The 72,089-nt window shown below is 29.5% G+C and overlaps 1 protein-coding gene across 3 annotated transcripts; it reads right to left on the reverse strand.

The window, feature by feature from the left end:
• Positions 1 to 5,794: 5,794 nt before the first annotated feature.
• Positions 5,795 to 35,301, reverse strand: LOC129978058 (FMR1-interacting protein NUFIP1-like). 3 transcript variants are annotated; one of them, XM_056090607.1, is made up of 12 exons: positions 34,292 to 35,301; positions 21,192 to 21,296; positions 19,388 to 19,450; positions 18,640 to 18,722; positions 16,658 to 16,750; positions 15,484 to 15,824; positions 13,399 to 13,482; positions 10,214 to 10,312; positions 9,974 to 10,039; positions 9,080 to 9,199; positions 7,232 to 7,335; positions 5,795 to 6,137 (listed from the first exon to the last, which is right to left on the reverse strand). In XM_056090607.1, the coding sequence occupies exons 1-12, from the start codon at positions 35,285 to 35,287 to the stop codon at positions 6,051 to 6,053; spliced, it is 2,241 nt and encodes a 746-aa protein (XP_055946582.1). In that variant the 5' UTR covers positions 35,288 to 35,301; the 3' UTR covers positions 5,795 to 6,050. The 3 variants fall into 3 exon arrangements, with proteins under 3 accessions (XP_055946582.1, XP_055946581.1, XP_055946583.1); XM_056090606.1 differs by having other exon boundaries at positions 9,941 to 10,039; XM_056090608.1 differs by lacking the exon at positions 34,292 to 35,301 and adding an exon at positions 23,268 to 23,569 and having other exon boundaries at positions 9,941 to 10,039.
• Positions 35,302 to 72,089: the final 36,788 nt, after the last annotated feature.

A 72,089-nucleotide genomic window follows, 5' to 3' on the forward strand; every position in this document is an offset into this window, starting at 1 on the left:
ATATATATATATATATATATATATATATATATATATATATATATATATATATATATATATATATTATTTCTTAAATATTCTGCTAATGTGCAGGAGAATTTCTAATACAATTTTTGTTAATTAATCAGAGACAATTATATCCAAGATATTGTTAACAGGATAACAGACCGTTCAGATGGGTACATCTAATTAATTAAGGTTTATATATAGTGCAACACCAAAATTTAGACATTCACATCATTCAGCTTTAAAATTTAGAATTGTGATAGTAAAATCATAAAGGTCATTAATCATACTCAAAAACTTTTTTAAAATGCGGTAATTAAAGCGAAGTTATTTTATTTGCTATAATATTAATTTTTATAATAACCGAAATTTGCTTCTCACAATAGTTTAGATAAGATTTCAAGTTTCCCCACCTTTCTCTTAGCATATGATTTAGGGATTGCAATACCGGTATTTTGAGCCATTTTATAAATTTTGTAATACCGGTATTCACAAGTTTAAATACCGGTTTTTCAGTATTTACTAGAAATTTTTAAAATTGTCTCCACTAAATGTTCAGGTATCGCGAACATAGCAAAATAGTATACGTTTTTGTTTCTATGTCTCCCTAACTGGCGAAATTAATTAGCCAATTAATGGCTTAAATCTAAATTAGGGAAACATGGATTATCCCTGAAAGAAAATATTGTATCCATAACGACTGATGGGGCAACAATTATGAAAAAAGTTGGAAAGTTGATTGGTGAAAATCAGCAGTTGTGCTATGCACATGGAATTCAATTAGGAGTAAAAGATGTATTATACCAAAAAATAAATAAATAAAGAACAGAAGAATCCAAATACTGTGGATATAGAAATTTCGGATTCCAACTTTAAAAAGAGTAAATGTGAGAGTGATATAGACAACGAAGATAATGACAATGCAATTGTTGAAGAAGATATTGCTAATGAGGATGAAATATTAACCTATCAAGAATTGCTTCCTATAATTTATAAAGTTCGAAAAATTGTTAAGATATTTAAACGTTCCCCTATAAAAAGGATATATTATTAAAATATATACTAACTGAAAATAAAACAGAATATATGTTAATATTAGATTCTAAAATATGTTGGAATAGTTTACTCCTAACGATGGAACGATTTTTGATACTGAGAAATCCAATCCAAAAAGCAATAATCGACTTAAACCTGTAAATTAATTTTTCAGATAGTGAATTCGACTTAATATCCAGAACTATATCAGCTCTACTTCCAATAAAACTGACTATTGAGGCATCATGTTGGAGAGATTCTAATTTATTAACAGCTAATGCAACAATAAATTTCATGTTGCAGTCACTGAAAGAACAGTACACATCACTATCTGAAGAATTATATACTACATTGAAAAATCGCACAGAAGATAGGCATACCGAAATAGAAAATGTCTTACGGTATTTACATAATTATAATGATTTTAAAAATGTAAAAGAAGAAAAGAAAATAACCAATTCAAATCTGATTAAGTTTAGAGTAAATTTTCTTAAAATATTTTACCCACAAACCTATCCACATTCAGAAGAATTCGGTTCAATCTAATTAGCGATAAATAAAAACATTTCAACGAACCAAAATACAATACAGAAATCAGCTATATCCAAAACCATCCGACGAGAAATCGATTTGTTTGAAGATGAGGGATTTAGAGGTAAATATTAGGAAAAAGTATATCGCGCATTGCTAACAGTACCACCAACTAGCGTAGATGCCGAAAGAGCGTTTTCGACAGCTGGTAATTTTTACATAAAATTACTTTTCAGACTTAATGATAGTACAATTGATGATTATGTTTTTTAAGATCACATATCAAAAATTTGTAATAGTACCACAGACTGAATAGTGATATTTACACTTTTTTTTGAGATTTAAATAAATAAGATGTTTCTTTACTTTTTTGTGATTATATACTGTTATAATTTATAAGTTACAAATTAGCTCCATTTTTACTGAACACATCCAAAGACAAATATTTGTTACTTAGACCATCAGGTCAAGGTTCTCGTTAGAAAAAAATAGTTTGAAATTTTGCCAACTAACACTGTAACGAACTAAAGAGCCAACTAATGACACTGTAAAAAAAAAAAAAAAAAAAAAAGAATATTTTATTTATTTACACACCTGTGTTCTCTATGTACTTGCCTTGTCGACAAGAATTAAAAGACAAAATAAGAATAATTTTCACTGTTATATTTTCTGAAGAAATCACCACACTAAAATTACTTTTAGACCATCTTAAAAATAATAAACATTATTTTTATAGTGACAGTAATTTCATTACCATATTATTTTTCTTTTGATTTTTAATCAACTTTTTAAAATGAATTTTAGACTGTAGTTACGTAACTCTACTGCCTTCTTTTTTGATACAACAGATGGCGTTGTTGCCTTATTAACATCAAGGTATATTTTCTATGATCCTTCTAGGAGTCATTATTAGATTGTATTCTAAGTGAGTGTCTTGTATTTTGGTGTTTGTTTTGTCTTGTGAAATGTGGAACTTAGAAATAATTAAATAACTGTTCCTGAAACTTGTCTATTATTTTTTTTTTTTCATCTACCTCATAATGAAGTTATAAAGAGTCTCGTCCAAATTTGTCCACACAACGCTGGCACTCCGCCGTTGTTTCGCTATCCTCTCGAATACTCGAAACTTGACTTCGACAATGATTCAATTCCCTGCAGCTTGAGACTGCCATCCTTTTATAGTTCCTGGGAGGCGGGCCGAGAACCTTCTAGGCCAAGCAGGCTATCTAGGTTTCTAATGGACGGATCGTTAAAATTCTCGAAGTTTCCAGTTTTATTTATTTTGTCGCCAAGTTCTGGGATCACTGGCTCGGCACCCGAACAGCACCAATGCAGATGATTGTAAATCAGTCTTTCCGGTGATAGAACTAACCGTGATGGGAAGCAACATTACTGGTTTGTAACAATATATACACATTTTGGTATCGATTCGACTATAAGCTGAAGTTACAGCATGCGCTAAATAAAGCAAATTATTTTATGCATTAAAATGAAAGAGAGAATACATAATGCACTCCCTTTTTCCTGTTATTCCAACAGATTTCATGGCAAACATCTTGCATTAACCTCTCTCAGCAATTTTTTATATAACTCTCAAATTTTGATTAATTTCTTAATAATAGGCCGTGTGGCGACACCACGTGGGTGTTCTACGAAAACTATGATCTAATTATTATAACTAAAATGATGCGAACCAATCCTGCTTGTGCTAAATAAAAAAAGAATCCCGATTAGATGTGTGAATGGCATAATGTTAAGTCCATATACGATATACTTAAAAAAGAATTTAATCTAAAATTTTAAACGCATTCTAGAATTAGATTAATGAAAACATTAAACGCAAGGAAAACAGTAATACTTTCAAAAACTTAAATTTCGTCATTTGCAGAACAAACACCAAAGTAAAAATCTAGCAGCATATAGAATTTTGAATTTCCTATTAGGTATGTTGAAAATGCTTTTTTCATTCATGTTTCTCAATGGATGGTTAAAAAGATGGTAAACATAAATTAATTCAACCTGCTGCCATCTGAGTAGAACAGGATGAGTCATTTAGATACATTTACAAACAGGTTGATATAAAATTTGTAGTAAGTGTTAGAGATAATCAATCACAAAGAATTATAATCTCTTTCAACAACACCTTAAGCATGCATTTATGTGTCTCAAGAAACGAGAATTGACTAAAGCAACTGATGAATTAAAGATTGAATTACAAATAAAACTTAAGGTCATATAAATATCCATTGTTATGTTAAATCATATTGCAAACATCTCCAATTTCTTCAGCTATCCTGAGACTTAATATAATGTCAATTAAAAAAAGGCACGTAAAAAATTTTAAATTGCTAATTTTTTTAACAAAAATTTATATAATAACAATGAAAAAAATTTATGCTAAAAAGTCAATTACAGACAATTGCAATTTTCATAGTACATTCTGTTTTAAACTAGGAAAAAATCCTTACAGCCAATAACGATATTTTGCTAATTTCTGGGAATACAATAATATATATTATAAGGACTAAATATTCAATTCAGCAAAAAGAAAAATATTTCATATTGACATATCAAAACATGATTGGTTTTTAACAAATGCATTTCTACATACATAATATGCATTAACAATTTAATAATGTAAATTCTGAGATTTTATTGTGATGAAATTATTAATATTTTATTACTAAAACTAAATAATGCTAAATTCCATTAATAGGAAAACTGATTCAATAAAAATTAAAAAGCCCAGAATAAAAACGAGTATCTTTCATGGAAAAAAAAGCACACACTGCAGAACTATTACAAAATTGTAGGCAAAACTGGAATTAAAAATTTAAAAAAAAAAAAGGAAACAAACTTATGATTCATTATACACACGATTATAATTTATATAAAAAAACTACAAACTGGCAGCAGAAAATCTTTCACCTTTCATTTTGTATCACAGTAGATCTTTGTAATCTAATTTCAAAGAAATATACAATAACAATTAGGTTACCATGAACAGAAGGTGACTATAATATAATAAAATTTTTATTATTTAACATTATGGATTATCATCATTTCTGAATTAATTAAGAAATAAGTTAAATATTTTTTTCTGCAGTTTTCAACATCATTAAAGGGATGCTTGTTTCATTACAGGTACAGAATCCAGATCTAAAGGAATTGCAATACTAGTTAATGTTTTTTAGAATTCCAAGGCAATTAAAACACAGCAGTATTGGACGTTACTCTTAAACTTTCATAATATTTTATTTTGATCAGAAGTTTGTTTGTGCTGCTCTATAATACTAAAAGAAAAAGAATAATTGATTCCATGGAGGACAAATAAAATGCAACAAAAAGGAAAAATTCTCTATGTTCTGGATGATTAAAATGCATTTGCTGAATTATAATCAGTAAGTGAATATTTTGGGCTCACCCTTCTCCTCACAAAATTCCAAAACCTGAAAAAGCACAGTTTTATACAATTTTAATTAACTTTAACTATATGCAGTTTTGCATAAAATATTTAAGTATAGGTAAGGGAGTTGGGGATTATTATTAAATGTAGGTAAGGGAGTTGGTTTCAATATTTTTCATATAATTTTTTAAATTAACACTTTAAACAATACTTTTTTAAATACAATCCTAATACATTAATACAAAGCTTGCCAGAATTAATGTGAAATGAATCAAAATCATAACTGTAAAAAAAAAAAAGTTAAGTACCTATTTGATAATCTATTAATGATTGATGAAAAGCGAATGACACAATCAATTTTACAGGAGATAATGAACATGTGCAGGTGAACTTTAATATATTTGATTTACAAATCATTAAGAGAGCACTTATTTATGGAAAGTCAAGCTATTTGCAAGGTATTTTATAAAAATGAATATCAAAAAGCAAAATGGAATCACTGATGACTAATGATGGCTGGAATAGTTGTTAGGATATAATAATTAATCTATAGTGCAAGCAACAATTTTACATTTCTTAAATAGGTAACTTCCATTTACATTGGATAAACCCAGATTCTACAACATAAAGAAACAGTTTCTTTATAATAACATTCTCTCCTATTATTTCAAATGAGATTTGTATATAACAATACTACTACTGAAAATAAATTTAACAAAAATTAAATTCTTTTTGTAATGTAAAAAATTACTCAATTTAAACAGAAAATTTTATTTTCAACAAAACAAGGTGTAAATTTATAAAAAAACACACACATTTTGTTTTTAATTGTTTTATTAGCAAAACATTTATAAGGAAACAACTATACATAACAACTTTTTAACAAATGTTAAAAACTGATTCATTCAAAATTTATTACATATTTTATATTCTGGGAAAATCTGTAATATTCTCAGTTCAGCTCAATGACCTGCAGTACGTAGCTCTGGTAAATTTTAATGCAGCACTTTTAGTAGATTTCTCCCCTCCTCTCTCAATTTTGCAATGAATCAGAATACCAAATAACGAAAAGTTAATCATCAAAAAAATTATTTTTCACTATGTAGCGAACACACTGCATTATGATGTTTCTTTCATGTCTGATGTCATCAGCTAGGAGCTAAATAGCAAAAAAAAAAACAAAACAAAAAAAAAACACTAAGTTATTTACCAAATATATATTATAAAATTAAACCACAGTTTTTTTAAGCTAATGCCAAAGCAAAAGTTATCAATGCAATTTCTCCATTATGGTATTTTCTATTACTTTATGTTTATAAGGCAGTAAAATTTATTGTAACAGTCTCAATACATCATTCCTTTGTTATGGTATTTTCTGCCATTACATTTTTAAGGCAGAAAAATTTATTATAAAAACATAATATTTATATTAATATGAAAATTATCAATTTTTAAAAACCTTAATCTGTCAAATTAATCTCAAAAAACTGGTTTGACAAATTCAAGAATAAATGTTCAGCATATTCAAAATTATCATATTTAGGATATTCAATAAATTTTAAGACAGAAATGCACTTTATAGTTTGACAATTATAAATCTCATAGTTAACCATATTCTTTGAATAAGAATATGTATTTTATTTTATATTTTTTTAAATCACAGTTGATATATTTTCCACACTCAAGATATGATAAAAATATTTAAACAATTTGCCATAATATTATTTACAGACTTTTTAACTTAGATGAATAATGTATATATTAAAAGTACACTAAAATCAAATACTGTTCTTTCCCTTTTGAAATAATTATGCTACGGAAAAATTATAAATCCTCAAAAAAATACAAAGAATAAATATAAGTAAAAATGGATGAAAAATGTTTAAAATTTTTCCAACTCATTATAGTTCTATTTATTAAATCAATAAAAGTCATAAGAAAGTTGAAAAATCAGAAAAACTAATGAAAAATAACAAATTTTCAACCATTTTTATTCTTTTGATACCATTTATAGGACTAAAAAGTATCAATTCTTTACTTAATTATTCTCCTTTTATTTTTCATCAACTGGCAATTTCTCTGCATTATAGTAATTATGCCCTCCTCCTTAAAGCTCACCATATAACTAACCTCAAAATTTACTTTTGAAAGGAAAAAAATTGAAATATATTGGCAAAACACCACTGCTAAATTAAATTTCATAAAACATAAAATACACATTTGTAATAAGAAACGAATTACTGAAATCAATACCTTCTCCAACAGTGTACTTTTACGCACTGGAGTTTGATCCACTACATTTTGCCTATTTGAGTATTTATTTTGGTTTCTATCAAATTTCCTGTTGGATCTTGCAGCTACAAAGAGAAATATAAAATGTCATCCATATATATATATATATATATATATATATATATATATATATATATATATACTAAAAATAAGCATGTCAAAAATTAATAACATTTTTAAAAGCAGCACATCAAAGAAATAATTAAAACAAAACATGATATAAACACAGTTTTGTATTTCATCAACTCTTTGTAACAGAGAGGAAAAAATTAATGCAGTATGTCAATTTTAAAGTTTTTTCATAGAAAGTATTCTAAAACTTTCTTTTTTTGGGTGTCATTGATTTTGAAATATAAAAAATTTAATTTTAAAATCAAGAAAAATATTAACTGTTGCATATAAGAAAAATTAAATTGCAGTTACAACCAGATACAAAATTAGCAATTTTTTTTAAAAATCTAATTATAAAAAATCAAGAACACTTTAAAAAAAGTCTAGATTTTTCGAGGAGGATTCCTAAAATTCTTTGATTTTACTTACAAGCCAAAATTAGAGATAAATATAAAAGAAAGATGAAACAGATATTCATTTATTCAATGACAACTAAAAAACTAAACTCAGTGGTGCAACAGCGCATCTGGGCCAAGGCATATATCCCAGTTAGGTGGTCACCATAACATGGAACTCCCCAGTGTTTAGTTCCCAAGCATGCATGGTCCGCAGTTTATAAATCCACTGAAGGGATGAAAGGCTAAGTCGATCTTGCCTAGCCCAAGGATCGAACCTCAGACCTGTGTGTTGGGAGTGTGAAGTGCTACCACTATGCGACCGGGCTTCATTTATTCAATGAATAAACAATTATTATAACATAAAGCCTCTTATCGCAATGCAAAATAAATAAATAAATATAACACGGCTTATAAAAAAATAAAAATAAATATATAACATTAACAAGAACATGCCCATTTGGATGCCATTGATTTAATGCAAGTAAATTAACCATGCCTTCATTCATCAATATGACTAAAGGCATAGTAATATTAACCCTTTTGGGACTGGAGGCCTCTTTCCTAGATGGGCATATGTAAAAGGAATCTTCCCACAGGACGAGAGTTTAGGGGTCGCTAAGCCTAACTTTGAAAAAAAAAAAAAATCACAAAAAATAAAGTTTAAGTTCTGTCATTATTTTTACTACCTTTTTTATTATTATTTCATTGATAATATGAGCACATTCTTCCTCAGGCAAATAGCATTTTCTGCCAAAATAAACTGAAACCAAGGCCTTCCATAATAACAGTGGATAAAACAGTGGAATGATTAAAAAATATTGTTTGATTGGCTGCTATAGAAGACATACATCATGAATTTATGGCAAAAATAGAAAAACAAATAAATTAAAAACATTTCTTTGGAAAAATACTAAGTTGGGGGAAAAAAACATCAACATTATTATGTCTGTGAAAACAAAAGAAAATAAGAAGCCCGAGAATAATTTCTTATGCATAAGTGTTTCCAAAAATAGAACCAATGAAATTGAATGATAACTCTGTTAAAGTTAGAAAACAATTAGAAAAGTATTTAATATTTTATTTGTATTTAATTTTAAAAAAATATATACAATTTTTGAATTTTTTTGCATTATATGAATTTACAATTAAATAACATATTTAAACAGAATAGAATTAGCACATACATATAACTAAATAAAAATGTTTATAATAACAGAGGATATTTAATAAAACAACATTAAAATAGTATTCTACTAAGAGCATTATACCAATAGGAATTTATTATATAACATTAGCATACCATTATCCCTGGAATGTTTGCCAGAAGGTTTGTCTTTTGAAATTAAATCATCAGAGTTTGAAATCTCATTCAATGGCACTTTTGCTACAGGCATTTCAATAGGAGAGTCACCTTCTGAATCTAGAATAACAAAAAGTAATAAGAGAAAGACTTATTTCACATACATATCTTTTAATGCATTTTAAGATCATACATTGTATGCTTAGATGAAATTACACATTTATATACTTCTTGAGTACTAATAAGAAACTTATCATTTTATGCCTATCTCAAGGAACTTCTATATATTTTTAATATAATGGTTTTTATTACCTGAAAATTTTAAAATTATGCGAGGAAACAAGAGTGCATTAATGAAGAAAACAGTCAATTGTTACATCATTAAAAAGATTATTTCACTAAAAACAGACCAAAACTTAATCCAATTTTCAATATGGATCTTATTTTTGAGAAACATACATAACACAAAATATTTTTAGATTCATGAACACTCTTATTACAAAACCTGCAAAGCTATAGAGATTACAATTTATGATATTATAAATAATATGATTCTGCAGTTTTAAAACAAAAGGAGAAAAATAATATTTGAATTTAATTTATTGTTGAATCACCTAAATCCGAGGAGAAAAACCGATTTTAAAAATTATAATTATTTTAAATAAAATCTGATAAAAATGGTGAAAATTATATAAACTGAATTCTGATTGAATTTTAAGTAACTTGTAGGGGGAATCATAAGAATAGTTAATTATTTGCATACAAGTAAATTAAAATGGTTCTATAATCTTCAGGGCATATTTTGCCTATAACAATTCATGAAAAATGGAACTACAGTCAAAGATAGTTACAATTTCTTACCATCATTGATTTCATGAGTATTAGATTCCTTACTTTCAAGAAGCTCTGTCTCAATGCATTTCCTAGAAGGCAATTCAGATGGTGGTTCATCATCTGAATCTGAAATATAAAACAGATATTTTCGTTATTTATAACTAGTGAAAAAATCATCCAAATAGTTACCGATTTGTATAGAAGTAAATTAAAATGACTTTGTGATTTTCAGAGCATAACTTGTACATAAGAATTTGAGAAAAATAGAAATATAGATCGAAGAAAGCTGAAATTTCTTACCATCATTGATTTCATGAACATCGGATTCTTTGGTTTCAAGCAGCACTGTTTCAATACATTTTCCAGAAGGTATTTCACATGGTGGTTCATCATCTGAATCTGAAAAAATAAAATTAGGAATTTTTCTTACATAAAAACAATGAATTTTTTTTATGTCTAGTATGGGAGCACTAAATAATGAACTCATAGACATATTAATAGGACAAGTACAATTTCCAAGAACAAAAGAATATAGAATACTGCACACAAAAACATCAACATGTCTCTAGATTTGCAATGCATAAAACATCTACAGATAAATCAAATGCACAATTTAAAAGATAGTACACATTATCTTCTGTAATATGAAAAATTTCTTTAATTGCATTTATTTCTATTGCAACTTTATATTATATGCACATAAATATTTCATTCATGTAGATAAAGAGAATTTTTCAGAGAAAAATAATTTTCATTCCTTTTTTTCATGAGCTGACATTAATTTTCTAATCATTATGATCAGTAACCAAAGTAAGGTTTTTTCAATTTGAAAGCCAAAGACAAAGGAAGGAAGAAAATCATAAAGAAGCAGCAACTCTTTATGGAATCGAAATGGGATTTTCCCATGAAAGACCAGATTCAGCACTTTTTTTAGGCTTGTAAAATCAATAGGACATAGTACATCAGACCAATAAGAAAAATTAGACATAAGAATATGTAAAATCATAAGTTTATGTGATTCAGAAGTACAAAAATTCTTATAATTATTTAAGGGATAAGAAAAGATTCACTATATGGAAGTGCCATTTACAAATGCAACAACCAGAAATTTTACAATTTGAGACACTAGTTATTTACGAATTAATGGTTGCAATGAAAAGTCTACATTATACCCTTTTATTTGAAATGCATAACCTGCAAAATGCTACTTTAAAACATCTACTACTTAGAACTATTTAAATGTGTCTAGCTAAATAAATAAATAAAATAATATTAATAATGGTACAAACAATATATTCCTTTCATGAAATGCATTTGAGATGAGAAATGCAATATTAAATATCAGATGTCAAAACTATTGTTAACTTTCATTACTAAAATTATATTAAAGCTCTCTATTACAGCATTTTTTTATAGACTTATAACCTTAGTAGTAAATACCAGATAAGGATGATAAAACTTGGAATTACTGCATTTTTCAAATTATATCACGCAGAGAAAGAACCAATATAATTTATAAAATTTAAAATATGAAAAATTGAAACTTTACAAGAGTTTGAAATTTGCTTCTTAAAATTTATTGCAAGTCATAGACACAAGACTCTTTTACTGCAAATATTCTTGAAAATTTTACTTCCTGATGTATATATATATATATTTCAAAGAAAAGAAACTTTTTTTTTAAATCAAATAAATGATAAGTCAGAAAAGGTTAAAAAGAAGAAGAAAAAAAATCTTGGAAAAAGTATGAATTTCAAATTTTAAACATACCAGCTGATGTGTGTGTGTGTGTGTATTAGAATTTAAATCTACTAAAATATACTATAAGAACAAAACAAAATCAATACAACAGAAATTTTTAAAGAAGTTCTTATCTTTGTAAATACTTATTTTATCTCATTAAATCAAAGAGAGGGAGAGAGAGAGGAAAAATCATAAAAAAAATATACTGAATTTTATTGATCCTTATTAGACTTAGAGAAAAGAAAATAAAAGTACAAAATAATATTTCCAAAATTTCTTAGAACATAATTTTTTAAAATTTTAATATGGCTAATACTTTATACTTTAGACACTAAAATATATCAGTAATATTAAATTTCAACCATTAAAAAAAAAAGTCCAAGAATATTCAACGTGATTTCATTTTAATTAGAACTAATCATTATTACAAATACATTTTTATTATTTCAACCTCAATACTTTCAAAATATCTACAACAATAATTAAGAGTCCGTATCAAATTATATAAATTTAGTATCAAGAAACATAAAATTCAACACCATTACATAGGAAGGTCCACTCATTCCAATGGCTGTAAAATCTTTATGAATCCTCCGATAATTCAAACATTGCTACTAATTATATAAATAATTTTTAATACATAGTTTATTTGAGGTCTGAACAAAAACGTTTAGAATTTTTGAAGTGCATCGAAAAAATTCTGATATTTCTTTCAGCCAGCATATTTAAACAAAATATTGTACAATACATTTAATTTAGTTTTCTTAAAGTATTTCATATTAGTAACAGCTCTGCATAATTTAGGAGAAAAACATGAAAACCAATATATTTGATTTCATAAAACCTTTTAGTGGGTGAGAAAGAGGTCTATAGAAAATATCAAATTTCCTAAAGTTCTTATGGGGTATTTTTTCCTTCTTTTTCCCCCCTATTTATTTATACTCATTTTGAAGAAAAATTGTTTTTATTTTGATTTCTTCTTATTTATCAGGTACTAAAGTTTTATTAAAAATTTATATTCTAGATTTAGGGTCATGACAATTTTAAGACAAAAATAAATGGTAAAATGAATGGTAAATTAAAATTGGGAAATTACCATTTTTAAAGCTAATTGGTCCATGATGACAGGCAATGATGAAAAACCATTATGAGCTTTTTACCCATTTTTTTAAATAATCTGATCAATGTTTAAAGACATAATAATCCTAATATCTCATTGCCTTAAATAATGTGTGTGTATATATAAATCCTAATATCTCATTGCCCTCATAATTTATACACTAAATTTACTTTGAAATGTAAACAAAATTAGGAGCAAAATAAGATATGATACATGAAATTGAGTATTTTTATATCATTTTAAGTCAAAGATGAAATTCTCATCTTTCTAACATTTTTCACATATTTCTTCATTTCCCTTTCTTATTTCTACATTCCCTAGTAAGTCAGACTATAGTGATAAGACTTTTAGCTTCTATTCATATAATTGTCAGCTCTCTCTTTTTTCAGTAATCTTCAGGGAGAATGTTATTCTTTCTCACTTGAAAAAAAAGGAGTAATTGAAGAGTTTAAAAGTTTCAGAAATATTGGCTTATAAAACTCGATAAATGAAAAATTGTTATCAATTAATCTCATTTTAAAATTCACGTTTGAAAAATGAAGATGAAAATAGATAAGCAATGAATATCAAATAGTTTTAACATACAAATTTAAAGTTAATTCTTTAAGGGGGAAAAAATTACCTTCTTTTGCAGAAAATACATCAACTACTGGTGAACTTTTATCTACAGGAATTTCAACTGGGTCTTCATCATCTGAATTAAAAACTGTTATAATAAAAACAAAAAATTATTACTTATATATATATTTAAATATTTGATATCATCATAACATTTATTTCTGAAAAATGCACTATACATTTATAAAACTTGTTAGCCAAATTGCAGTTATATGCAAACAAGCATAAATGAATATGTAAGAAACAAAGGTATTACACCCCCTGCTTGCTCTACTTGCCAACCCCAAGAATCACATTGAGATTCTTTTCAGATCTCCATTTGATCTCAGTTAATTAAACTGCTTCTCATGTAGTTATGCATTTCTGCTAGAAATATAAAAAGTCTGGTAATTATAAATTCTCTTTTTATTAAAATTAAATTGAAATTATTTTACACTGAATAAACTGCAAGCATTAATTCTTCCTCAATTACTAAAAACAATATCAATTTTTAAAATTAAAATTTTCCAGCAAACTATATACTTATATGTATATATTAGAAACAAAAATATAAAATACTAAAAATGATTAAAAATAAAAATTATTTCCATCAATCAGTAATCAGTCATTTAAAACTTATTGATACGCACAATTGACTATTTCTCTTTTGGAGCTACAACAAACACTGAATCAAAAGATTTAATTCATAGGAAATTCATATACAATTATCTTGACTAAAAACTTGATTTTGAAGTATTAAGCAAATTTTTGCAAAGGTTTGTCCCAGTACTTTATTTATTGTCATACTATAAGCCAAATGAATTGGAAATTGCTTTCACTGAATTTGAATGATATATTATTTTCAGATGGAATAAGTAGTATTTGTGCAATAAAATAAGTTTTACCACATTCAGAGCCAATACATTTAATCTCTATAATGTTACATAGTAATCTGGCTATAATTAAGATTTTTCTGTTGCATAGACCTTTTGTTGGAACTAAATTACACAATAACATTATAACAACCCTAGCTTGAAATTCAATTTACATGTGTGGTATCCTGTTGGTGTCAAAGAGTTGGAAAACTTTACTGAAAATGTTATCATTAGAATCATCACTAAAATATCATCAATAGCTTGATAAGTAACTGTTTCCCTAGACAAATATGCTAATATCTGATTATGAATATCGATAGAAACAATGTTAGTAACAGAATTGCTCAATCTTTTAGCTCCTGAGGTATAACCTGGCTTAAATTCAAATCACTATATAAAATTGTTTCACTATATTTTGTACTGAAAGATAACACATATGTGGAAGTACTAAAGTAACTAGTATTTCCTTTGCCAATCTCCAATAACCATTCTGAAAATTCTCACTCAGGATCTGTCTCACAAGTTGGTTTTTTTAGATGGTTAAGCTTAATAAATTTAGACTAAAGATCATACTTTTTCAAATATCTGGCTACAGTAAAAGATCTTGAATCTTTTAAAACAATTGGTAAAACTTGTCTGAAGTCACTATCAAACAAAATTATTTTACCATCAAACGGCAAAGAACAATTATTGAGACCTTGCAGAAGTCTGTCAAGAGCATGAACATATGTCACAGGGTTTCATCTCAAATTATTAATTTTGTATCACATATTAACCTAGCTTTTTGTGTGTTTGGCTTCAGATTCATATGGTTTCTGAAATCAGTGTTATCAAGTAGTTTATCAATTTGAAATAAAATTGTTTCATAAAGGGTGACTTGCTTCTTTTTTTCCTCATAATAATTCAGTTATAGTTTCTTTCAAGTCTTTCTTCCAGAAACAGTGATAATTTAGTACTAATAGTACTCCTAGAAGCATGTACATATAGTTCAAAGGTTTATTAATTAATATAAGAAAAGAAAGTAAAATAGTCAGTAACAAAAAGAATTTTTTTGGAATAAATCTCAAATTTTAGTTTGAAATTTACCCTGAAGTTTAATGTTATTTTAATACAAGCTAAAAGAATCATGAATAAATTCTTAAGAAACAAAGGTGATAAATTTATATACAATAAAAGCAACTGCAATCTATTAAATATTAGAAAATAAATATCAAACAATGTATCTTAAAAGTTACCTTTTTCTTCTTCATTATCATCAGCTACTGATGATAATTCATTTTGCACTGGTTTACCAGAATCGATTTCCTCTGGATTGTTAATAACTACTTCTTTTGGCTTCTGAACTACTGGATTCTCTTTTAAATAAATTAGACCAGGAAACTGACGTATCTTAATGTGTGAATCCTCATCTGAATCTGAGTCTGAATCCAAAGAAGCATTTGATGTTGCTTTAGGAGTAGAAAGAAGCCTTTCATTTTTAAAATGAACATTCGTATTGTTAAACTGCCTCTTTCTTCGGTCAGTTCTGTTATGTCTTCTGTTGAATCTGTTCTCCAATCTTGGTTTTTTCATTTTCCTATAAAAATAAAATTATAGGATTACTATTATGACTTTTAATGTATGATTTTTTTTGTTGTTAATTTGCATTCTGGAAACTTCTGATTAAAAATAGCATAGTTAATTGATACAGATTAATGCTTAAAAATTACTAAATGAAAATGTTAAACACATTTATTCATATCAGTCTCTTTTAAAGAGGGAAATAATAAAATCATAATACTAAGAAGGAAATGGTGCATATTAGACAGCAGACTTTTAATAAAATAAATATTAGGATATTATTTTAGGAAAGGAATTTTGAATAAACTATGCAGAAATACTCATTTTTTAAAAAAAAGGAGATAACTCAGAAAAATATTTAGAAGCTCTTTCAGAAACACAAAACATTTATATCATTAAAAAATAGAAATGTCTCAAACTTTTCTGAATACACAATCAAATCCATTTAATATAAAAATTATTAAATAATATTAAAAACCTAAATTAATATGTAAATTTAATATATAAATATGTTTCAGAAAAAAACATTTTTTTTTTATGTTGAATCAGTAAATTTTACATATTTATATAAAATTTAAAATATATATGTTCATCCTGTAACAAGTCAAATGTCACAGGATGAACAAAATTTTTAATCAATTACAATATAATAACACATTAATATCAAACTTTATGCTATATAAATCCTTTATAAATCTTATATGGAACTAAATACATATTTCTATGATTTCAAATATATATATATATATATATTTTTAAATCAACACTTAAGTTAATTTTCAAAAATTATTATTTTTACAATAAATATTAACTTTATCAGTCAGTATAAATAAATAAATAAATATTTACCCAAAATCCTTAGTTTCAATTACTTCCCCACGTGCTTCCTTCTCAGCCTGCTCAGCCTTGCGTTTACGAATGTTTTCTGCAGTTGGGAAGCGCCTGTAAATAAAATTAACAAAGCATTATTTCAAAAACATGAAAGAAAATCAGATTCTACTTAAGCTAAATATGCAACAAAAAAATGAGAATATCACTGCAATAAAAATTTAATACCAATAGCAAGATAAAAAAACAAACATATAAGCCATTTTTTCCACTGTTAAAAAACAATATTCAATGATGATGAAATACATGTGCTATTAAAAATTTTTGCTTAGTGAAGTATTTTTTTTTTATATTTAAGAATTTATTTTCAATAAACCTGTAAAAACACATTCATAGTTCTAAATTGGTGATAAATTTGCACGAATTCCTAGAAAAATCTGATATTTGAAAATAAGAATATTTCCTTCAGATGACACGAAAAAAAAAAATTAATGAAAAATCATTGAAGCATGGAAATAAATAGAAAGTCATTTCTTTAAATAATTAATTCAAAGATATATATATATAAAAAAAATTATCTTCAGGATTTTTTCCTCCTGTTTAGCTTCTAATCAACTTATATTTTTACAATGGTCATTATTCAAAATTACTAACAATAATTTAAAAAAATTGAACTAACATATAATAAAAAAGATTACTAAGGCAGCTATAGGTATAGAGTTTAATAATAAGTAATCATCTAATAAATCGATTAAAATTTTGACTTTGTGTTTAAATGAGAAATAAGTAATTAAAATATATTATATGAAGAAAATCCTCTTCAATGAGTCAATTATTACATTAGCACATATGATAACTTCAATTTTATTAAAATAAAAGATGAAACGTTTATGGAAAAATTGTAAGTAAATGATTAAGAAATCAAAAGAATAAGATTGAACAAATTAAACTTTTTGTTTTATGGTCCATAAAAAATAGCTATTTTTCAGAGAATCCTTTCTTGGTATATCAGAATTGAAATTTTATATACTTATTTATTTTTCTAATATTCAGATTATTAGATTTTTACATGCATTTAGACTATTACTATTTTAATACCCTTATTATCCTTCCATCATAAATCTTATTTAGATTCCATATCAATGCAGCAAGTGAATTTAAGAAATAATAATTCTCAAGAACAAAAAGTAAATAAACAAGAAAGGCTTCTGCTGTTAGTTCATTTAAAATAGTGTGTTTTTGAAAATTTCAGTTCAATTTATTTTAGCTTTGCTTAGAAATTGTTTTCTTTATCAAAGATAATCAACATAAAGAATCTAAATATTGAATATTCAATCTCTAGTTTTCACCAAAAACATCGAAATTTGAAGGAGGAAAAAGAAATGTAAATATTTTTATTGTTGTATTTTTTTTACTGCTTGCTTTTACATTTTTTTTGGGGGGGGGGGGCTAAAGAATACAATTTTTCATAGCAGAAAAGATGCTTTTCACTCTCTTTTTTAAATGTTTTTAAAAACATTCAGTAATTAGAGAAAATTAGAGAAATTTATTAAAAGAAGACAAGTCTTTAATCTATGATCATTATAATCATAAAAAATATTAATTGATAATGAATTTTACTACAGAGAATTCTCGAGTAACAATGAAATAATGTATTTTATCTTCTTATCTCTTCTCAATGTTGTTTTATTTTAATGGTTAAATAACTAGAAACTGAAATATTTTAAAATCAATAATTCATGAAAATGTTTTAATTTATTAAAGGATATCTTTAAAAGGATAACATGCTCATTCATATTAAAATAGATGTACAAAATTCTAAAGTATATATATATATTCAGAATGATTTGTGTGCCATCTTCTGCTTCGAATCAGAATAAGTAAATAATTCTAAGCAATTCAGCATTTTATTAATTATTTATTTACTATTATTAACTATTTTAATGTTAGCACATCAACAAATTTTAATTACATATGTAAATATATATAAGGAAAATTCTTACCGCTTCCGTTCAGCTCTCCATTTAGCAATTTCTTCTGCATCTTTCAACTTATTTATAGCTTCGGCATACCCTGTTTCATGTTGCTAAAAAAATATTCATTGTATTGGTAAAGGAAAAATTCCAACATATTTACAGAAAAAAATTAAGCTATTAAAATTTTGAATAAGCAATCAAATGACATGTATTTAAAATGTAATAAATGTCAGCATATAATGTTTGCATTTAATCCATTAATGCCTAGCATTGATATATATGGACAGTCAGATTGTGCCCAAATCAATCACATTTCATTGTTTCTTCTCCTGTCTGATCCAAGATTTTTAATTTTACTTTACAATTATCTTAAAGTTAACACATTAATAGCCCTGTTAATAGTAGTGATACAATTTAAATTACATTTATAACTGCATATTCTACTTTCAAGAAAAATATAGTCAGCAAGAAGACGAACTCTTTTCATACAATATTTAAATAACCAAATTATAATTAATTCTATCAGTAAGTATTAACTTAGCCAGGAGGTTTAATGATTTCTTAAGTAAAATATATAATATTGGCATAATTTAAAATTAATTCTTAAAAATAAGAATAAAGAAATTTTAAAAATTCATGATACTAATTTTATTAAATCAATTTACTTGAATAAAACTTATGCAAAAAATAGACTAGTTACAATAAAAAACAATTGGTACAAATAAATGACCATGCAACATATGTAAAAATTACAAGAAAAGCAAATGAAAATTACCATTTTCTTATGAAGAGCAACAATCTTAGGATGGGCTTCAAAATCACAGTTTCCAGCATTGCACTAAAAATATTCAAATGAATACAAGTGTTTTAAAGAAATGGAACTTCTGCATCAAAAAATTGTTCCATATATCATTGATATTCATCCATACAACAATTAAAAACATATTAAAACAAGTTCAATAGTCAAATATTTTAAAGAACATCTACATTTTCAAATTCAGAAAGAATAATCACATATTAGCTGCCTGTGGTGACCAGTTTGTTGGCCTAGATTTTTGAATTTTAAGGCTGCTAAATAATTAATATGGACTGCAATTAAACAAAAACAAATAAAAAAAATTAAACATTATTTAATATAACTGTAAAATATAGATTCAATCGAATCAATTTACTGCAAATTAAAGAGAACATATTACAAGATAAAAGAAAAGGCAAATATCCCATACCCCATTAAAAGATTGATAAAAACATGTTTTGATGGATGAATCAGAATTTGGACATAGCGTTTATAAACATTGTAACAAATAGTGTACCAATATGAATAAAAAATTTCAGAGTAAAAATTTGTGCAAAATGAAATTAATATCATTAAAAAAGAATTTTTTAAGTTTTAAGATAATATATTTTTTGCAAGATAATTGTTTTTAAGATATAAACATTAATATAGGCAAGTTATAACAATTACATATCTATCAATGATTAAACCTATATTTGACTTGCAGTTTGGACTTTATATATATATATATAGCTTTTGATATCTTCTTTTATCTGACTGTGAACTTTTCAGCAACACTGTGAACCTCCAGTGCATTTCTAACAATATTTTGCAGTTCCATTAATTAGCTAAATAAAGTGTTAGATTCAATGTAGTTGTAAAATCATTCAATGGAGCAGCTGGAAATTGGCATGATGGCTTGTTTACATTTGACTGTTACCATTCAACAATAAGTAATAATCGCAATCTCACAATTTCTTTGTCACACACATAAGCGTTTCATATATAGAAAGTGTGCTGAGAAATTTCCTCTTAAAACTTATAGCTAACAATAAATTTACTTTATAATGAATATTTTCTGCAAAAATAACAAATTTATCAATGTGTTTTATAAAAAATAAATATTAATTTTATAGAAGGATGAAGTGCATATGTAAAATTATGTTTCTTAGATGCTAATAAAATATAAATAAACTGTTGCATGATTGTTACTAAATTGCTTGAGATATTTACAATGCAAATGTTCACTTTTAATACAAAATGGAAGAATTTATACAAGAAAGCAGAAATTTTCAAAACATTTTAAATAAATACGATGTAATAATGAGATTTTCATATTTCATACGAATATCACATAAGAAAATGTATTTTTTGCTTGAAAAAATTGATAATATTTGTATACTCTTATGAGAAATATAATTTGATAAGAATATTTTGAGAAAGAAGATTATTGAGATTTTAATGAACAGATTACAGTAACTAAAAATAAAAACAGATTACAGTAAAAAATTGTTTTTCATTTGATTGCATATTTAAGAATATTTAACAAAAGCTGCTGAGTTAAACTGATCAGAGAATAAAATTTTTTTAAAATATTTTAATATTCTCTGCACATAAAAGGTCCGAATATTTTAAGACCCAGTAAATTTATAAAATTATGCCTTACTTAATTTTTTTAAAATCAGAACTATTAATGAATTTAATTTCAAAATACTTCCCTAGTGTTATACATTTATAGTTGTAGTCAAGGGAAAAAATGTAAAATGCAAATAAAATATTTTTTGTGAAAAACATTTATATTTACTTTTATATGCTCTGAAAGATGCAACTTGAGTTCTTGTTCAGCTGCAAAGGCTCTGTCACAAGTATCACAGGCATAGGGCTTATTTGGACCATTATCCTCTTTAACCTATAAAAAAATTTTTAAATTTTCATGAAACCTATTCAAAAATATTATAAACAACCAATGCTTTTTCAAGGAAAGTTTGCTTTATTATAATAATAATTTTCCAAATACATTTTAAATCAAACAATTAAAATTGACAATCACTAAAAATAATTAATCAAATCTCATTTTTTCCCTGCAAGCATAAAAATATCTCCTTATAGCCTGAAAAAATAAAGTTAGCAAATTGGATAAATAGAGATAGAACTTTTTTCCCTCTAAAAATTCTGCAATTATTTTTATTATTTATAACTACTTTTCCACTTTCTTTTATTCCTTTCACCCCAACAGAATGCAACAGGAAATTTCTAAAAGATAAAAAGAATCTGTGAAGATATGTTTGAGGATTTTTTAAAACCTCTTTTTAATTATGTTTCAGATTAAAAAATTTTTTAAATCATTACAAGACAGGAAAATGAGAGGGTATTTCGATTTTAGCCTTTAGATTATGATTATATAAAACATGGAGATAACATCTTAAATACATGGAATCCGAGACGAAAGCAAGTTTTCTCTCATTTTAAGACTAATAATTTATCGAGATTTGATAGTATAATACAGCTATTAAGTTTACCAGAGTTAATAATTAATCCATTACATCTACAAAAGATTATAGAAATTTATTTTAAATTTAGTCTCTAGTAAACTTTTGATAAGCAGGCAAATTGATAGCATAATTATATCCACAGCTAATGTGTGGAAGAGAAAGTAACAAACTTTATGATTTTTTATTAATAGAATAAATTTTAAGCCTTTGCTTAAAATTTTATATGCTAAAAAATTGGCTTCAATAAAGATTATGTCATTAAATCATGCACAATAACAATAAAAGGGTCTTCTCAGTTTTCAAAAAAATGAGGACAAAAATTGAGTGGTCACATTGCATCATTCAACTGTTAATAAAACAATATAGAAACTTTTTTTTTTTTTGCATAGTTTGTAGTTCAAATGCATTAAATTAGAGAGGAATTATGTTGATTTCAAATGTTAAATGATTGAATTACTTTATAAAGTTGAAATAAGACTCTTGCTTGGTAGATAAATACTTTTTCAGGTGTTAATGCTCTGGTTTGACAAAAGAATATAATAAAAACATCACATTCCATTTTTTAAAGACAAGAACTCATTATTTAAGAAATGTAATAAACAAACGATATTCTTTTGGTGATATTTGGCACAAGTTGGCCGATACTGGCGGAAACTCTGTCCCACAATCTTCCAGTTTTACTGCTGCTTTTTGTATTGCATCGAAATAGAATAGAACTCCAGCAGTGATTTCAATGAATTTTTGGTAGTTTATGAAATTACTAAAAATAAATCTAAAACAGCAGAATTCAATTCTCTTTATTAATTAGGACCAGATCCGATCTGGATAAATGAAAATTTGGATAACTGATAAAAACAAAAAGATTTTTCCCGGAAAGCAAAAATATTGAATACACAGACAAAATTGCATCTAATAATGATTGCAGAAATAATGTTGCTCACAATTTGTACTATTGTATTTGTAATTTCTTACTATTGCATTAAAATAACACAGGATGATAGCTTTTATCGCTTAAAATCCCAATTCATAATTTCAAAAAAGAAAATATTAAAACAACAATGTTTGAATATATCATTCAACGCCAATTGTTTCGCAACCTTTACTCATTTTTACAATAGAAGAATTAGTTATCGGATTTCTTTTCTCCCCCTCCCGTCAACGAAATAATTTCGATAAATGGGTTAGAAAAATTGTTTTCCAATTCTATATAAACTATTAAAGCGAAGTTTTCAAGAATTGTATGCTAGTAAAATGAATAGATGGATCTCGGATATAAAATAAACTAAAAAAAATATCAAAATATTTTATGCTTGTTATATTCGTCTATTTGTATTATTAAAAAAAAATCCATGCGAGAATAACGTATATAAACAGGTTGAACTTCATACCTTTTCGTAACTCATTTGAAATTTGACACCAAACTCCCCAAATTTCTTGCCAAAAAAATATAAAACAATCGAGCTGGATAACTGATATTTAAATACTCAATATCGCAGCCTTAACCTATTGTATAATTCTGAAAATGCTAAGCAACAAATTTAAAATGTTCATACTAGGAAGGCATGTGCTTTAATTTATAATAAAATATATACGATATGTTTACTAAAATAATTATCTTTACTATAACAAAAACATTTATTATTCTACGACTCTGAACGTACACTGAAACACAAAAATCGACATAGTTAACAATACCCCAAAAAGAGCAAACAGTAGGATTCGCAATATCAATTACAACGAATGCCAGATATATAAACATTCATCATTATAAAATCATTACACCCGATATGCCTTAAATGCGCCAAGCTAATTTCATTTTGGAATTCAGAGCGCATTTATTTTGCAGGTGGGAAAACGTTTGATTATTGTGAACTCGCATATTAGATGGCATACGAAATAACATTTACCATGGAACTATGATAGATTTCATTAACTCTAAACCTGCCATGATCGATTATAGAATTTTGATTAGGAAGTTAGAACATGTTATCCGTTTTCCAGTCTTATTTCAATATTTTTTTATACTAAATACGTAAAATTTCATTTTGTTGTTGTTGTTTTATCAGTTTACTTTGTCAACATTATCATTCATTTTAACTAACCTTATAAGATTATCGGATCAGAAATTAGATCATTTACAGGTCATTCATTACAGATCAGATCATTTTACAGGCAAATTACATAAATGTCTGTGAACATGATAACTCAAATTCGAACCTCTAGTTCGAAACATTATATCATAAAAATCTGAAAAAATAAAATTTTGATCACAAAATTGGCAGTTACAGTATGAATACATATTTATTAATTCTCTATAATCATTTAATCTTATGATGAGTGTCAAGTATCATTCTAGACGGTTTATAATTTTGACATTTCTAGATTAAAATCATCATAAAATTACAAATACTCATTAATTTAATAGAAGGGGGGGGGGGAAACACCAAATATAATTTTATTTTTCAGGTCATGAAGAACTAAAATGAGTCCTTATTTATATTCACGTGGATAAATAATTATGCATTGAATTCCGAATAATAATTCTTTTCTGAGTGCAGTCTAAATTTTCAATATTAAGTCGATTTTTTTAGAATGAACAGAAAATAATATAAAAGGAAATTAACACTCATTTTTCGATAATCGATGTTTGTGAAGCTTTAAAGCTTTCAACTACATATAAAAAGAACAAAAAGCGAAACATTAGACATAAGTTTCTCACAAACGAATAATATTAATCTGTTTCCTTTTACTAAATAACGAATCTAGTATCAGACATTCAGTTTAAAAACGCAACACAATTCAATACTTTTTCCAACAGTAATTTATACACAAATTACTTAAAAAAAAAAAAAAAAAAAAACTCGCTTTTCTGGAATGAATATTAAACACAACTTATTAGAAGCCAATTAAATTGATATTGAAACAACAGGCCCACTGCCATGACTCACGCCATATATTCGGACCATCTGTCTTATTAGATGATTCCTCCTTTGCTCTCTTAATTATAGAAGAAAAGGAGTCAGTTATAGACGATTCGGTATTATTATAAAATGTCAAACAAGTGAGTCACACGGCAGTCAATGTGTCAATGCTTTATGAAATTGTACCATTTAGATTAATCTAAATATATTGACTCAGAAAAGAAAACATGTCTAAAATACAAATTCAATTTTGGGATCTCTATTGCTAAACGGCCAAATCGCCAATGATCACATGTTAGATTCATGCCAAAGAAATAAAATTACTGTTTGCTATGTCATGCAAGACATTCGCCCGAAGTCTACAATTTTATACGGGGGAGGTTAGGACGTGACATCTTTATTAGAGAGTATGCGAAACTGTGAGAAGACTACTCCCGCTTGTTATTACATTTTATTAAACTTCTTAAAAAATTATTTGAAAAAAAAAAAAAACAATTCTTATTTGTGTTTCATAGTTTTCTACGAGATCGGATTTTAAGTTCATAACAAAATTCAAGAAATCTTATATTATATATATACATTAAAAACAATTTTTTATGGGTCACCGAATATATTTTTATATTTTTGCGGGAAAAAATTATCTGCGCAAAGCAAAATTCGAAGTTTTCAATATGAGATCATGATATTTCTAATACGAGGTACCTTTATATAATATGCTCAGGATTGATAATAAGACAAGCTGGCTTTATATGAAATGCTCCGGATTAGGGATTGCAATACCGGTATTCACAAGTTTAAATACCGTTTTTTCGGTATTTACTAGAAATTTCTAAAATTGTCTCCACTATATGTTCAGGGATCGCCAACATAGCAAAATAGTATGCGTTTTTTTTTTTTTTTTTTAATGTCGTCTCCCTAAAAAGCGTAATTACAAGATTGTGAATACAAAGTTGATCGTACAATCAGGAGAAGTAATAAAATATTGTTTCACAACGCATTGTAAAACCCTCCGAGCTTTTGATCATGCGGATGGGTTTAATTCAACAAAATAAGGGCGAGAGGAAAGATGAAAGGAGGAGATGTTTACATTTAGCAATGAAGACTCGCGGTTTTAAGAAATGTAAACAAGACAGATACAGAATGAAAAAGGTATTAATGAACAGTAAAATATTTCAGAGCAATTTTTATTTAATATAAGGGACATAAACATTAAATTATGAAAAATAAATGAAAAATTTATGTTCTAAAAATTTGGTAATTACTTTTTTACAAAATAATAATGATCTTCTTCATATTAAAATGTTTCGTTTTTATGTTATTAAATTTTTTCAGGAATATTTTAATTCCCCGTTTTCTGTTTCTTAACACATTGGAACAGTTTACTCCTAATGATGGAACGATTTTTGAAACTGAGAAATCCAAAAAGCAGTAATCGACTTAAACCTGCAAATAAATTTTTCAGATACTGAATTCGACTTGATACTCAGAACTGTATCAGAGGAATTATATGGCAGAGATTCTAATTTATTAACAGCTAATGCAACAATAAATTTCATGATGCAGTCACTGAAAGAACAGCACACATCACTATCTGAAGAATTATATATTACATAGAAAAATCGCATAAAGATATTTTTTAATGAATTAAATTCAGAGAAAAAAAATTGAACGAAAATAAAATTGGAATCATTGATAAATTTTAAAGTGGAGCAAAAATGGTTTTTGTGTGATAATATTCATCAGAATTATTGAAGACAATGAAAATTTTCAATTCATTTTTGACTGAAAAATCTAATTAAAAATTTTAAAATATTTTTTAGGGAGTGCCTACTACTCTAAAAATACCAAAGGTACCAAATGCGGTAATTCTAGGCCAAATGGCATTATACATACTATCGCAATTTACAGATAGTAAGTAGGGCATCAATAAACATTACAATGTTAAAATAAAATAAATGTCCATAAAAAACTTTTTTCGATTTCACCTGGCCTTAGCATCTACAAAGCTTCATCTGCTGTCTTGTAGCATAAGCCAGTAAAAACACTCTTCAACTTCGTGTGCTTTACTTTGTTACCTTTGCTGAACTACCGTTATTCTTTCACACGGACAGGCAATGATCTATTTGACAGCCATCCAAAATTTTATTCTAGTAGCTAATAATATGTGGGTAATAATGGTAACCATTAACTTAATTACTTAATTATTTTAAATATTATGGAAACTATTCTCTTTGAAGAATTAAGGTTCTGAAAATGAGGAGTTTCACGTACACTGTTTAATTAGAAAAATTAGGAATAGAGAACATCTGAAAGTTATCTATAAATATAAATTTAACAACAAATTCTGCACCACAATACATTAGAAAAAAGATAATTCGAATTTGTCTTTATTACTTTGCATTTTTATTAATACGTTAAAATATCATTTAAAATTCGAATTTATTTAGGTGAATCTGAATTTTTTTTAAAGTAATCCCTGAAATATTTTGTAAATTAAATAGGTTAAAAGAGTCCGTTTTATTTTACATTTCAATACATTTAATAAAATACTAATAATTCCCATTTTTTTAGAACTTTAAAGAATTAATATGTTAATATAAAAAAAAAAAAAAACAAAAAAAAATCTTGATTACACTAGTTATTTTGAAGTTTTATTGTACAAATATTGTATTCTAAGAATTGTACATTACATTTTTTATAAATTACTTATTAATTACATTTATTTTAAATATTTTAATGATAATTTTATATATAAAAATACTACTGTTTATTTCATATTATTTATTAAAAGTTAATCTTTATTTAATTTAGACTCTTTCTTACAATTCGAATTTTTGGATAAATAGAAATTTTTATTTTGATCTCATTAAAATAGAATTAACCCAAGTTTTACATTACAACATTCAATGCATGTATATTTAAAGCATTTTTTTTTTCTTTACTTAGAATGACCTTTTCCAACCTGCATGTTGAATATGCTAATTTGTTTCTGCATCCTTAGGAAATATCCATAGTAACATAAGTTTATCTGCTATCTATAAATGAAATAATTATCTCCAATAGTGAATTTAAAACAGCAATTTTCAATTCCTCCTCTCAGTTTACTTTAAAATAAGATAAATAATTTTGAATCTAAATTATTTTAATAATAATAATTTTTTTCCCTTCTTTTTTTCATTTTGGAAAATCATAATTCAACCTTTACAAATCATAATTCACTTTTTCTACAAAATTTTATAAGTTTAGAAAAAAAAATTATAAACATTTATGTAATAAATATGGCAAAGAAATATAAAATTTAAAATATATTCAACTGTAAATGATTTCTGCCTGAATATCATAGTAATGATATATAGCAAAGTCACATTCAAAATGATTGCCAACTGCATCTAAATTAAGATGTTAAAATACCAATAATCAATGAAAAATTAAAGATTGTATGATAATAAAACACGTAAGTTTAAGCTATTGGTATCTGCATGATTTTTTTTGTAAAATCATATGCATATTAATTCAGCAGAGTTCAGCATTAAATATAATTTGCTCAAATACAACAAAAATTATTTACTCACATTTTTAAATTTGACGCCATTAATAAAAGCAGCATATATATATGAGATTGAATAAAATCTCACAGCCAAATAAAATACTCTAGACTTAAAAAAAAAAAAACCTAAAAGAGGAAGCACAAATTGAAAAAGGTTCCCAGAATAGGATACTCACTGATTAAACAGAGAATAATAAATAAATAGTAGCAGAAAATTTTTTAGAGGGTGTTTGTAAAATTAGAAGTAGAATTTTTCTACTTCTACAAGATAATTTCCAAAATTCAGTCCAGACATTAAATATAAAAGAAGAGAGAGTTTCTAGTACTTAAAACAAATACATCTAACAAAGCTATATTTAGAGACTTGACATTGATATTGTTAGTAGTATACAATATCCTGATAGAGTCCTACATTTTTAAGAATCATCAGAATAAAATCAAAAACTATGAGCAATAAAGGAAAATTATGAACTCAAAAGTGGATAGCATAATTATGTTTATATGTATATAAGGAAATGTAAGGAAATATATTTCTGTGTATATGTATATTTTAATGAAATTAAAACTTTTTCAAACACAATATTACAGAAGTTACAGATATTTTAAATTAAATTCTTTTAAAACATTTCAATTACTTTTATTTACATTAGGATAAAATCTGTAACTATTTATCAAGGTATGAAGATATATCTTACACCATTCTGTGCATTTGAATATTCTTTGATTATATTTAAAAGTTTAATAATATAATATACTAATGATTCTATTAATTATTTATACAGGATGCGTAGTGGGAAACTGCTGCAAAAATTAAGTACTTTTAAGCACCTTAGCCAAAAAAATAAAGCACCTTTGTACATGTACGCAGATGTAAACCTGCATATTTTCTAGGCACCTGATATTTTCATTTTTATAATAATGCATAGCTTTAATTGAAAATATTTTTCAAAATCAATTTCAAATTAAAAAATTTTTAATTTTAATATTTATATCTGTATTTGTGCAATATTTGCATAACTTCCTGTATTGTAAAACAACTGATGTCTTTTTGGTTTTTGACAAAAACAAAAAAAAAAGATTATAAAACTGAAGAACTAACTATACCAAAAAATGAACCCAACTTTTATAAGATTAACAATAAAAATCTGTGATTTTTTCCCCCAATGTTTCCTAAAATTAACAAACTACCAGCTTATTTAGACGGATATGTCATTTCTGAAAACATTGAAGTAGAAGCATAGCTTGATCAAACAGTTTGCATTTGATTTTTATATATGTAACAACAATGTGGTTTGACATAGCTAGGGTGGAAAAAATGTAAATTTTCTCCTATACTAACTTGCTATATTTAGAAATTTTAGTTGCAGTCTTATAAAGATAAGAACTAAGCATTCACGAATGGCTACGGTCTAAAACTGGCAAAATCAACTTGAAATTGAAGATAGTACAATGCCAAGATATAAATGAATTTCTTAAACCATTTTTATAATAGAAAAAAAAAATAATAGCATTCAGAAATGATCAGACTATAAAAAAAATGTCTCATCGCTTCTTACTTTTGAAATTTAGTAAAGTCCTTTTTTCAAAGACCTTTTTGTTGTTTTTGCACTCTGAAAATTTAATAAAAAAATTGCTTTTTAACTCATTTATATATAAAAAAAAATCTTACTTTAGCTTAAAAAAAATTGCAGATAAATTTGATTATATATTTTGCGAAGAAATGAAAATGTTTTAACAACTTCTAGTTTCTATAAATAACGGAAACAAATTCGTGATGTTAAAAAAGAATAGTTCTTTAGTTAGAAGAAAAATAAAAATGTTAGTTGAAATAATTTTTAAAAGTATTTTTCGAAGAAAGCACCAGACAATATATCGCATTGCTTCAAATTTAACAAAACTCATCAAATAAAGAAACTTATTCAATGAACTGCTTTAAATTATTTTAAGTTTAAATAAAAGCAAAGAAAACATTTTTTTTTTTCATTCATCATGATTTTAATAGCAGTAAAATAACATGACATGACGATTTGAAGAGGCAATTATATCATTTTGAATTTAATCATAATAAAAATTATTATTATAAATTATGTCCATAAGCTAATTTTTCAAAAAATTAATGAAATTAAAGAGGAAAAAAATGCATTCATTCAAACAATGTTAGAGAGACTTTACTGAGAACAAAATTTCTATAAGACTTATAAAAAGAAAAGAAAGAGAAAAAAAATGATAATCATTAAAGAATGATAGAATCCAGACATTGAAAAATAATTTTTGAATATAAAATTGATCATCGAACAACTTGAAGATTATAATTAAGTTTAAATGAAAGCAAAGAAGGCATCTTTTTCTTTTATCACGATTTCAACAACGGTAATATAACGTGCCTCAATGAATGAAAGAAGCAATGGTATTATTTTGAATTTCATTATAATAAAAGTTATGTCCAAAACTAGTTTTTCAAAAATAACTGAAATTGGAGAAGAAAAAAAAAATGAATTCATTCAAACAAAATTATCATAATAGAAAAGTTTTTAAAATGAAGTAAAAATAATTGTTCTGAGATAAGGTTTGATGTTACGGTGATAAAGCATTAAAAATTCTGTTTTTATTTTTTCAATTAAACTTCTAAAATTTTAAAATATTCGTTCTTAGTGGGTCTCTCTAATACCCAAGAATAACTTTCTAAATTTCATGTTTTGAACTTCAGTTGTTTATGTTGCACATTGCTCTCTCTCAAACGGATCAAACCTTTACACTTAAAGGGAGATTTTGTTGGGGGGGGGGGGGGGGGAATAAGAATTATAAAAAGTAAAAAAAGTTATAAAATTATAGTAACTCAAATCTAAATAATAATTTTTTTTATTTCATTTATTTATTAATTTTTATTCCATTACAAATTTTAAGCACCAGAACTGGCAGTTTTTACCCCCTGATAAGAACTAAAATTTGGCAAGATTAGTTCAACAAATAATAATTTTTGGACTAATGGATGGGGTCATTTAAAAAAGTACACCATGAAGGAAATTACAATCATTAAAAACCTATGGTTTCAAGTTAAAATCTCATCATACTAGTCTTCACACGATCCACTAACATAACTAAATACCGCAATTAATTAATTTCAGTATAGTACATTAAAATCAACCTAATAAGTCGTTCAAAGGATTGTTCTAAAACAATGTATAAAAGAGAATGATGATCGAATGTATAATTATTAAAAAAGCTTCACTGCAATTTTTTACACGGTAGCTTTTCTCATGTTTGATACATTTCTTTGGCGCACCAAACTTATCATGCTGCATTTTTGTTTTCCGTTGATCGGACCAATCTGTGTATTCTTTTTTAACAACACATAAAAGGTTAAACATACACTTACAAGACATAACTTAAATAAACCCTTCAACATCTCAAACATTAAAAATTTTTTTAGTATTTGAAAAATTTAAAAATGTTTTTCGAGCTGCAATAAGTATGTCACAGTACATATTTCGTACTGTCCCTTAAGTATAATTATTCCAGTATTCCAATGCTCAATGCTGGAAAAAAAGTCCCACGAGTGTTATCTTAATATGTGTTCGCACACCTGAATTTATTTCACCCTGGAATCCTTGTCTCAATTCTTCCTTTTTCTTGAAATTTTTTTCCCTTTACGACTATACTTTCAAATTATGGTATTCAACGTGTGAAGAAACAAAATTAATAAAATGACGTCCTTGCACTTCTTGCGAAAATTAAGCACTTTTTAAGGATTTTTCCCAATGCCACACACTCTGTTATACTACTTTAAATTATTTTCCTTGCTATGAAATGTAAATTCCTTTGCTACAAAATGCAAAATGAATTTTTTTTTTTAATTTCATATCCTAGTGAAAATGAAATAAAAAATAATAAATGTTAATTGGGGAAAATATTTACTAATTTCAAACACATTATAGATATGTTCAGTTGTTATATTTGTTCAAATATAAAGCAACTAAAAATATTGAGGTTATCCAAGAGCTTGCTCCAATAGGAGAACTAATAGTCATTGTCCCATTTTTTTCTTTATATGCAATGTATGATTTTATTAAGATGCCAATATCAATTAATTATATAAATTTTCTTTCATATAATTAAGACACTTTTAAATGTGCTTATGAGCTACAATAAAATTGACTTTTTGATTAAATTAATTTCTTCAGCAATAAGTAGCAGTGACTGAATGATTATGAAACCCTCAGGAGTAGTCCTTGTGAAGGTTTCTCCTACACTCTCTAATAAAGGTACTATCCCAGAGAATGCCTTGTATGGCACTGATGTACAATATATTATGAAATATTAATATAATATGAAATATACATGAATTTAGTATTTTTACAAAATCTATCATGTTATCCTTAGTGAGTTTTAAGGAAATAAGTACCTAGCATGCGGTTAATAGTATCCAAAAATCGATTTTGTGTTTGAGATGCCTTTTTAACAATCGACTCAAACAAAAAATCTGACACAAAACTATACTTGTCGTCACAAAAATTCCACAGTAAATTTGATGTATTTAAGTCACTTCACTTTTGAATTATAAAATTTACATGTTTCGAAACCACATATCAACAGATGTTTAATCCCATGCATTTTTATGAATGCTGCTGGTCATTTATTGCAATCTTATTTGATATTCATTTTTGTATGAGTTATTGAATGAAGTAGACAAAGATAAGGGGGAGGGAGGATCTTTACTTTCATTTACACAATTTTCTATTGCCAAAATTACAACTACTAGTTATTTAATATTTTTGAAATGTAACAATTTTATATCTGGGTTAAAATTAAATATTTTAAGCTTCTTGTGAATAAAGCAAATTGATATTTTTGACAGCAGAGCGAATTTCTGCGCTGACAAGTCACCACTAGCAATTAGATAGAAGTACATCATTGGGTTACGCTGGGGAAAAAAAGAAGAAAAAAAAATGGCAAAATGTCCTGAGGCTTTAGAATCACTAAGTAGTTACCTATTTAATATTGACCCTGTGTAACATGGAAAAAAAATTAAGTTGATGATGCTATAAAGAAATTAATCTTAAAAATATATAATTAATGAGTTTGCGGTTAGTAATAAAAATGCATAAAACTATAAAAAATTTAGGAACCTCAACACAAGAAATTTCTTTTTCAGTTTAATAGTATATTTTGTATTCCATTATTTGACATATCCATTTATGTTTGGTAACATATATGCTCTGCTAATATATATATATACAATCTTAGATTTGTTCAGTAATTTTTAGTTTTTGACTTCATTCAAAAATAAATTTAGCTTGCAAATCCTTAGTATATATACTCTTTTTCGTAAACAATAGGCACAAAAAAGAAAACTAAAAAAAAAAAAAAACTTATGCAATCAAAACATGTGTAAATTAAATATACCTATACTTCAAATATAACAGATGATTATAATTTTTTTTTTCTTTTTGCACCTTTTTCAAATAATTGGTATAGCATCCGAATGAATGTGTATATTTGAATTCTCTCACAATATCTCATCAAAATCCAATAAATAGTTGAAGAAGAATATTTGAAAAATCTTTAAAAGTTTAATTTAATTTTGGTAAGGTAAATAAATAAGAAGCTTGTTCTGTGCATTAATTTAAATTCTCAGGCGCTAAGCTTATAACCTTGAACCTTTACCAATCAAAACAAACAACTAAATAAATATAAGAATATATGTGCAAAATGATTTAACTGAACTTTTTAAAATTGCACTTTAGATTATCAAGATTAAAGTGATTTATATTACCTAGAAACTAGATTTTAAGAAATTTATGTATAAAAGTTAGGAAACAAGTGTGTTGTAATCAAACAAATCAACAAGAATTTAAAAACATTATTTCACAGGGAAGCTTACCATTATAGCATGGGATGAATCATAATAAAACAAATCAAATATAATATTTAAAAAATGATTTACCTTGAAATTGTTATTCTTTCGTCCTTGAAATTTGTTATTATGGAAATTTTTGAATGAATTTCCAAAATGTTGGAAAGATGTACTATTTTGATTATTCTTCATCCCCGAAAAATTACCAGATTTCCAGTTGGATTGATGCTGCTTTCCATGATGATTAGAAAATTTAAAATTACTATTTGAATTTACTTTCCAGGAAGAACTTTCTTTCGAATTATATCCAGAAGTTTGAGGTTGACTCTGCACATGGCTTGCGCCATTTCCATAATTATTAAAAGAAATTTCTGCAAATGATGTAGGAGGTTTCATCCATGGATTAATATCAGAAGCTTTTGGTTTAGAGCCATTAAATTTTGAAGAAATATTCCCATTCTGTGAAACTTCAGAGGTGGATGAGTTCCTTGATCGGTCAGACCACCGATTATTTCTGTTCGATGACTGAAATTTTGGACAGTTTTGCACAGCATTTCCAGAAAAGTTACTAATATTTGATGGTGGAGGAGACCATGGATTAAAACGCTGTGCCTGTGGCCGATTATCATTGTTTGGATTCTGATTATGATTAAGAGTATTTCCAGGCTGAGAGAAGGTTCCAGGATACATGGCATGTCCATTACTGGCTGAAAATCCTGCATTCCCAAAATTTTGCATATTATTAGGATAAATGTTAACAGATTGCCCTTGATTTGGAGGAAGATTTTGAAAAATCTTAAAATCAGGAACATTTGTACCAGATGAATTCACAAATGGTTGAATAGGTCTCACAGCCATATTGGAAGAGAAAAACGCAGGAGATGCACTTGTGTTGATCGTTGATGGAAACACATGTTGCGAGGCTAATAAATTAGGCGGAGGCACAGATAAAAATGATAAAGGATTCTGTGACATGTTTACAGTTGGTGATTGTGGTACTCCTACGTTCACATTAAAGTTTGAAGTGGCAATATTTCCATTTGGAGGTAAGGACACATGCCCTGAACCACATGCAAAATTGAACATTTTCTTGCCTAAGAATTCTTTCATTCACTTCATTTCTGTTAACTATAAACTGCTTAAAAGAAAAATAGGCTTTACTACTAATGTTTCTAATTAAATAAACATTTTCCTCTTCTTAATAATCTTATCGAAAAGAAAAAGGACACGATTTGAATTTCTTTATATATAAATGGCCTAATATAGAAATATAAACAATACACTTTGCCGAAGATTCAAAAATTTATAAGTCAAACTAATATAGAATACCCTTGATCAACAAACAAATGAAAATGCTAGAAATGCACAACTATAAACTTTATGGGGCGTGTTTAATGAAAATGGCTGATAAAGTTTTAAAAAACATTATATGGGTTCAAGGAACTTCCCAGAAATACCGCAAACATTTAAGCGGGGGTAGGCATGATTTCATTATTGTCATACTAGAGCTCTTTATTTTACTCTAGGAAAATCTCTAATAATTGCAACATTTCAGCTGAAATGTGGAAACACCGTTTTTCATCTTCAGATAAAAACGGTGTTTCCACAATGGTCTTTATATGTACTAAAAGCAGTACATATAAAATTCAAATATTTAAACCATCTGAATATTTAAACAGACTGAAAGTAATAATACAAAAGTCACATCTATTGACTGATGCTTTTTTTGAACTACAAAAACATTTAGAATTTAATTTCATTTGCAGAAAAACTAATTACTCATTTACAAAACACTGATGAGTACCATTCTTGCTTATTCTGCAGAAATATGGGCAATGACTGAAAAATATAAAGAGCCCTCTTATATATATTTGAAAGAAGAATTTTAAGAAGTATATTCGAGGGATTAAATCTAATAATTATCAGAGAAAAAAAATGAAATCCAGAAACTTACAAACTATTTAATGGGCTAGATATTATTAATTTTATAGAAATATAAAGGATTAAAACAATCAAAGAAATTGCAATCAAAACATTAAAAATTATTAATAATTATTTTCATTTTTTGGAGGGCTAAACCATTTGGTATCCGAAAAAGAAGTAGGCCATCGAAGCAAATTGCAATCGTAGTATTAAAAGTTATTATTATTATTATTATTTTATTTTTATTTATTTATTTTCTAAACCATTTGATATACAAAAAAGAAGTAGACCAGTGCTCAGGTGGACTGACTTGAAAATTATTTAGATGACAAATTAAAAAACCTTAGCTAAGAACAGGGCGACATGGAATGGTATTTTGAAGAAAGCCAGGGCCCATCCAGGCTTGTCGCGCTAGTGAAAAAGAATACTTTTAAAATACTAGCTATGTCTTAATTTATATAAAAAGAGAAAAATATAAACTTCAAAAAGTATCAGATCCAGCGTATTTTATAAAATGCTAAAAAATAAAAAGAAAAAAGAAAAGAAAAATGCTAAAGTAATAAAATAATATCAAATTGAAATTTTTACCAAAAAAAAAAGCTTTTCGGCAAAAAGATTTAGCTGAATTATTTATCACTTTAGATAGGTGATTCTACAGACAATTAGATCGACCATATGTAAAACTGTCTACATAAAAAAAATTAATACTTTTGAGTAAAAAACAGTAAATATTGAAAATCTGAGCGCAATTGAAATCTGAAAATAATTTCGAATAAAATTGCCATCACTATCAATTTTTTGAATAAAATAAATACCATTGAATATACTGTATATTTATGTGCATTTTTATTTAATTTTTATTCCAGAATAATTTATAACAAAAATATTATCAATATCAATTTTATTTACGAAACGAAAAGCATAACGTCTTTACTCAGATCATAATAATGCATAAAATAAAAGCAAAATTCAGTATGGTTTAAGATATTGTGTAATTTTTTATAGGTTTTAAAATGAAATTTTTTTTCAAATTACTTCACAAAACGTAATTTCAAAATAATGATCACACAAAAATTAAAATATCTTATTAAAATATTATAAAGGAATAAATATATTTCATTTTTTAAAAAAATTGGACATAAATATAGTTGCTTTCACTCAAACAAAATTACCATAATATAAAAATTTTTTACTTCAAAGTTATGCATTAGTTGTAAAGGAATATGTACAATCATTTAAAGATTAAATATATTTTAAACTACTTTGAAAGAGATTGAAATTTCTCAAATGTAAACTTGCATATCTATAAGCTGATATTCCGTTTGTTAAATCAATTTTATTTTAAATGTAACGAAGTACATTTAAATCCAATCGACAAAATATATATTTCAATATAGTGCATGATTCCAGCATAGTTTTAAATTTTAGATCTGAATATTAATTTTTTAAATATACATATAACAAACTTATAAAGATAAACAAACATTTTAAAGATTTACCTGAACAAACGTGCTATATGAATTGAAAATCTGTGCTAGAAACATGTTACTTCGCTTTTAATTCATATTTTTCCTTTTTAAACAAATACAAGTATATTTATAAGCTAAATAAAGATATAAATTCAAGCATTTTGAAATAATATTAGCTTAGAGTAATGACAGCAAAAGCATTTACGAAGTTTTAAAAATTTCTTTTCTTTACGAATTTTATGTATTATTTAAAGAAAAACTAAGAATTTTGATCATAATATATTCTTTGAAACAATTATTTATTATTAGCGTCTTCGCCACCAGCTGGTACGTCGTTAATACTGTTTCCTGATCCTATCTGATCAGAAATTACAGACATTCACCTTGGATTAATTTTGAAAGCAATCATTGCGAGCAAGCTATCCTCCCGAAATAGGAAATGTAGCAGCGAAGAATAGAGGCCAAGAATCAGGAAAAAAAAAGGTAATTTTGTTATGGTCCTCCCCTTTTTTTTAAAAATAAATAAAGCTCGAAACGTTGTTCTCGAAAAAAACACTTCGTTTCATGAAAATAATAATTTTTTTCTCGTTTTGTTGTGAAACCCATATTAATTTAGATGTTTAGATGTTATTAGGTCAGTGCTAGTATTTGATTTCAGCACTCTTATTCTGGTATATATATAGGGGACTATGAAGACAAAGGCGGAAAGTGGAGTCATGTAGTGTAATATTGAAAAGAGCATGAAATTAATTTTTTTATTTCAGTTTCTTCAGTATTATTCTATTATATTTAACAGCAAAATTCTTGTAAGTGGCCTTTCTTAAATTTTCCAGTATATTCTTCATTAAAGGTCTTTTCTCCCCCCCCCCTCCCCGCCTTAAATTGTGGTCCTTGGGTTAAGCTGTGAAAACCTTTGGCGAGCAGTATCTACGAAATATAATCTTTTTTGTAAATCTAACATTTTTACTGAATCTTCAAAATAATATCAATTTTGGGCGTCTTTCTTTCAACGGATTGGAAGAAAAATTTGCATTTGTAATCACAAGATAACATACTGAATTTCATTAAACTTAAACCATTGTGCTTACGAATTGCCTTTACCTGCATTCGAAAATAAAGACTGTCAGACGGTCAACCCTTTGACAGATTTGGTTCAAAATTCGAAAAGAATCTGCATCTTAGAACCTAAACCATTGTGACATATTTTATTTATCTAGCTCTTTACATATGTGTTACCGGTTTCACTTTTAATCTAACAGTCTGGCAATCAGACTTCTTCTGAATGGTTTCTATTCCAAATTTGGTAAAAATCTACATATTTTGGTATAACTTCATATACCAAATTTCATCTGGTTAGCTTAAAGCGTTTTTGAGTTCTCGTATTCACAGCAGACAAACATAATGCCAAAAAATGGGTTTTTCGAACCCAGGGAGGTCTAAAACTTGGAGACTTGTCAAAGTCTCCAGTTCGAATTTTTTGACGATTACAATACTGCTACTATACTTCTTATATGAGAAAGTAAAAAGGTTAAGACGGCTTAGTGCACAGCAATCTTAAACTGAATTTAGTTTGTAGATCATAATTCTTATTTAATTTTTACTTTCTTGTGTACGAACTATTACAATCGTCAAAACATTTGAACATGAGGTTTTGAGGAATCTCCACGTTTCTTCTGAGTTCGAAAAACATAGTTTTAGTATATATGTCTGTATGTGATGACAATAACCCAAAAACACTTTGAGCCAGAAGGATAAAATTTGATTCATATCTCTATTTCAAATTTGTAGATTTCTATCAAATTTTGAACGAAATACGTTCAGATGATGTCTATCTGCCTTGTTTGAATATACAGGGTGTTTATAAAGTCCCGGACCCATTTTGATGTTTAATAACTCATAAAATAATAAAGATAGATTAAAATTAATAACATAAATGGTTAAATAGACTCAAAAAGTTTCATGACCCTTGTCAATGAACTTCCACGTGTGCCCCCTTCGTCGCACGGAGAATATCAAGTCGATAGTCAATTTCACGCCAGGTAGCGACAAGTATGTCGGCATCCACAGAGCCATTTGCGCACATTATGGCGATTAACAATGCCAGAAACATGAAAGGATGCTTCATCGGTGAACATTATGCTCTTCAGAAAATCAGCAGCATCTTCTATCCTCCTTAGCATATCTGTTGGCCATCCTCCTAGGCCTATCGTTCGGTTCCAAAACTTGAACAATTTGAACTTTGTATGCATGCAGTCTTAATTTTTTCTTAATAACCTTGTACACCGTCGAAATTGGCATATCCAATTCTGTTGCCGCTGATCTCACAGATATTCTAGGATTGTGTAAAAATGTCTCTCTGACACGCTCAACATCAAAATCACTTGTGCAAGGACGTCTGGAACGTTTCTTATCTTCGATACTTCCAATTTCTAGAAAATTCTTTTTCCACCGCAAGATGCTGTTTTTGGATGGAGGATCTTTTTGGTAAATTCTTCTGAAATTTCTCTGTGCTTGCACTATCGATTTCATTTCTATGAACCACCATAAAATCTGTCCTTTCTCTTGTGGTGTACGCATTCTCCTTAATATCCACTCCAATAAAACATCACATAGAAAAGTACTACATAGAACAAACACATCAAAAGTAAACATAACATTGCAATAGTTGCCAAAAACAAAAGAGAGAAAAATGCAATTAATAAGCAGACGATATTTAGAAAAGTACAGATATTTAGACTGGAAAATGAAATTATCTGAAATTAACTACACGTGCAGACGATATTTACAAAAGTAAAAATATTCAAACCTGAAAAGGAAAATATATGAGTTATTCCATCAATAAATGCCATAAGTTTGTTTATATCTTTATTATTTTACGAGTTATTAAACATCAAAATGGGTCCGGGACTTTATAAACACCCTGTATGTTAACAAGATAATTGCAAAACGAACAGAGCTAGATGGATAAAATATATAACACATATTTAACATTTAAGCTGTAGATGTATTATCAAATTTGGAAACAAATCCGTTAAGAGGTTCACAGTCTGTTGGGCTATATTTTCGCATGCATTTAACATAAGCGCAATAACTCAAAAATACCATGATTTAAGTAAATTCTGCATCTAAGGATTACAATTGTGGTTTCGGTTCAAATTTTAGTTTTAGTCTGTCAGCAAAAAGCAATCCAGAATACATATTCTCCATACGTACTTAGCAAAATTGTTAGGTCCTGATCAAAGATCTAAATTCTGCAGCTGTCGTTTCGCGAGTGCCATGCACAGACATTCGCGATGTTGTCCAATCTTCACAATTTTAAGTAGGGGAAGGAGAATAAGACCTTTACTGGAAAAAATGCGAGAAAGTTTCAAGGTGGAGTCTTCTACCATTGATTAAAAAAATATATTTCCCAATTTTTAAAAATTTGATTTTTTTTTTTGTCCTACTTTCTCTTCTACTTACATAATACAGCGTGTTTTGCATCGAGCTTCGTAGTATAAGAGAGAAGTACACGTTTTGAACCTTTATTATGATGTTTTATGTTTCAAACATTTAAAAAAAACTTATTGTTTGCGAAACCATAATAACTATATTTAATTTAATTTGGACTTGTAAATTAATACTTTTATCTAAAAGGAGTTCAAAATATATTTTGTTCTAAGATGCTATTTAGTAATTAAGGCTTTTGTCCTAGAGTATTAATCGAGTATTATAAATAATGTGTTTATTTCTGTTTAATATGTGAGTTTATTAAATGGATCGACTTTGTTCGATCTGACTTCAAATATTTAACAAAATGAAAGCAGCTTTTTTAATTAGTAACTTGCTTACGGTTCTAATGGGACTAAACATATTATTACAAGTCGGTTATTTAAAAAGAATATGCATTATTTCTATAGATATGAAACGTTGTAGCTCTTATTTTTATTCCATAAGTGGAGTTACTGTCTCCAGAGTTCAAATATTTTTCGCCGTGTCAACAGTTTGTGCGGTCACCGAGAGTACCCAATTTTTACTGGAAGCAGTTTTTGAAATTTGGTGAAGAATAACACACTATTTACTGCCGGATAGAATTCCACAGAACTTTTTGGTGAAGTAATAACTTCTGGGAGAATTCTTGTCTAATAAATGGCCATCTTGAGGGTTGTGTGTTTTAAGACGGCGACGTGAAATTTGGAGAACAGACTATTTTGGAGGAAGAGGATTTCTACCCATTGATGTAAAAACACATCTGACGATGCAAGACCCCGAAAAAGAAGAATTTTCTTGTCTTGTCTCTCCCTTTATCTCACAAGCAGCGTTCACACAAGATCAACTGTTACGCGCAATGGGAGGCCCGTCTACCTTAAGAACATTATCTGACTCCAATGGGACAATGGCAACTGGTTGTCTCATCGGCTCAACTATTTGCCCTTGTCCCATTGCAATCACTTGATTTTCCTCACATAGATGTGGACTTCTATTTAGCGCTATAACTGGCCTCATGTGAGCGCTGTTTCATAGTCAACAAGGAGGAGCCTGAGACAACAGCCGCTAGTAACCACAAGTAGGATGTACTTTGTTTTGGAAAGCAAATTCTCTTCTCTTTGTCAGAGGCGTATCTATTATTAGTTTCTGCTGCACCCTGAATTGAGGCTACTTGCCAATTTTAGATATTAAATTTACACAAATATTTATCCGTGACGTCGACAAGTGCATAAATTTCCTTTCAGTCACTCAAATTGTGGATGTGGGAAATGATATAACGCTTTAGAGTTGGTACAAGTGAATTTATTTATTAAAATCTTTTTTTTTTTTATTGCGAAGATCATAAAGATGTGAATTGTTTAAATGTGATATGTGAAATGTGACAACACCTAGAATTTGAATTAAGTAAATATATATTTGTTTAAAATCGATAGGAAGTGCGTGAAACATCTGAATTTCCTAAAGCTATAAAGCATCAATATATATAAAGAATACTTTTTCGCTAATTAATTATTTTTGTTTTGAGCCTCTGAGTCACCACTTGTTAATAAGCTCAGTACGATTAATAATTTTTTGAATTGTTTTGTATAATCTAGATATTAGTATGATATTATAGCAAATTTTAATTTATATATATATAAAAGAATTCTTAAACGCCATTCTTTATGTAAAATTTTTGTGTTGGTAATTTATTTCCTGGCAAATTAAAGCTCCTTATAGTATGGCATAGTCTACTACTGGTTACTGGTTACACAGTGCAGGAAAATTATTATGAAATTTGATAATTGGTTAACCTCGGTTTTACTTTTTTTTAAATGTTTGTTTTAAATTTATGTGATAACTAAATTTGCTTAATAAATGCTTAATCATAATTTTTTTAATTCTACTATTTGAGCCAAAATTTGATATATATATCTACTTTTGGATTCAGTAACACATACCGAATTTCTTTTATCTACTCTGTTGTGCCTTTGATTTATTTTATTTGGATATGTATAAAACGCAGATTAGACAGTCTTTTAAGTTATAATTTCGATGCAAATGTGTTCTGTCTTCCTTTCTGTATTTGAATGAAAGGTGCCTGACAAACGTATGCAAGGTGATCAAGAAATAACAGGAGGTATTCGGAACCCTGTAGCGTGTTATGTACTGGACGAAATATGACAAAATTTAGTCACCATATGCATTAAAATATGCGGTTTCGATTTGCTAAGAAAAAAAAAATCAGTACCAAAAAAATGCTGACAGGGAAAATTCTGGCGCTGCGATCGAAAAGTTTATTATGTAATTTGCATATACGGTACTTTGTGACACAATATCGAAGAAAAAAAGAATAGTTGCTGGAATTCAAGTCATTCTACAAGAATTCGTCCGTAGATGACGGTGCCACTACATGAACATGCCTTATTAGTCAAGTTGTTTTATCAGCGAGATGAAAATGCTAGTGCTGCTCTTCGTGAATATCGATGATTAAAACTTTTACGTAGAGAACCGATGGCCATAACTTAAGAAGAATGGTAGAAAGACGTGAAACAACAGGAATTCTTGGTGTGCAATCAGGCCGAAGACGATTTCTGATTGTGGGGCTACTTGAATGCCTGAAAGGCTTTGTGTAACAAGGACATGTTCCTGACATTCCGAATTTAAAAGAACAAATAACGTTACATGTCAAACGAATAAATGCGATATGCTGCGAGCCACCTTCGAAAACCTCGTGTACCGCATACAATTAATTATTGGAACATCAGGCTGGTGGTCACCTTGAGCCAAATTTGTAAACTGCTATAATAAACGTTTTTCTTTGGTATTTGGCGTGTTGTTATTTACTGTTTCCATTGGCAGTTATGTATTTTTTTTTCTCGTTATGTGCTTGCAGCGTCAGGATTTCCCCTAACGGCGTTTTTTGATACTTTTTTTTTTTGATAAATTGAAACCACATACTTTAATGTGTATGATGGCCAAATTTTGTTATATTTCGTCCACAGTACATAATACGCTACAGGGCTCCGAATACCTCCTGTTATTTCTTGATCCCCTTGTACCATGAACAATATATTTACTCTACTTGTTAGAATATAACTTTAACTTTAATAAATAACATAAGTGTAGCTAGTACAAAAAACGTTTTGAATTCGTTTCACAGAACTAATATTGTACTTTTGTAGGTACTATTGTACCTACAAAATAGTAATAAATGTTAATGGCTTAACAGAAGAAAAATATCGCTATTCGAAATGACTTCTCACCTCCTTTAGCATGGTTCATTGCATGGCTATCCGGAGACAAAGGGAATTGTATAAAAATTTAGAATTCGTAATTTATTTCAACTGTATATTTATTTGATCCAAGTATCACAAAATATAATTATTTATGTCCTACAATGCATTTTTTTCAATTGAAAATACATTAGTAACTTGCTATTAACCATGATTACAGAGCAAAAATTCACGTATCTAACATTCTGAGTTCGAATATTATTTTGCTTACAAATACAAAGAATAATAGACAGATAGCGAGACTATCATGAACTATCATATTAGGTTTAGTTCAATATTTGATACAGATTGTAAATATTAATGATAAAAATCATCAGCTAAATTTCATTCTACTAGTTTGTTGCCTTTGGTAGTAGTTGTCATGCTCAGTGGCAGGCAGACCAAGGATGGGTCATTCGGAAAGTCTTAAGATGTGGATGCTCATCAAATTGTAGATGTCGAACTCTTGAACGATTAAAGCACTTTCTCCTTGTAGAAGAGGAAGTAAGAAAAAGCGAGCAGTTTGTTGAATCGTACGTTAAACCAAAAGTCGCTTCCCTGAAAGCGAACTGGATGATAGGGTCGAGCTCCCCAACCTTAATAGCAGCGCAGGAAATGTAAATATTTTTGTTCTTGTTTTTTTTAATAACACGCAATCCTTATGCGTTTCACATAAACAAACGCCATTACTCTCCTCCTCACTTCCCGCCATAAACTCACCATTACGTTTTTATAATGGGAAACCCTTCCATTCGCCGTCCGAAAGCCGAAACAACCCAGAAGTCAAAAATGATCCCAAGCAAAAAGAGAGAAAGAAAGAAAAAAAAAAAAAATGTGGCGAATAGTGAAAGGGAGGAATTATAGTGCACGGAATAAATTCCCCTGCAAACGATAGAACGAAGAACGGTCGTTTGCGGACTCCGGTCCTAAAGTCCTAAGTACACCGAGCCGAAAATTAATATTTATGAAGGGTCGTAATTCGGGCCGCTCTTCGCTCCGGGCCACATCTGGTTTTATCGGTTTTAGCCGCTCCGGTGCTTCCAGAAACTGGAGCGCGAACGGCTTTGACGTCACCCGAAAGGAGGGGGAAGGGAAAGATGACACCCCCCTGACGTGATGGATTCCTCCCATCGCCCTCTTTTCCTAGGATTTTTTCGCCTTTTCGGGAGAAGAGAATTTGCAGGATCGTTCCGGATTTTCCTGGATCCTCCACCCCCCACGTTCCCCTCCTTCCCTTTCTGGCGTGTGCGTGCTCGCCGTTTTTTCCCGAATTTTTCGTGCGGTTCCCGTAATAAATTTTCCCTGGATGTGTGCGTAATTTCCGAGTTCCCTTAATTAGATCGGGAAAGCGTGTCAGCGCTTTTCGCGGAGGTGCGACTGAAAGGACGAGGGATAGTGTGTGTAGGTGTGGGAGGATTAAACAGAAGGGGTGGAAAAGGGAACAGGGCATAAAATGTCTCCGAGGATATGTGATATGGATTAAATTTGATTATTAGTTATTTTGTGTCGTTTACAATCTTAAAAACAAAAGATATCCCATAATTCTTTTTCTTTTTTTTTACCACGGTGTACATGCAATGTACAATCAGCGGGAATGATGTATCTGAAAATTTCTCTCATATTCTCAAATAAAGGTGCTATCCTCCCCGTATAGAATTATGCAGCATGGGCAAAGTCTTGAATGCACAAGTAGCACGTAGTTTTGAGCCCGTTTGAGCACATGAACATTTTGTGCTTCGTAGCATTGTAAAGAAAACCGACTATGCAATTTGGATACCTTTGTTTCAACCGATTCAAAACAAAATTTGTCACAGAAGTACAATTTTAGGACAAGATTGCGCACCAAATTTTAATGATTTAAGTCATTGCGCTTTCTAATAACTATGTTTTTCATATATATGCGAAATCTTAATTAGCAATCCTCCGACCTTTTGACAGACACGATTTTAAATTTGAAATCAATCAGCATTAGAAGCTAAAACAATGTACGAATTTTTATATTATTGAATTATTGAGTTTACGCGTTGACAAAAGTCAGCCTCTCGATGGATTTGGCTCCAAATTTGATTCTGATTTGCACTTTAGACGTTAACACTTCTTTACCGAATATTATTCATTTAGTTTCATAGTTTTGTAATAGTTATGCTCGCATACGGATAGATTTCCTATGCATAGATTTCGTTTAAAATTCCATTGAAATCTACAAAATTGATGTTACAATCACGTACAAACTCAAAGAATTGTACGTGATTGTACATCAAAATGTGATTCAAAATGTGTACATCAATTGTGATTGTACATCAAAATTGATGTACAATCACGTCAAATTTCATTCGTGCATCTGAAAGCGTTTATGAGTCACAATGTTCACAGACATAATTCCTGAAATGTGTTTTTTTCAGTTCAGAGAGTGTCGGAAACGTGAAAGTTTGTGAAAATATCGAATTCGAATTATTATTATATTTTTTTTGACAATTAAACATTTTCTATTTGTATGTTTCGTGTATTAGTAACTTTTTAAAAAAATTCAATTATTCGAAAAATTGAACTTTAATGCTTTAATGAATCTTTACGTTTTAAAACATGCTGTGTCCAAAAAAGAATTATTTTCAGAATCGTGCCTATCTGTCTGCTCGTATGGGTGAATACAATAAAGCAAAGGCATACTGAGCCGTTTGGATGAAATTTTACATGCAGTCTTTGTATCAAAGTTATAAGTTTCTGTTAAAACAGCTTTCTCTGCAAAATATTTTTACTGCCAAGAACCAAGGAAAACGGAAGATAGCAAACTCAAAGAATTTTTTTTTTAGTTAACTGTAATAAGTGTAGGCCTTTTACGTACCATTCCAAATGGTTTTTATACACTTGAAGCTTACTCCTCCTCCCCGGAAGTTCATAAGTTTTATAAATTAATTTCAGTTCATGGAACTTTAAAGTGAATCCAGATCTAAAGATTCCTAGTTATGTCTCTAACTCATACTCCTACTCTAGACTTTATCTTGCATTGTAATCTAGGTATAATATATTACTATTAAATGCTTTATTTAAAAAAAGTCTTGGCTGTGCTTGTATGTGTTCGAATTTTTCATACCGATAGAGACATTAGTATTTTCCTAGATATATCATATCCTGGTTGTTCTTTTACTTTTGGGAGGAGACATTTCGATACAAATCCCATTGTCGCTATGCAAGTGTTGTATCCGATCCTTTCGAGTATTATGATAAAATATATGACGGATATATTAACTAACCGCCTAAATATCTACTTTAATAAATCACCGCCTCAATTAGAATATATTAGTAAAGTTGTCTATTTTTTAAAATTTAAATCCAATAGTTTATTTTCATTACAAAATTACATTAGATATTTTACTACTTTTTTTTTTCCATTTGAATTGGTAGTAAAACTATATATTTCTATATTACAAACCCAAAAGAATGAGAAAAAAGATGAGACATAAAAGTAAACCAAAAGATAAGATATAAAAGTAAACCAAAAGATGAGATATAAAAGTAGATAAAAGTAAAATAATGCGTAATATTATTAATAGTTTTCTGTATATCAGTTAGCAACCACCATACATAATAAATTAAAAAACATGACTTGTCTATAGCCGAAATAAAAGGGTAACTTACTAAATCGCTTATTGACAGCAACCGAAATGAAAGGACTCATTATTATAAATTTTTGATGAATATTTGTTTGAAAGCTCACACAATCATACTATCTATGCATCCTCGATATGGGGAAGCATATTCTGTTACTAGTAGATATATCTATCAAGGAAATTTTATTTTAATTGTTATTACTTCTCCAATTGAAGAGGTACAGTACTGTGCAATTTAATTGGGACAAACACAAATAGTTTCACCTTTGTTGTTTAATTAGTATAGGTTCACTTACAAGCATGGTATAGCAATCTAGTAGCAAATATGTCCCTCTGTAGCTTTAATGAGATCCTGTACATGTTTTAATATGGATTCCACTAATTTATAACATACGTTTTTAATGTCATCTAAATGAAACCAAACTTTTATGATATTCTCAATCATATTTCTTTTAATTTAACAGTCTGTTTTACTCGCGTGTTTGTTCACAATGCTCCAGAAATTTTTGATGAGATTTACATCTGTGGAATTACCAGGCCAATCCAAAACTGTTAATATCTTTTCTTGAAAAAAATTCTTTACCACCTTGGAATGTTGATTTAGAGCAAGATCTTGTTGAAAGACACCAACACCACTAGCAAACATTTGCATCGGAGGCACAATTTTTTCTTCCAGAATTGAAATGTATTTTTTAGAGTTCATGATCCCTTCAACTGGTACTAAGCTACCAGATCCTACAGTTATAAAATGACCCCAAGATATCGGCGTCAAAGGGCGCTTAACTTTTTGATTAAGATGTTGTTCTCTGATGGGTTTTCCAGCACTTCGTCTGGCAAATGTGGATTGAATCCCTTGCAAAAAAAAAAAAAAAAAAATGTTTTGTCGCTGAATACAACCTTATTCCAGTCTTGAGCAGTCCAGGGTTGATATTTCCTGGCCCAATACAAACGCTTTCTCTTCATTGCAGGTGTTAACAACTGTTTTTTATTGGTTTCCTACCCATCCCTCTGCTTTAATAAGCCTTCGTCAAATTTCTGATGAATCAATGCTCACACCAATAGCTAATAATTCTCACTGAAGATCTCTACTTGTTTTGCGAGGGTACATTTTACTATTTTTTACAAGAAATTTGTCTGTCTGAGGTGTTGTATAGCGTTTGTATCATCATTTACTCTTTCGTTTTGGAGAAACTGTCCCAAACTTAATTTGCTGATTAGTAATCCTTGAAACACTTGATTTTCCAACTCCAGCTGCTGCAGCAATATCCCTCACTGTTATTGAAGTGTGCTGACTGAGGAAACCACTTCTATTCCTTTTCCTGTTAGTGATATATACATTTTTTTAATATGCATTAGAACTAGACAATTCACACAATCAACCTCCTGCAACAATTGAAACACAACTGATGGTAAAATACTCTACATGTGATGATCACATGGTCAAACCAGTTTAGACTAGTCAAGAACAACCCTTTTTTGTAAGAAAATACAGTTGAAACCGGTTTGAGGCAGAAAATTCCCAAGAAATAAAGAAATTTATAAAAAATGGAGTTTGTCCCAATTAATTTGCACAGTATTGTATATAGATAATTATTATAGATCTCAAACAAGAATTCCTTTAGATAAAGTATCAAACATTTTCGAACATTTTAAGCATTTCATCTATTTGTCAGTTATGAAAGAATATAGATTGTTATTTGTAATACGCAGAATCATGGTAGTGCTAATAATAGTAGCTATTAAATGACATTCATTCAGTGGCGATCTTGACGTTGATTTTACGTTAACGGAAAAGTCTCAGATAATTTATAAATGTTATAATCTGCAAATTTTAATAGCAAATCATTATTCTTCGACGTACCAAAAAGATTAGGTCCAGCTTAACTGAAGACCATCAACATAGCAGATAATACTCCAAACTCAAGCAGATTATTAACCAATATTTTCCAAAATTTGGCAATGATTAATCTTAATGGTATTTATTTATTAATTCTTTAATAATTTATGAAATAATTTTGGATTTATTATATTAAATATTATTATTAGAATTTATTATGTTAAATACTAACCGCCTTTATTGTTCATTTGATTTCTTGGGAATATTGTCAATAACTTTAATTGAATCTCTTATGCATAGCTTATTTATGGTTCACTCAATAAAGAATCTTTAAGCATCAAATTGTGATAGACACAAGAATTATTTTAATAACCTTACACCTATTCTGTTTATTATGAACATAACTATCTGAATGGAGTAAAATCCCATGACATCATAGTACTATTAAAAACATAATTGGGGGGGGGGGTAATCTATTTTCTGATTACACGTTGTCATTTGCAGAATTATAACTTTACGATCTTATTGCTGAATGCAAAATACACAGATAATAAACAGAATCCTTCTTCTTTAGCTTTCAAAAATGAAAGAAATCTTTCGATTAAATATCTAAATAAAATGATAAAATTAGATTGAATTTCTTATATATGTATATAATTTTATACCATTAAAAAGATAATTTTTGGAATTATTAAACGGTGTAATTATATAATATATCATAATTTTTATAACAGTAAATAGTAAAGGATTTTTGTGTAATCATATTTTTGAAAGCTAATTAAGAAAATTAATCTTTAATTAATCAAAATTTTGATTAAAATTTTAAAAACAGCTTTGACGTGAACATTCTTAACTGTACTCTAAAGTAGATATGTACTATAAAATTCTATAGATCCAGATCAAAAGGTCTAATATGTACAGAGCCAAACCTTCACTCACAGACTCATAGAGAGAAAGACTGACAAAGCGAGACAGAAGCACACACACATACCTTTATTATTAGTAGAGATCCGTATATTCGATTTTAACTATGCGGCAAACAATTGCCTATAGACATATTAGGTGCGAGAAATTTGGTTATATGATAAATTTGGAATATAAGGGGTTGTAGAAATAAAATAGAAAAAGTTTATTATTTTGTGTCTGCATTATAAAATCGTTTGCATCAGCAACTCTTTTCTAAGAGCCAATACTGCTAACCAATAGTGATAAAAAATAAAAGTGTCGTGAGATTTATGTATGAAGTATCAAAAATCCAAAAGCTAAGATAATTTTTCTCAGTTATTGTCTTCTGCGAGTATTCCATGTTCTTTTTCTTGGGCAACAAACAAAATCTTTTAGAATGCTTTTCGAATTCCGATTTATCGTCTGCTGAAATATCTTTTTCGTTCTTTTAAAAGAAAAAGAAAAAAAGTCGACTTTCCCGAGCATGATATATTACAAGCGAGAGAAAGCATCGGGGGTGAGGGGAGGAATGTTTGGTGAGGGAACTGAGTAAACAGCTGTAATAAGCCCGCCTGCATGCTCTGCTGTTCCAGCCGCCGTTAATTGTTGCCCCGACCAAGGCAAAAGGCATTGTTAGTATTCAATTAACTGGGAACCGTGGGGACTCGAAGCACAGAACGAATTTCGTTGCCATAGCGACTTCTCAAGTGGCTGAAAGGAAAATGCAAATGCCTGTCCCGTATTGGGGATATACAAATGTGTGGGGAGAGGCGGAGAGGGAGTGGGAGATGGCTTGTTTTCTACAGACAAAGTATACTGATACTCTCAAAGCAAAACACGACTTTATGCTCAATAATTTTAGAAAACAGATGGATAGTAATACGTAGAATTTGAATGCTAGACCTTATTTAATTGTAAAATTGCTATAAAAATTAATAACTATTAATAACAGGATGAATCCTTATACAGAACTAGTAAAGCTCATACAAAAACAACATTTAGCCCACCTGAAATAAATGCACCTTCCTTGAAAGATATTTTCAATTAGGATACAATTTTTATGTGTGTGTGTTTCTGAAGAGAGATAATTTTTATGATTCTCTCAATGTATTTATCCATTAGCAACAATTTAAGAAAGCGTATAGATTCAATTATTTTACAATTGCAAAAAGCTCTTTCATTACTTAGCTTGGCATTTAAAATAATTAGAAAAACGAAGTACCGAACCTCCAGTTCCAGCCACTGGTTAATTTTTATATTATTATTTTCTAGCAGTTGCATTACTCTACCATCTCTTTTGGATAATAGATGGCGATGCCTGATTAGGTACGCATCCCATAGTGCATTGCGATTGCAATTATATTGAGATGAGATGCTGTTCTGTTGAGGTGCGCGCGTTAATGTCTTGTCTTGTCTTTCGTGTTTGTGTGAAATGTGATATTAAAGAAATGTTCTCTTATTTCCATTTCATGGATCATAATGATCTTCATTGCATCACAATACCAATTCGTGAGTTATCACAATATAAAAATTTCCCGGTATGCCTTATACAGCGTTTTTAACGATTTTTTTCCCCATCATGCTTTAAACATTATATACGAGTATAATGGCTTAAAGAAACCGAAACTAGATAATTTTTTAATTGCACTTACTTTTGAGGACAACGACATAATCAAATACGAACTGATAATATCTTAAGTTGAGCAGAGTGGCATTCAGAATAAAAAAATTACATCGAAATAAGGCAGAAAGGATTATAGAATTTGATAAAATTTGCAGAGCTGTATTCATCTATGTCGGTAAACAATGTTATGGATCTTCTTTGTACTTATATACAGTCTATTGGCAGATATTTGAACAAGAAATGCTTAAATTTCATTAGATAATATACGGTTATTTTTAAAATGTCTTCTTTTTAATATATATATAAGAAAATCAAAAATATATGCATTATAAAATTTCAATTTCAATTAAAATTTATTTCTGAAGACAAACTAAAAAAATTAAAGATTATTTCTGAATGAAACTAAAAAAGATACAATTGTATTTAGAGAGCGCTAATGCTACTGCTACTAAAACACGGATATACTTAACCAAATCAGTAAAAATACCAAGTCAATATTGTCGAAAAGAAAAAATATAGAATCAAAAAGGAATAAATTAAGAATCCGGCCTGAAGACTTTCTCAAGGGTCAACCTCAGGGAGGGATTCAAACAAGGAATTTTTTTCTGTGAGGGGTCTGACTTTGCCTAGAGATTATCTCTAAGATCTCTATTTCAGGGGATTTTGGGGTCACGAGGGGTCAATACTGTTGAAAAAAGTCAGACCTCTCGCAGAAAAAATCCCTTGTTTAAATCCCTACCTGAGGGTGACCCTTGAGAAATTCTTCAGGCCGGATTCTTAATTTCTTCCTTTTTGATTCTATATTTAGACTTTTCGCTAATATTGACTTGCTATTTTTACTGATTTAATTATATATATATGAAAGTGTTATGATTTTAAACAGTTCGTAAGATTTTCGATGATTAATTGTGACCGATAAATCTGGAAATGTGACCAATAAACTGCACATGTACAATTTCGGCAAATTTCATTTCAAAACATGAATAGTTAAATTCTAGAAATATGCATTCGATTACTCGGAAAGATATCTTATTATATTATCGATGACGTTCGATTGTTGCCAGATTTGAAAGCTTCTAATATGCAACGCAGATTTAGAAACTACGATTGGATTTTTTCAGAATATATTCTTGTAATTATCTAAGAATGACAAATAAAAATTTGAAAACACTTTTGCTTGATACGTTCATTCTTTTTTGCATTATAACAAAAAGAATGAACGTAGTTAGTTGCCTATGAAGTACTATAAAGCATTTTTCCAACTCCAAAACTTTCCACAAAATGCAGAATCATAACATTCGATAAAAGACATTTGCGCTTTCTGTTAAGCAGACATTTTGTCGGTATGTTTTGTTACATTTTCAGGATTGTGATACCCACACCCGGATTATCTAACTGGGAAAGTAGGCGATTTCCTAAGAGCCCCGCAACTTAAAAAGAAGAGAGTGTTTTGAGATTTTTTTTTCTTTGTAGTATTCTGAGGGTAATTTAATTTTTTCTTCCGTTCTAATTGCGAAAGCCGTGTAAAAACCAAATTTGAATTAAGAATTGTTTAAACTTTTAATTGATAAACTGTAAAAATTTGTAAGATTTTTTTTTTTTTGGTACAGATACGAAGTAAATAAGATATATGTAATATATTTATGTGTCCTTTAAATTTTTAAAAACTTAACTACGTAATTTACTCTCAAAGATTTGTGTTAATTAATTTATTTTAATTATGACGCGGCCAACTATTTGCGAAAGCATGCTTACCTCTATAAAGTATCTGGAGTTGCATATCTTCCATAAGAACTAATGAAAATACGTTGCCTCTGAACAATCGTGCTATATAAAGAGCTAAATTTAAGAACACTCTTCGTAGGGTTTTTACTTTCTAGTATACAAAATATTGTAATTGACAAAAAATTAGAAGAGGGAATTTTGATGAGCATCCACGTTTCATACATCCATGAGTTTAAAAAATACATTTTTGGCATTGTGTCCGTCAATCTATCGGTCTGTGAATACGAAAACCCAAAAATGCTTTGAACTAAACAACTCAAATGAAATATACGGCTTCTAAATGTGTAGCTTTCCATCAAATTTCGAAACGAAATTCATTCAGAAGAAGTCTATCTGTATGTCTAATCAAGTACAAGTATTCGATACCTACAAAAGGCAAAAAGGAAGTTAAATAAAATTTCGTACACAAGTTTAACATTTAGAATGTCGATTCTAGTCAAATTTCAAACGAAATCTGTCAAAGGGTTGACAGTTTGTCAGCCCTTAGACATATATTTCAGCATGCATGTAACCGTAATTATTCATAAATTAAACGACTTAAATCAATGAAATACGGTATGTGATTTTGTGTCTACAACTGTAGCTGCATATCAGATTTTGGTGTCAGTCAAGAGATTTAAAGGCGTCCAAAATATGTATTTTCGCGACAGGTTCATTAAAAAAATTCATGTGCAAGATTCTTATTTTGTAACCACCGTTCAAGGACACGAGGTATTCGCTGTCTTACCCAAGATCTCCAACTTTATACAGAGTAAAAGGGATAAGATTTTTATTGGGAATTATGAGAAAAAATTTTTGTGAGACGCCTCCCACTAATTTTTTTCTTTATTGTGTCCATTTTTTTCAATTGACTGACTAATACGAAAAAAATAATCATCCATGAAACTTCTTATTAGGTTGTTTAGATTATTCTAAAAATGTTTTGTGCTGTTAAAAATGTTTTTTTAAAGATCATTTTATTTAGAATAGTTTCTAATTTTTATGTTCATGCGAGATATCGATACCGACTCTTGAAAGTTATCCCCAATTAAATATTTTATTATTTCAGCTTGACATAATATTTTTTTTATTTAAAAGCTGTTTATACAGAAATCAAATTAAATCTATAAAAAATATCAGGGTTTCGAAGATGTAGAAGGTGGTAAGAGGGAGTCTGAATTGTCTAAAGATTTTCTACATGACTTAATCCTTGTCTAATGGCATCACATAAATCCACCCTATTCATGAAAGTATTTCAGTTTGACAGAATAGATTGCAGTTAAATTGAGTTAATATTAAGGTAATCACCAAAATTAATATTTTTTATTTTATTTTTCTAGAATGTTATTTCAACAAACCACCAAAATTTGTAAGATTGAGCCAAAGAGTTCTGATAGATGATGCCTGAAGTTTCATCTCCAACCCTTTCCGTATGTTTATGCACAGCTGTTGACCACATGGGTAACATCTCAGATTCCTCACTGTTCTTTCATAGATGTAAATAGCATTCTTCTCTCATGTCGGCTGTTGGCAAGGATTAATTATAATGGTAATCATTTTTTTACCTACTGCGGGGTTGTTAAAGGGTTTAGTAAAAAATCCGAATCAGTGAAACAGTTATTTGTTTGCAAATCAAGTTACACACAGACTCTTTAAATGCATTATTATTGAATAACTTTAAGATGTATATAAGATCATGGATTAAAGCATGCAATATATGCCATCGCCAGATCTGAACTGAATCATTGCGCTACAAGATTTCAGAAAGCGCTGTCTCTGACGTCAGTTATGGCATGTGTTACAAGAGCGGGTGCACTACTAAGTTTCCTTCTCCGTGGCTTTTTTTTTTAAATTCTTGAAGATAACATTTCATTCTACGCATATCGCAAATCAAAGTAATAAATCTTTTTTCAACTTCCAAGATACTTTCTATTTAGAATAATTGGTTCAAACCCTTGTTAATTATATAATGCAACTTTAGAACGTTCTAAATGCCCTCTAATATAAATATATTTCTTTCCTCTGTAAAATTCGGCTCTTTTGTGTTAAATAATGCTGTTTCTTGATAAAGTTTCATCAATTAATTGTAATATTTAATACCCTTAAAACTCTTTAACTCCTGCTTAATTTAAGTTTAATTACATCTTAATTATAAGATGTGTTTTGCTATATGTCTACATTCAACATTTATACTCAATTTAAAGATTTGAAACTTTCCACAAGGCGACGATCCATCACAAACATTTACTTCTGAGTGAGAATGGCAAGTGCAAAAAATGTTTGCTAGCTCGCGATTGTAGTTCGACATGGATGATCCTCCCGATAAAAGCCAACTAGCCAAGCGGAACTGAGATAAACATAGCTCATCCACGTTTCATCTTCAGGAAGTATAATTTATCTGAGCTGGATGCTATTTAGCGCGTAGCTGCTCAAGACTGACAACAACATTCCCACGACTTCCAGTGGAAAGAGAAGAGCTTTTAGATTTCTGTAACGAAACATTAAAGCCCATTGTCACGAAACGCACTGTCTGTGCAACGTGAGACCCTTAAGAATCGCGTACAGACAGTGGCCATCAACTCAAAAGTTACTGGTTTTCAGTAATTTCTTCCTTTCTGGACTATAGGCGATCAGGTTTTAAACCGCGTTCCAACGGCCTGTTGCCTTTACAGATATGATCATAAATCTGCGAACTGACCCATTGCTGGACCAATCCCGCCTGTGGACGCGATCCGGAGTTTCCCACAAATTGTCGGTATACTGATCAGACATCAAAGAATCCCGGAAAATCACAAGAGAGGGGAAAGTGTGCCTAGCTAAAAGCCGTGTTCCTACGACCTGTTCTCCTGCAGACGAGGTACGATTTTCCCCCCTTGATCCTCTCTTAAGGTTTTCTGAGGTGCTTTGATGTCCAGTTTACCGACAATTTGTCGGTAAATTGGATAGGGGTTTATATTACGCATCAGATTCTATATATTGTTCAAGACAGTGCGTATACGAATTTCTTAAAAGGTTAGACTTGTCAATAACGATTTCACATAGCAAAGCAACGCAGAACGAAAACTAGAAGCGTCAGTAGAGCTTTCCCGATGGTTGGGGGGAGCATCTCCTACAAAGGAGCAAATAACACTTCTCTAATTTATCTCAAAATAAATACAATAATTAATGTCATAAATAAATTATTGTAATTAAGCATTTAATAGCTAATTTAATTTTAAATGATAATTAGTTGTAATAGTTAACTACTTGTATGATGTCGGAGTAATAACAATTGTACAATCAAACGACGTTTACTGATAGTAAATAAGGAATCAAAGAACCTCTCCATCGATCAACTGTTCACCCAAGATTTATATATTAAAAATGATTGGCAAAATTAAAGAACTAGCTCCCTAGGTATAAACACTGAGCCATTTTTTTTTTATCTAATATATAAAAATGAATTTTTGTCTGTTCGTACCTTATGCGCTGCCGTACCGTTCAACCGATTGCGATGAAACTTGGTTAACTTATTTCTTGCACTTGCACTAAAGTTATATTTTAAAATTGACAATTGACAAAAGGCAAACAGTAAACGGCAAAAGGCGCATGTCCTTCGGAGTTAATCGAACGTATATCAAACAAAATAAAATTATTATCATCGGTGCCAATCAATTGTGAGTGAAATGAAATTGTAAATATTTAGTGGAAGCGCTAATTTTTTTTCTTCTCATTAATGAAAGTCATCTACAAAAGATGTTATTATTCAGTGTGCACAATATTTTATCTGTGGCAAACCACACTTATTATTCAGTGTTTATCTCACACATAGAAAGTAGAATTATTATTATCGATGCCGATCAAATTAAGTTATATATGATGGAAATTTTCCAGTGCAAATCGTAATTTTTCTATTAATTCAATGAATCGTATTTCGTTCATACAAGAGTATATTTCAATATGATATACTCTATATTGATGATTGCTTCGACAAAAAAAAAAAAAAAAAAAAAAAAATGTCTCCGAACGTTCGTCACTTAATAGATTTACCAGTGCAGCAAGTAGAAATAAGCCAATTCGAGCTTCTCAAACAAACGAAGAACGACAAGCGAGCAATAAAGTAGATCTTTTACGAATTGAAAATTCACGTGCTTCAAAATCTTAAGACCAACATGCTGCAAAAAATCGAAATACAACGTTTATGCTACTTAATCACGTGCATCAGAATCAAAAGACCAATATGCGACAAGAAGCGAGACAACTATTCTTAAAGGAAAGTCGATTGGAGAAGATGTGCTCATTCCACGCATTCCCATTATTCCCACCGACATACCTTTTGATTTCAAACGACTGCAGTTCCCTATTCGACTTGCATTCTTGATGACCATCAACAAAGTGCAAGGTCAATCAATTTAAGTGTGCGGAATGAACCTAGAAAATCCATGTTTTTCACATGGCTAGTTGTATGCTGGATGCTTACGTGTCGGACAACCGCGAAATTTATTTATTTTTGCTGAAAACGGAAAAATAAAACAAAAAAAAATATATTGCCTAACCTATACACTTGAATAATAAAGTAAAAAATAGAATAAATACTTTTTATACTTCTCCTTTATATATCATTAAATTTCAATGAATATATTCATCACCGATAAGAAAATAAATATTATTCTTTCTATCATTCTTAATTAAACAAGATAGCTATTTTAAATTCCAAACGGTACCAGCTAGCACCGATACCAGCTAGTATCCTATAAAAATTAATGACACCAGATACGTTGACCGACCCCAACTACCGTCTATTTTAGAGAGGAATCTCAGAAATAGACTCCATTTTGCTGTATATTTTCTGTGAGATAAATCCTTTACAAAATTTCTCGTACTATAAAATTTAGACAAAGATCCGTAACATCAACAACTGGACGGATTTCGCTTATTTTCATTGCCAGTTAATTTCGGCATTTTGGAAGGACAGCTAAGCAATAAAAATGCTCTATCATCACAATACAATTATAATTTAAAATAGCACCTTCTTCTGTTTTGATGACATGTATTTTATCGAAATTCGTCGATAAATTAATATTATTAATGAGGTCGTTAAAGGCGGCAAGAATTAATTACGAGGGCAATTCAGAAACTAACCTCCGATTGGTCACAGTGCGGGTAGTGGGGGGAGTAGCGCGCCATCTGTGCACTCACACGCTCAGCAGGTCAGTCGGCATCAAGCCGTAGTCGAGTGAACATCGTACCTGCGCTAGTTTAGTTTTTGTGGCAGTTTGAAATGTGTGCTGTAATAGAAAATCCCGCCAAATGTGAAGTGCGTGCTGTTATAAGGTTTTTTACAGCCAAAGGATACTCTGCAGCAGCTATTCATCGTGAGCTTTGTGCCGTGTACGGACCAAAAGTTATGAGTGAAGGAGTTGTCCGTGAATGGGTACGTTTATTTAAAAGTGGACGAGAAAACGTTCATGATGAAGAGAGGAGTGGTAGACCATCCTTGGTGACTGACGAACTCGTTCAGACAGTTGATGCAAAAGTTCGTGAAAATCGACGTTTCACAATGGCGGAGTTGTCTACTGATTTTCCACAGATTTCTAAGACTCTTTTGTACGAGATAGTGACAGCAAGATTGGGTTACCGTAAGTTCTGTGCACGATGGGTGCCCAAAATTCTTACCGACCACCACAAAAGTCAAAGAATGGCCTCTGCATTAGACTTTCTCTCACGTTATGAGGACGAAGGAGAACCATTGTTAAACAGAATCGTGACCGGTGACGAAACCTGGATTAAGTACGTGAACCCTGAGACAAAAGAACAATCAAAGATGTGGGCACATTCAGATTCGCCTACCAAACCAAAAAAAGCCCGGCAAGATTTTTCTGCCAGAAAACTGATGGCAACGGTGTTTTGGGATGCCAAAGGGGTGTTGTTGGTTAAATTCATGGAACGTGGGACGACCATTAATCAAGACGTGTACTGTGAAACACTAAAAACATTACGACGGGCTATACAGAACAAACGCCGTGGTATGCTGACTTCCGGTATCGTTTTTTTGCACGATAACGCCCGTCCTCACTCTGCTCGCAGAACAACAGCCCTTCTTGAGTCCTTCAAGTGGGACGTTTTCAACCATCCACCTTACAGCCCAGATCTGGCGCCAAGCGATTATCACCTCTTCATGCGTATGAAGAAATGGCTCGGGTCCCAGCGGTTTGATGACGACGAAGAGCTCAAAGATGCGGTCACAGGCTGGCTCAAGGCACAAGCGGGTGATTTTTATGCAGAAGGAATTTCAAAGCTTGTGAAGAGATACGATAAGTGCCTCAATCGTTATGGAGACTATGTCGAAAAATAGTGCAAAGATGTAGTTGTAAGATGTATATATTAAAATATTTTTACTTAACTTGGTGTATTTTTTTCAATCAACCGGAGGTTAGTTTCTGAATTGCCCTCGTATATTAATTCAGTCATTTCAAACATCTTCAGTGCATTACACATTATCCCAACAATGATATAATAAGTATAGTTACAATAATATAAATAAAAACTACATAGTAATGGAAGAGCATTCTGGCGGAATTATCATCACTGAAAACTGGCGAACAGCCGTGTTTCAAATTGTGTTATATTTCAAAATGTAGAAGAAAAGAGTAGACGACAGTTGATCATTCATCGAAGAGTCATAAGCAGTCATATGAAACAAAAACATTCTAAAGAAGTACAATAGCTGCGTATGCTCCATAGACAATGGGTAATGAGATAGTGCTTTTTCCTTTTCTTTTGAAAACCGAGGCAAGGGCAAACAATCAACGTTACGGCAAGGGAGCAACTGCCTGCTCCAGCAGTTTTGCCGCCTGCAATGAAAACATCATTGACATGTGCTAATATTATAGAAGACGTGGGAAAAGAACGTAAAAATGATCGAATGATGAAAAATAACACATAGTAAAATAGGGTCGGCACCATTATTGTGATGAGTTAGAACGAGAAACTAATACAAATAAGCAAACAGCGTGAGTTTTATATTAACGGTAATACACATATTTAAAATTAATAATAATGCACACACGAAGGTCTTTGTGGTAATAAAGTTTGCGATTCTGGCACATTTATTAGATGGTTGCCTCATGCTTTGGATATCCCGATAAGAACACAGACTACTACTACGATCCTATTCTACAAGATTGAAAAAAAAAAGAGTCTCGCCTATCACAGGCAACATGAACCTTTTACTGTTTAGAACCTTTAAGTTATTGATTTGCAGCCAAGAGAAATGATACCCGTCACCCTTGAAAACCTAGAAACAGGAAATAATGGCTTGGATGAATTTATTTTGTTTTAATTTGATCAATGTAAAAGGAAGATAGGGGCTATTTTTTGAATGGATCTAGTAATTTTGAAATGGGACCAGAAGATACATGAGGCGGGACTGTTTCCATGCAGGGCTAATGGAAACACGTTCAACTCTTGTCTTAAGCCACATGAGCGTATTTGCACATGTGGCATATGTTTTGAACCTGAAAGTATCAATTTCTGAAACAGAGTCCTTTTAGCTGGGTTTACACTCAGCCGATATATAAGATTCCAGTAAGTCACGCATGCACAAGAGGAAGATTGTACATGCGTTCAGAGAGCAGACAACAGCAAGTTCTTATCTTGGCGGGATAAATCCTTACTACTATACAATTTCTGCGCATGCGTATCTTGCTGGATAGTTTGTAGCCGACTGAATGTAAACTTACCTTTATTCTCTGGTCACTGTCCATATTTAATTTTAGAGAGTAATTATGGTATCGATGTTGGGTGAAACCATATTCTCAGAGTGCTACTATAAACAAAAGCTTTAAGGTGGAAAATAATCAATGTCGAATAGATCCGGTGGTGGTGCCTGTCATACTGTTCCATTGTTATTAAGATGTTATGGTTTAGTATCGAGTGCCATGGCTGAAACGGGTGAAGTTTCCGACACAATGCAAAGGGGCATGAATTAAACTTTGTAAGACTCCTTTACGACATATAAGCTTCTTGGACATCTTCTTTCCTCAATTTCCAAAATTTTATGTGTTTTTATTGATTTTAATTTAATTTAATTTAATTTTTTCTTTTGTATGTAAAAGAATTATGATTTAGTTAAATAATAAAACATTTAATTGCAATTCACTTTTGGAGAATTGGTTTCAGTATCTCAGGTATAAAAAAAAAAGAATTACACTAAAAAATAATTTTGAATAAAGCGGTAAAAAAAAGCTACAAAACTAACTTTAAATAATCTGCATATTAAAATAATGCAATATCTATTATGTCAATAACAGTAACTCATAAACAGTGCAACAATTGCATAAACAACAACAACAAAAAGGAATACCATAATATGCAAGCGAATTTTGAAATATGGGAAAATTTTATCATTTAAATGGTTTCTGATTTTTATTTAGGTAAATTCGAATCACAGCTTTTTTTAAATCAGATGAAAGTAGAAAAACTTAATTACTCTAAAAATTTGAAAATAAATAAATAAAATAAATAAAAGCCCTCGAGGCCTCGATATCCTCAAAAATGTGGATTTCTAAGTAGTTGCCCATTTAATAATCCTATCTGGATCTAACCGCATTTTGGATTTTGCTGCTAATAAAATTATTTATGTAAGAGTGATGGCAAAACGTTTTAATTTCTGTATGTTCAGATGCTGAAGTCAACCATAAATGTTCGTACTCGTGAATCTAGGAATTATTTTACATGGTAATAAAAGTGTAGCATTTAATATGAGCTAAGAATTTTCTATCGTTGAATTAACTTACGAATGATACATTTAATATGAAAATTCATTTTATTGTTTATTTTATATTTCCAATTTTCGGTTTCATTAGTTGTCAAGCTAAAAACGAATACGTAAATCACAATTCTTATAAGAAAACTAGCAAAATCTTGTTGTCTTGCAAATTGTAAAGAGTGATGCCTATTTTCAAATCACGGTTCTTATTTTACTTTGAAAATCAATTTTTACAATAATTGTTCTGATGGAAAATAACATTTCTTTTGAAAACGAGGAATCAGCTAATTAGACATTCAACAGGTGCAAAAAGTTACACACAGCATGTGATATTTAAAATATTAACCTTGATTTGTAAGATGTAAATAAATAATAATTATAATAAAAATTATAAAATTCTCATAGTTTTGTATATTTAGACAGATAAATATTTAGCTAGATTAAAAATTTAAGATAAAAGATCGTAAATAGCAATCCAAAAAATTTCAAAATCTGACAAAAATAATTTTTTGAAAGTTATTAGTTTAGAAAAAGTAAAATAGATGGCGCCACAGATCCACTTATTCTCACAAGGGTCGTCGTGATTGAACTGGGAGGGGAAAAAATAAAAAATAAAAGCGAAAAGTTCAGTCGCAGGTGGGTTTGTAGCTGCCATTCTCTGCGGGAGGTCGATCTGCTTGCACGAGCTTTTTTAGTTTGTTCGTTTCAGGTGCGTGCGGGCCTTTCGCCTACACTCCTTCCTTTCGTCACGACACCTCTTTTTTTTCTTATCCCATTCGAAAAAGAATGCTATTGCTGTGCGCAGCGGTTGTGTAACTGCCTTTCTGTTGTACTGTGCGACGCAATGCTAGAGGAAATTTTGCTTGCAATTTTATTGTTTATTTCGGGAAAACCGAGGCAATTAGTTGGTCGCACAAACAGTGCGGCTTTTTGGTTAAAGAATTATGTCTAAAAGAAAATAAGAGTTTGAAAATAATATTTTCTAATTCTTTTTTCTCTCCTTTGTTTAGTTCCAAATGAGCAATTTTTTTTTTTTCTGCACGTATGTTAGTGTCGAACTTGATTCGCAATCATTTTAAAAACATTTGTGTTTTGCAAGAACTAAAGTTATTGTACAGAATATTTTGAAATTTTTATTTATTTGAGAATCATTGGCATTCAGTAAATAAAAATTTTTAAAAAAAATTAAAATAGCTGTTGCTTTTATGTAGTTTTTTTTTTTTTTTTTTTTTTCAAAAATTAGCAAAAGATCAATATGAACCAAAAAGTTTCTCGAAAATATGCGAGTCATATAAATATTAAAATTACTTAACTCTATAGCCTTATTTTCGTTTAAACCCTTTTCTTAAAAAAAAAAAAAAAAAAAAAAAATCTGTCATCACATTCCCTATATATCTTAATTATTAATTCGAAAATCCTTAATGTAAATTACAGTCAAAGCATTTGATATTGATCCGAGCATATTATTAATTACTATTATGTATATGAATCTATGGTATTACCAATTGCATTGGTATTAAGAATTCGAGAGGAAAAATTTAACATTCCATTTTAACAATCGGTGGATATATTAAATCCATCAAGAAAATGAACTGTTTCTCGTTGGTGTGATATAAAAGATTCGAGAAGAAGAAAATCTAATTTAACCTCATTGCATGATTGCAGTTCGAATAGTGGGAGTGATCTTTTTGAAACTTTCTTGCATATTCTCCAATAAAGATCATATTTACTTCCCCTGCATAAAATGATGGACCTTGGACAAGGCTGCAAATGGTTTTGGTGAACAGTAGTCACGAAAACAGATTTTTGACTTGAATCTAGCATTTTTACTAAAACCATGGGGCTAATATGTATTTTGAACCCCACTTTTCAGGTCTATTGAAATCGAAACTTGAGAAATATCTTTTGACTACAGTTGTGGTCAAAAAATATTAATCAATTTAAATTATCCAATTAAATAAATTTAATTAGTGACTTTTAATTGGTAAATTAAAATTCACCAAGATATTCACCAATTTTAATTTAAAAGTAATTTAAACAAAAGGGTAAAAAATTTTTAAGCTCTTAACAAAAATGTATGTATTTTTAATACAAAGTTTGCAAGATCTCTTGACTATGTGATCTGTGACATGCCAATTACGGAAAAGACTAGCTCACTCTGATCGGCAGGAAAATTTGATATCAAAGGTGAAAACAAAACAATTACCTATAAAAATGTTCCGTAAAATAATATCCAGAAATTTCAGCAGTTCCAATTTGAATAAATGAGTACTTGGAGTTAGTAAATAACATAAAAGTATAAAATAAGATCCAGAATATTATCAAGAAAACATCATCTCCCCCCCCCTAAAAAAATCCTTTCAGACATACCCTTCCCCTAGAGAAGTTGTCTTCCTGTAAACGTAGTATAGAGAAAATATTGTCAAAAAAATTCGAGCTCAAGATTTGAGACGAATTTCCATTAGATCTTCTAGAGTTCGAAAACACATTTTTGGAAAATGTCCGTCCCTCTGTCTGTCTGTCACAAAAATAACTCAAAAACGCTTCGAGATTAAATTTGTTTTGCGTTGTTTCCATCAAATTTGCAGACTTCTATTAAATTTTGGGCAAAATTTATTCAGAGGAAGTCTGGTTGTTCCAATACAAGTTAACATAATAACTACAAAACGAAAACAGCTAGATAGATAAAATTTGGTACACAGATTTAATATCTATAGTACAAAAACCTGTCACATTTTGAGCTAAATCCGATGAGAGGTTGACTGTCTGTTGGTCTGTTTTTCAGAAACATGTAAATGCAATAATTCAAAAACGCACTAACTAATATATTAACTATGATGTGGGAGTTTGTGACTACAAGCATAGTTTTGCGTCAAATTTTTGTTTTAGTCGGTTGGAAAGAACAAGTCAAAAACACAAATTCGATTTTCGGATGTCGCATGCGAGGGATTAATTGTCAAAAAACTTGTCAAGGACAACACGATAAATTCAGTAAAAATGCTAAATTCTCGTTAAAAGTTAATATTTCACAACTATTGTATGCCAATTCCATGCAAGAATATGTGAGAAAGTTTAGGGGAAATAACTCCGTTTGGTTTCGTTTTACAGCTGTTGTGTTAGCTCATACTCTGACAGCAGTACGACAGTATTCCTCTGAATACATTTTATTCAAAATTTGATATAAATCTGCGAATATAAAATCTGTATACCGGATTTCATCCGTATAGCTGAAAGCTTTTTGAGAATGCTTACATACAGACATAATCCAAATATGTATTTTTCGAAAACCTGAAAATTCATCAAAATCTCGAAATCGAACTCTTTGATTAATACAAAAATAATAATAAATTCTCTTTGTAAACCTTCTTTAATAATAAATTCTCTTTTTAAACCTTCTTTAATAATAAATTCTCTTTGTAAACTCTTTGTAAGAAAGTAAAAATAAATAAATAAAATATAAGAGAAGGAATTTACGTACCGAATGATAACAATACTACGCTTGGATATTACAATAATCGTAGTGAAAAGAAATCTTGAATTTAACCAACTGTTTTAAATTTGTCTGCTTAGATTAATCAGTTAATATCTTGTTGGTTTCGATTCCTTTTTACTACATAATATTGGCATCCTAATATGAGCAGTTAAAATGAATGAAAAACCATACACACTTTAAATAGTTCTTGCATGCAATTTTACAAAAACATGCATTTTTTTTTAAAGGACTATTGTGAAAGATCATGCAATATGTATTCGAATATTAGTCAGTCAAAATCTTTATGTGGCAAATTTCTGAACAAAACTAGATCGCTTCGATTCGATAATGATTGTTTCTTTGCTTCCGTCCCGGGTGCCACCAACTGATTCCTAAACGATTCCGCAGGTAGCTTTGAAAAAAGTAAGAGAACTCACTGGCACAATTTAATTTTAATTGAAATGTATTATCATTTTGAATATTAAACGATTCAATTTTTGGATGGTATCAAAATTCCAGATTATTGTTGATTAACCATATCCATTTTATTCAGGTCGACTCGGTTATCATTGCTAAGTTTAAGGATGCGAAATGGACTTATTTTGAATGGTAATTCTTTCCCTATTTATTGCATGACGGTTTTAATTCTGACATCATCGACAGTACTGAATATTGCCGATTAATCGGATTTCAATTATTCGACAAAATTCGGGTGCCTTTGATTTCTTTATGAATGCGAAATGAACCTACTTCGAATGATAATTCATTACAAATTCGAATATTGACAATTCCAATCCTGATATTATCAAAATTACCGAATATCGTTGACTGATTGGACCCGTTTTATTCAATAGTGAACTCAGTAGTCACTGCTTTCTTGACGGATGAGAAATGAATTTACTTTGAATGATAATTCCTTACAAATTCGAATATTGACAATTCCAATCCTGATATTATCAAAATTACCGAATATCGTCGACTCATTGGGCCCGTTTTATTTGACAGTGAACTCAGTAGTCACCGCTTTCTTGACGGATGAGAAATGAATTTACTTTGAATGATAATTCCTTACAAATTCGAATATTGACAATTCCAATCCTGATATTATCAAAATTACCGAATATCGTCGACTCATTGGGCCCGTTTTATTTGACAGTGAACTCAGTAGTCACCGCTTTCTTGACGGATGAGAAATGAATTTACTTTGAATGATAATTCCTTACAAATTCGAATATTGACAATTCCAATCCTGATATTATCAAAATTACCGAATATCAATGACTCATTGGGCCCGTTTTATTCAATAGTGAACTCAGTAGTCACTGCTTTCTTGACGGATGAGAAATGAATTTACTTTGAATGATAATTCCTTACAAATTCGAATATTGACAATTCCAATCCTGATATTATCAAAATTACCGAATATCGTCGACTCATTGGGCCCGTTTTATTTGACAGTGAACTTGGTAGTCACTGCTTTCTTGACGGATGTGAAATGAATTTATTTTAAATAATAATTTATTACCATGTCAAATGCTTGACGATTCTAATCCTGATGGGATCAATAGTACTGAATATTGTCGTTTAATCGATTCTACCAGAGGCGGCAATATCTTGATCGTCTTGCTTATTATTATTACTTATTTTGAAGAGTAATTCATTAACCATATCGAATGATTAACGTTTTTAATTCTGGTACTATAAAAATTGTTTAATGTTGTCAATTAATTGGATTTATCTCAGGTCGCAAGATTCGGGTGTCTGTGAGAGTGAAATGAACTTACTTTGAATGATAATTCAGTACCAAGTCGAATATTAACATCAAAATTATTGAATATCGTCGACTAATTGGGTCCGTCTTATTAGACAATTAGCTGGGTAATTACCTTTTCTGTGAATGAGAAATGAATTTATTTTGTATAGTAATTTCTTATCATGTCGAATGCTTGACGATTCTAATCCTGATGGCATCAATAGTACCAAATATTATCGTTTAATCGAACTTATCTGATGAGGCAACGTCTAGACCGTCTTGATTTCTTTACGAATGCGAAATGAACTTTTTTTGAAGAGTAATTCATTAACTGTTGGTTGTTGACGGTTTTAATTCTAGCATCATCAAAATGACCGGATATTGTCATTAACTGGACCAATCTAATTCGGCAATGGTCGGGTTTTCATTGCTTTCTTTATGAACTTATTTCTAAGTTCAGTTTATTAAACATGCCGAATGCTTGACGATTTTAATCCTGATGGCATCAAAATTCAGGAATTCCATCGATTACTCAGCACGAGTCAGATCGGTCCTATTCGGCAATGACTCGGTCGCTTCCGCTTCCTTTCCAAGCGCGAAATGTTTCCACACAGCTCGTTTTGCAGAAAGAAAAGGAACCGAACGCGCAACTTAACGACTCACACTCTATTAACAGTTTACGATCCGACGCAGACACAACCCGATCCGAACGAATCTCTCGGCTCGGCGATGGGGCATTTTTATTTTATTTATACTTTTTTTTATCTTCCTCTCCCATTCAGAGTCGCGAAGTTTTGAAGTGATTTGGGAGGGGAGGGAGTCCGAACTCCGGAAGATTTATTCCGCGGGGGTTGGGTGGGGAGAGGTAAGGGAGGGGGGAGTAGAGCCTCTCTCTGCGTCTAACGAGCGTCCCAGCTGCGGCCGTGTAACCTCCACTGCCAATTTAACGCCTTCCTTTCTATCTCTCCGACGATCGGTGGAAGGTAGGGTTGCTCTGCGATAAAGGAAAAAGGAAACGAGGAGGGTTGGCGATCGCCAATTGGCAACTTTCTCGTTTCCGTTTTGAGGGCTGTAGCGAAGAGTTGTGTGATATCAGAATACCGGTAAGGATGGATGATTTGTTTCCATGAAATATTGGGACATAGTTTTTACAAAAGTATTTTTGGCTTTCATGTTGCAGATTAATAATAAAAAAAAGAGTTATTTTAAATGAAGTTTAATTAAAATTCCATTTTGATGCGAAGAAATTAAATATAAAACAGCAGAGAAATATATAATACCTCCTAAAACAATATATTGAAAAAAAAAATTCAATACTGTCAAAAGTGATGTGAATAAATTAATTTATTTGGTTTCCTATTAGAAAATGAAAAGTCCAAAAATGTTTCTCCATATAAAACTGAAATAGTCATTTTAATAATATAAATATATGAAATGAATCATCTAAAAACAACTAGATGATTCATTTCATTCATTTAAGACTCGTTACATTTTATAAATTATTCAATTATAAGATGACTAAAACTTTGCTGTATAAATGGATTATATTTCAGCTCAACGTTTCAGCAGTAAAACCTGAATGCTAATAATGTCACAAATCAAGCAATTAAAAAGCTATATGATATGACGCTGTGAATTTTAATGCAAAACTTCTCTATAAATTAATTTCGCATAAAAAATAAATTCAACGAAAATTTAGAATTAACTTTTAAAACTTTGGAATATTATAGAAAATTTGCAATTTTTAAAAAAAAATCTATTTTTCTTTCTAGCATATAGAAGAGATGGAATGTGAAAATATCCTCCTTGTTGCAAATAAGAAAATATAAATGAATTATAAATATATTGTTTCGAAATTTTCCGGGGTTTGTTTGGATAGTGGGGGTTATATGGTGTGAAGAACGCTCAATCACCAGGCGACAGTAGAAAATAAAACAACGACGTTTATTTACACGAAGACACACAGGACAGCACAAAGACGACAACTATATACAGCACAGAAGACGATTATCTTCAGCCGAGACGTGCAGCATACAACAGCATGCACAGCAGCATACAAAAGTATACACAGCAGCATACAAAAGTATACACAGCAGCATACAAAAGTATACACAGCAGCTCTACTCCGTCGCTGCTCCGCTAGTCCCTGGAAGACGAGTTCTTCACCGTCGCTTCTGACTACTCTTTCTCTCCACTGGTCCACGACTCAATTCACCACCGGTTCACCACTCGATTCACCGTCGGTTCACGACTACTCTTCGACTCCACTGGTTCGCAACCCAATTCACCGCTCTCGGAAGCTGCGGGTGCTTCCTTTTATAGGTCTCAGGAGGCGAGGCTGGAAGCCTCTCAACCAATCAGGAATCGAGGCGTATCTCCGTTCCTACTGGACGGATCGGGAAAATTCTCGATGTTTCGGGTATAATCTATTTTGGCGCTAAAGTCGCCAAAATTCGTCGCCAAGTCGTCAAATGGTCGCCAAGTTTGTCGTCAAGCTCTGGGACCTCCCATGGAACCAACTATGCTGGAAAGCCGCATCGCAGATTCGTAACAATATAAATATTTATATTATGAGGTTCAGAGATATATGTAATGCATACTTGATTGCTTGAAGTGGGACATCATTATTGAAACTTATTCGCAATACACAACTCATTTGGAAGATTCTGATGATGAATACTTATTGTTAAAATGTATACTGAAGTTTAAAAAAATGTCATACAAAGTTTTAAAAAATGTCAAATGAGGTTAAAAAAGTACCAAAAAGATAAATGATTGTCACTCCACGCTTACTGATAAGTATGTTTTTTAATGAGGGAAAATAAAAAATATTACAAAAAAAGTCGATTTTTTTTAATATTTGGCATGTTATAAGTGTCTGGCATTTTTAAATGTTATAAGAGACAGAAAAAAAAAAAAAAAAAAAAAAAAAAGAGTTTTCTTTTAAATTATCTTTTGTTGAAATCACCGTAATTTAAAAGTTGAATTGGATATTCGAATACACTTTGTTTTTAGTTTAGACCGCATATCGATTAGTAAGATGTAGAATATTGTAAAATTCTAGATGGATGATGCCCTATAAAATAAAACGATGTTTAAAATGTTAAATCTCAATACATTTTAACCAAACAGTTACATATATTTCCTTCTTATCATGTCTATTTTTGTAGCTTATTGTAATCAAGATCTGAGAGACATATCCAGATAGATATTTATATAAACCAGGGTATCTAAAACTTCTTTTCCAGTTGTGATCTCTACTAGTGATACAAATGTTCCCTATTCCATTATCGCAATTATTATTGCATGAAAAAAATTAGCACACATTCAAAGTTTGTTAATAATTGACAAAATAAAGCTTTAACAAATGATAAAATATTCAATTAAAAATAATTATAATAGCTATCCCTGAAAATGATAACTTTAGGATTTAAGAATTTTGATAACATTAACCGATTGATAACAATAACCAAAATGAATAAGACCATTTATATTTTACTCCCAACAAGGGAAAAGGGAGACGTTTATATCGATGCTATTTATAATATATTTCAAAAATAACAATTCAAGACATTTCTTAATTACTGCTTACTGACAATTATTCTTTAATAATTCATTTTGTAGAGGGACGAAGCTCTTTATAACTTCATTATGAGGTAGATGAAAATAATAGACGAGTTTCAGGAAGAGTTATTTAATTATTTTCTTAAGTTCCACATTTCACAAGACAAAACAAACACGAATACGAAAATACATGACACTCACATAAGATACAATCTAATAATGAACCCCAAGAAAAATCATGGGAAATATAAATGGATGTTAATAAGGCAACGCCATCTGTTGTATTAAGAGAAGGTAGTAGAGCTGTGTAACCGCTACAATTTAAATATTGTTCATGTTCTTATTGTTTTTAAAAATTAGTTGAAGGATGCACGCTGGATTTCATATTATCAAATGCTGGATTCTTTCCGCCTTTGTTGAAGTGTTTCCTTCAAATTGTTCCTTTCTGTCGAAATCAC

Source organism: Argiope bruennichi, chromosome 1, assembly GCF_947563725.1.
Source record: "Argiope bruennichi chromosome 1, qqArgBrue1.1, whole genome shotgun sequence".
NCBI lineage: Eukaryota > Metazoa > Arthropoda > Arachnida > Araneae > Araneidae > Argiope > Argiope bruennichi.

What these genes read in the sequence shown, in the direction of transcription:
- LOC129978058 (XM_056090606.1), bottom strand. Translation starts at nt 35,287, where the DNA reads ATGTTCAATTTTGCATGTGGTTCAGGGCATGTGTCCTTACCTCCAAAT. An exon ending in TGATAATGAAGAAGAAAAAG is followed by an intron (nt 13,483 to 15,483) that starts GTAACTTTTAAG and finishes TTATTATAACAG; the next exon opens with TTTTTAATTCAGATGATGAA. An exon ending in TACTCATGAAATCAATGATG is followed by an intron (nt 9,200 to 9,940) that starts GTAAGAAATTGT and finishes TTGTTATTCTAG; the next exon opens with ATTCAGAAGGTGACTCTCCT.